General features: G+C 43.1%; 1 protein-coding gene across 1 annotated transcript; it reads left to right on the top strand.

Moving 5' to 3' along the window:
* Positions 1-38,816: 38,816 nt before the first annotated feature.
* LOC115329811 (chymotrypsinogen B-like) lies at positions 38,817-65,260 on the top strand. The gene is made up of 6 exons (XM_040223523.1): positions 38,817-38,865; positions 55,896-56,115; positions 56,602-56,830; positions 56,905-57,040; positions 57,300-57,565; positions 64,949-65,260. The coding sequence occupies exons 1-6, from the start codon at positions 38,817-38,819 to the stop codon at positions 65,258-65,260; spliced, it is 1,212 nt and encodes a 403-aa protein (XP_040079457.1).
* Positions 65,261-72,089: the final 6,829 nt, after the last annotated feature.

The following is a 72,089-nucleotide window of genomic DNA, read 5'->3' as shown; positions in this document are numbered from 1 at the left end:
GCTGAGTTGCGAAGAACATTCACGATCCAACAACGAAGAGAACGCGTGGAAGAGCTTCTTCAAGCGAGGACCCAAGGCCCTAAAGAGAGCGTCGTCAGCTTCGTGGAGGATGTCCTGCGACTCAGCAACTGCGCCGATCCTCAAGCCTCCGAAGCGAAGAAGCTGAGAATCCTGATGCCAGGTGTCAAAGAAAACATCTTCGGCGGCCTTAAGCGAGCCCCGCCTACCACAGTCGAAGAATTCATCAAGGAGGCAACAAACATTGAGCGTGCCCTTCAAGCACGGGCCTCCCATTACCAGCGACTTCCCGGCGTAGCGGCCCTCTCGACTTCCAGCCGCAAGAGCCCTGACCTCCGCGAGATTATCCGGGACGTCGTGCGGGAGGAAATCAGGAAGCTGCTACCTGCTGCCACAAGCCCGGCTACGCCCTCAGTCGCCGAGATTGTTCGGGAAGAACTTCAGCAGGCGCTGCAGCCTGCTCACCCGTATAAGGCGCCACCTCGACGTGAATCTCTCGTGCCGTAGTATTCCCGATGCCAGGAAGATCGGGCGTACGTCCGCCCAGAACAAGCTGCGCCTCAAAAGACCGACGTGTGGAGGACGGCCGATCGACGCCCCTTGTGTGATCATTGCGGTGAAGCCGGCCACGTTTTCCGTCGATGCCCCTGCCGACAACTGGGGATGCGCGGGTTCCACGCGAACAGCCTGCGCCCAAGGTACGACGAACGCCCTCTTGACATTGAAGAGTACCTCCGACGTTCGCCATCCTCAACGCCGCTGCGCCGTGAGTCCCGGTCACCGTCGCCCAGGCGGTCAGCGTCTCCAACGCCACGACCCCGCCGAGAGAGCCTGTCTTCTTTGCGCCGCCGGGAAAACTAAGTGCGCCAACGCCTGGAGGTGGCGTTGCCGAAGACGACCCAAGTAAAGTGCCTCCAACAACGCCGGAGCGCTCCCACCCTCTCGACGCTACGCATCACAACGACGTCCCTGCATCGGTGTCCAACAACCTAAACATTACTATCGACGGCCACGACGCATCGGCACTCGTGGACACCGGAGCAGACTACTCAGTCTTGAGTGGGAGGCTTTCTCGTCGCCTGGGAAAAGTGACAACCTCGTGCGAAGGCCCTCAAATACGAACCGCCGGTGGGCACCTCATCACACCAGTCGGGCAATGCACTGCTCGCGTCGATATCCACGGTGAGACGTGCCCTGTGAAGTTCGTCGTTCTGCAAGGCTGTTCGAGGGTCGTTATCCTCGGAATGGACTTCCTCTGCGAGTATGGCGCCGTCATCGACCTCGGAGCAAAATGGTTGACGCAACAAAAACCTGTTTCAACACCGGAGGAACTTAAAGCGACGTCATATGTGGTCCGAGTCCTTGCCAGCCACGTGAACTGACCGCCGCAGTCGAGTGTTTTCGTACCCGTCGGGATCACCGAAGCTTTCCCCGGCGAAGTTCTGCTCGAAGGAAGCCTCCAGTGTTTTCTTCGAAGAGAAATAGTCGTCGCAAGAGGAGTTGCTGAACTTCAGGATGGCCGCACTGTGGTCCTCGTTACGAACTTCCGATATGAAGCGCAACACCTCACAAAAGGTGCAGCCGTGGGCCAGGTCGAGGAACTTCGAAACTCCGCCGCTATCGCCGCCGTTACTGCCGAATCCTCACCACCTCAGCAAAACAGTACGTCGCCAGCGCAGCTCGACATTGACCATAAGCTTCCGGGCCCGAAACGACGGCAGCTGCTTAACCTTTTCGCCGAATACCGCGATTGCTTTGCGACGTCATCGAAGGTGCGCCAAACCACCGTTGCGAAGCACCGCATTGTTACCGAGGAGGACGCGCGCCTTGTGCATCGATTGCCTTACAGTCTCTGTTAAAGAAACGGAGGTGATCCAGGAGCAAGTTCAAGAGATGCTGAACGACGACATAATCCAACCTTCAAGCAGTCCGTGGGCCTCTCCAGTCGTACTGGTTAAGAAGAAGGACGGAACGCTTAGGTTCTGCGTGGACTAGCGGCAGCTGAACGCGGTGACGAAGAAAGACGTCTATCCACTCCCCCGCATCGACGGCACGTTAGACCAGCTGCGCCACTCTCGATACTTCTCATCGATGGACCTGAAGAGCGGCTAGTGGCAGATCGAAGTCGACGAACGGGGCCGAGAGAAGACAGCTTTCGTCACGCCGGATGCGCTGTACGAGTTCAAGGTGATGCCCTTCGGACTGTGCACGGCGCCAGCAACTCTCCAGCGTGTCACGGACACCGTTCTGGCAGGACTGAAGTTGCAGAACTGTCTTGTCTACCTCGACGACGTCGTGGTGTTTTCCAGCGACTTCGATGAGCACTTGCGACGACCCCGAGCAGTTTTCCAAGCCATACGAACCGCCGGATTCACCCTGAAGCCGGCAAAGTGTCGGTTCGCCTATGACGAACTGAAGTTCCAATGTCACGTTGTTAGTAACGAAGGCGTTCGCCCCGACCCAGAGAAGACTCGCGCCGTCGCTGCATTTCTAACGCCGACAGACAAGAAGGCCGTGCGAAGGTTCCTTGGACGATGTGCGTACCATTGGCGCTTCATCCGGGATTTCGCAAGGATTTCCGCACCGCTCACAAACCTCACAAAGGCCGCCGAGAAGTTCGAATGGGCCGAGAAGCAGCAGCAGGCATTCGACAAGCTCAAACGACCACTGCAGACTCTTCCTGTAGTACGACATTTCGATCAAGATGCGGAAACCGAAATTCACACGGATGCAAGTAACGCTGAACTTGGCGCGGTACTGGTTCAAGTTCAAGAAGGCACCAAGCGCGTTATCGCCTACGCAAGTCAGACACTGTCCAAGGCGGAAAAAAATTACTCCACGACTGAGAAAGAATGCCTTGCGGTCGTCTGGGCAATCACGAAGTTTTGTCCGTACTCGTACGGGAGCCCGTTCCGTGTAGTCACGGAGCACCACTCGCCCTTCTGGCTTGCGAACCTCAAGGACCCATCAGGACGCCTCGCTCGATGGAGTCTACGACTCAGGAGTTACACATAAGTGTGGTCTACATGTCAGGCCGCAAGCACAGCGACGCCGACTGCCTGTCCAGAGCCCCCGTCGGAACAGATTCCGGCAGCAGCGACCACGATGACGACGAGTGCTTCCTAGGTGCAGTGAACTCCGACGACATGGCACGACGTCAAAGATACGATCCTGAGTTGCGTGCGCTAATCGAGCAGCTCGAAGGACGAGGGGGTACCGTCCCCCGTGTCTTCTCGAGAGCCCTGACGATTTCCTTCCTCCGACAAGGTGTACTTTACAAGGAGAACTTCGGAGACAATAGCTCACCATGGCTGCTGGCAATCCCTGCCGATTTTAGAGCGGAGATCTTTCAAGCCTGCCACGACGATCCTACGTCCGAAAACCTTGATACAGCCATACGCTGGCCCAAATTCGTGAAAGGTATTACTGGCCCAAGCTGCCGAATACCGTTCACCTCTACACACGGTCATGCCACGAGTGCTAGCGACGCAAGAGACTGCCGACGAAGCCGGCAGGTCTCCTGCAGCCAATTGCTCCCCCGACGGCACCGTTCCAGCAGGTCGGAATGAATCTCATTGGTTCTTTCCCACCATCGACGCAAGGAAACAGGTGGATAATCATTGCCACAGATTATCTCACGCGCTACGCCGAAACGAAAGCCCTTCCTTCAGTGACTGCTGTCGAAGTCTCCAAGTTTTTTATTGAGTCCATCGTCGTCCGGCACGGCGCTCCCGAAGTTCTGATCTCAGCCCGTGAATCATCTTTCATGGCCCAGCTGACGCAAGAAATCCTTCGTCTCAGCCACACCAGCCCCACGCACCACGGCGCACCACCGCGTACCACCCGCAGACCTACGGGCTGACGGAGAGACTCAACAAGCCCATCGCCGACATGATCTCTATGTATGTCGACGTGGAGCACAAGACATGGGACGAGGTGTTGGCGTACGTTAGATTTGCCTACAACGCGGCCATGCAAGAGACCACCGGGGTTACACCCTTCCCGATTTTCCGGTCCCACCGATACCGGATTTTCAGCGACAGGGTATTTTTAATCCTATCGCTCTAAAGCCGACTCGGGTCGCAAAATCGCCACCGCTCATCGGCTAGCAGGTATTTTGAACAGGTAAAATAACAAAATCAATAACTTTTACTAGAAGCCGCGACACCTTGGGTTTCCGGACATGTACGGCAGCCGTCAAAGTGGTAGAATCGTAACTCACTCAGGTGCGGCAGTAACTCTGTTATACTTTTATGATTAAAAAGAGTGATCGCCGATCGACTTACATCTGCGTCAATAGTGTAGCTTTTTTTTTTTTGTGACCTTGGCCCAGGATGATAAATTTAAATTGTGGTGGGTGTCTACAAATAAGTTCTATTTTTCCGTGGTTCTTTTTGTTTCGGTTTATGCACGGTTACTTGGTATATCTACCGCGTGTAAACTAATTAAAGGCCCTTTACACTGCCCGGAAAAAATAGGCTTCTCAACATCTCAAGCTGCAATTTAATACAGAGGTACAAGCAGGAGTAGGATGCTAACAGTAAAAAAAAATAAAAAATAAAGAGGTTTACAATCCTCTGTAGCCCCGAATAAGAGCGCAGCTCTCGAGGCGGAGGAGGAGGAGGTACGGAGAGGAGGTTATGCCCCTCCTCATCATCCGTACCCTCCTCTCCTCCTCGCCTGCTCCCCTCGCGCTGAATGCCCCGCTAATTTACTGGGGAAACTTTAACCGCTATATTTAGCGGGCAACTTTTGTGCACTAAATTTAGCGGAAAATGTTTTCCGCGTTTTTAGAAGGGAACGTTTTCATGTAAATTTAGCGGAAAAAAATTTCCGCTAAATTTAGCATAGAATTTCTTCCCACTAAACTTAGCTGGAAATTTTTATCCTTACATTTAGCGGGGATTTTTGCCGGTAAATTTATTCGGGATATTTTTTCAGCTAAATTTGGCGAGAAATTTTTTCCGCCAAAATTAGCAGGGATATTTTTCAGCTACATTTAGCGGGGAATTCGTTCAGCTAAATTTAGACGGAATTTTTTTTTTTTTTTGCCGTGAAAGTTTTCTGCTACATTTAGCGAGGAAGTTTTATTTATTTTATTTACACATACTGCAGGCCTTGAACAGGCCCCTGCAGGTGTGGGGTACATACAAACAACAAAACTATACATATGAGAAACAAGAAACACATGGCAACCTTATCTATTGCTTATACAGCGAGATAAATACACATGAACGCCATCAGCATAATAAACATTCCATAATCAACGCCTAATATACAATAAAAAAAAAATGCATGTACAAACACAAGGAAAGGAGACAATCAAAAGGTGGGACTCTCAAGAGCACCATTGAAGTCAGGGACAAAAAAGATGTCAGGAGGGAGGGCGTTCCTATCCGTAATAGAGCGTGGGAAAAAGGAATACTTCAAAATGTTAGTTCGAGCGAATATTGCTACCAGAGAATACTGATGATGGTGCCTAGTTTCCCTAGATAATAATGGGGATAAATATAGACTTGATTCAATTCGGAGTCTGTTATGATAAAGCAAACACAAAAATTTTAGTCTCGCAATTTTTCGACGATGCTGGAGTGATGATATATTGTTTGCTATCATCAATGAAGATGGGGAATCTAGCAGATTGTACTTTTCATAGATGAAGCGAATAGCTCTCCTCTGAACCATCTCAAGCTGTGACGCATCCTTTTTGGTATTCGGGTCCCACACTATGCCAGCATATTCTAACTTCGGTTGGACCAAGGAGTTATATGCTTGTAATTTAACGGAAGGGGCAGCGCTTCTAAGTTTCCGACGTAACACCCCCAATTTTCGAGAAGCGGAGGAACAGGTATTTTGAATGTGTTGTGAGCAACGGAGGTCGTGGGATATGGTTACGCCGAGATATTTGTATTCAGTCACATCAGATACTACATCATTGTTTAACTGATAAGAGAACTTCAGTGGCTTTACTTTTCTTGTTATACGTAAATGAACTGTTTTCGTAAAATTTAGCTGCATTTGCCATGCGCTGCACCAATGGCAGATAGAGGCAAGGGAAGAATTCAGTGATTTTTGGTCGGCAACTGTGGATATGCTTTTGAACAAAATACAATCATCGGCGAATAAACGAATAATTACATCTGGGGGAACAACTGAGACGATATCATTTATATAAGTTAAAAACAACAACGGGCCAAGAACACTGCCCTGAGGAGCACCCGAGGAAATACCCAGAATACCGGAAGCCTGACCAGCAATGTCGACAAACTGGCTGCGATCAGACAAGTACGAACCTATCCAATTGACAACCTCGGACGGTATTCCAAGGCACTCTAATTTATACAGGAGTTCGCCGAGTGGAACTTTATCAAAGGCCTTGCTAAAGTCCAAAAAAATAATATCGACCTGACCAGATTTGTCTAAAGTAGCGGCAAAATCATGAACTGTGGTGACAAGTTGCGTAATGGTAGATAAACCCCTTCGGAACCCGTGCTGAAATGGTGTAAGCAAGTTTCTTTCTCCTAAAAAATCTCGAACATAATTACTCACAATATGCTCCATAAGTTTGCACGAAGTGCTCGTAATAGAAATAGGACGATAATTACTGACTTCTGAACGATCACCCCTTTTTATGAATGGGAGCGACACGTGCGGTTCGCCATTCACTAGGCAGCACAGAAGAACTAAAAGAAGCGCGAAAAATGACAGTAAGAAAACGTGCAAGCGATTCTGCATATCTACACAGGAAGGCGTTTGGGATTTTATCAGGCCCACAACTAGATTTAGTTTTCAAGTTTAGTAACATAACAAACACACCGCGAAACGAGATAAAGTCGGGGTTCAGTGGGGTATTAGTAGCAACGGGGGTGTACGTATCTAAATCAGAAAACACAGATTGGAAATATAAATTGAACTCTTCAGCAATTTGTTTCTTATTAGTGATAGCCACGTCGTTAACCTTTATCTGGTCAAGAGGCTTTGTACTCTCTGAAAGATAATTCCAAACTTTTGCAGGATCATGTTTCAAGAAAATAAGAAGAGTGCACGAAAAATATTTGCTTCTAGCTGCCTTGACCTGCCTTGTAATTTCATCCTGTAAACCTTGTACGCTTCCAGTTTTGCGAGCTCTTTTAAACCTTTTGATGCTACGGGAAAGGTGAATTATTTCGCGGTTTATCCAAGGCTTCCTACGTCCCGTGCATTTACGCCGATCCGGTATGAAGCTATCTAAACAATAGTTACACATATAAACGAACTTCTCCCACAGCAAAATAACATTGTCTTCAATAAAGTCGCTGAAACAAAAATCAAGATAATCCAATACACTTTCATCATTGGACCTTGAAAAATCCTTCACAGTTAAAGTAACCCTTTCTTTTATGAGTGGCGGTTCAGATGACAGTAATAAGGCAGTAATTTGTGATCCGACTCATTCTCCTCGAGATTTACGGTATAATCAACAAAAGCGCGACTGACAAGTATAAGGTCCGAAATTGAGTGACTGGAACCACTTTTCCGTGTAAAATCTTGAACGACTTGGGTTAGATCACATGCGAGCATCATGTCGAACACAATGTCATCACCGGGAGAGCTAGATAATCGCAGCCAGTCAATATGGGGGAGAATAAAATCACCAACCAGAACAATTTGCTCGCCTCTGTATTTTAAGAGGGCATCGTATAGCCGATTTAAGTAGTCTGGACTAGCGGAAGGGGATCTATATACGGCGCAAAGTATAATTTTATGGCCCCAAACATTAAGACGAAGCATTAGACTCTCGTGATCATTAATTTGATCTAATACGATAGCAGAAATAGATGGCTTTATTACAACCGCTACACCACCGCCCCGAGAGGGACGGTCCCTGCGAAACACTTGATGGGATTCCGGAAAAATTTCTGCATCAGACACAGAGTCATTAAGCCACGTTTCAGTGATCACAGTGACATGGGGGTCATAATTGAGAAGAACGAGTTCAAACCACTCTGCTTTATTAACTCTACTTCGCACATTCATGTTCAGGAGACAAAATTGTTTAGAAACTGGTAGTGGTTCTCGTCATTCATCAACAGGAGCTTCATTGCCAATGGCAACCTTTACTCGTACATTTGAAGATTCATCCCAAGCAAAAAGGTCATTGCCAATTCGTAGTTTGTCGTTTACGAGAAATACTTTTAGTTTATTCGTTCTCTCGACGCTCGCGCTATTCCACAGCAGACTTCTTTTGTTAAGCGTTTCCTGAGAATAATCGTTTTGGATGTAAACGTTGGTACCTTTAAGTTTTTTTTGCATTACGCAGGATTTCTGCCTTTTCTTTGTAGTCTTGGAGACTCAGAATAATTGGTCGTTTTCCCACGCGTTTTCCTAGGCGATGAATTCTTTGAACAGAGGTGCAGGAGACTCCTAGTCGCCTTGCAAAAATATTTTCGACAACCTTGCCTCTCAAGTCCTGCTCGGACTCATCTGGTGCGTCTGATACTCCAAAGATAACAAGATTTTGAACGTCGACTCTGGTCCTCTAAATTCGCAAGCTTCGCATTTTGTAGTGTTATTGTCTCCTCTAGCTTGTTAACGGTCTTTTTAAGTGCATCCACCTCCAGTGACTTCACTTTTAACTCAAGCAATACCTTGTCTACTTCTGCAACTCTTGACAGCACTTCAGAATCTGATTTATCAGTGCCGGACTGTTGAATTTTCAGGTCAGCTATTTCCTTGCGAATTATTGCTTGCCCGTTCGTCAACGACTCAAACATTTCTTCAACCGTTGGCCCTGGATTTGTCTCGACGTCACCACATAGCAGCAGTTTACATACATCAAAACAGTCAACAGCAATTTCACAAAGCATTTGTGGGCGCGGCACAACTGTCAGACACATATCATCACTCCTAAAGCATGAAGGGTAACTGACCTGTACGAAAAACCAAGTCATGGTCAGCCACATGTTCTTGTTGGCCTCGCCGCGCCCACTGAAGTTGTAGTTCTGAAGACAGTCCTTTATGGATGCGGTTGATGGTGACGTCACGAACCCGGATGAATCAAGGGGCGTTGTCAGCAACGTATAGCTTGTAAACAGGCGATGACTGGCAGAACTTGATGCCGGGCGCACGGTTCCGCCGACGTTGGCCGAGGATACTGCGCCGAACAGACAGGGAAGTGCCTGTACGAAAAACCAAGACATGGTCAGCCACACGTTCTTGTTGGCCTCGCCGCGGCCACTTTTCCCGCTGAATTCAGCAGGGAAATTTTTTAGCTAACCTTAGCAGGGAAAGTTTTTCGCAAACTTTAGGGGGGAGTTTTTTTTGCTAAATTTAGTGGGGAATTCTTTCCGCTAAATTTAGCGGGGAAAGTTTTCCGCTAAATTTAGCGGGGGAATTTACTCATAATGCAACGCGCGCTGACGCCACGGCTGATGTCACTCTTGACTCTCGGGAAGTCACACGTGCGTTCACATGTGACGTCATTATGGGAAACGTTCCATAAGGCAAAGCTCGATCCTTACGCCGACGGAGAAGCCCACGGCGACGGTGACGGCGCTCAAGCCGGAAGCGGTCGCCTAAAAACTGCGCTCTGAAACTAAAGGAATGCACTCACCTCGTTCAAAAGAAGAAAAAAAAGAGAGATACCTGTTCTGGGCAATCTACGCCGAAACTTCGAAGACGATGCAGGTGTAGGGATAAGTGCTCCCATGGGATGGCTTACGCCACGTCGATTGAGCCGCGCCCGATTCCGGTTCGTTTGCGGGCTGGTCTACTATCATCAATCCAATCGTCCGGCCATCCCTGAAGCAGCGTGCGCCATCTGTCGGCAGCACCTATTCCTACGCCTGCATCGCCTTCAAAGTAGCGGCGTAGATTGCACAAAAAAAGGTATCTGTTTTGTTTTCTTCTTTTCAGCCTTATAAGTTTTTTTGTTTTTTTCCAAGTGTAAACTTCTATCTGTTTTTTGCCCCTCTGCAATCCATTGGAGCGCGATATTTCGTAGAACCGATTTTTTAGGGCCGTCTAAAGTGTCTCAAAATCGTCAAAACCGTCAATGTCAAATTCTTTCCAAAAATATTCAATCAAATTAATGCACAATACGGACTATGATTATCTGACTCATTCTACCTCTTGCGTCTTTTGTCGCTTACACGCTTTCTCGTATAAGCATCGGGCAACAAAATTAAATTCGCAAGTAAGCTAAGGGAGCTTTGTTCTCAAGGTTAAAGTTGTTTAAAAATGATAATTGCACGTTCACAATTATTTTGTCGACAGCCACGGTGAAGAATCGTAGAGGCACTACTGAAGCAGGCGACAAGATAGGGAAATAATAATCAACCCTGCCGTCCGCACAGCTCGCGATTCATGCTCCTGGCGATCTTTCTTGAATCGCTTCCCGCGAAACAAATAACAGTTTTCGGCGGACACATATTTCTGTTTAATACGATGCTGTGGCATAAGACTGCACGCAACAATACCCAGTACAGCCCTGCCCTTTTACCTTCGGTATACATTACGAACCGAGAGGCCAGCACGAGAAGAACACAAGACTCCCGCATCGTCTGCTCCGCGTCCCTTTAATTAACTTGTTTCGGCGCGCCTCGACAGGGGGAGGAGTCGCGCTGCGTATGCGCGGCAAAACTGCAGGGTGTCACAAAAAAAAAATGTACACATTCTTTTTTACGCCAAAAATAAACTAGGCATCGCCGAACGCTCCTTATCCGCCCAAAGGTAGCGCTACACTCTCAGAAAAAAAGGAGCCAAATGAGCAAAAAAGGGTTCTTTTCGCTAAAAAAGAACCGATTTTGGGGAAGATCCCTTTGAAGCGTGCTTTCTCAACCAAAAGCACCCCATACAAAATAAAAAAAGAAATGCAGAGCTAGTTTCCGGCCTGGAAAGAGCGAAAAAGGTGCTTGTTGCAGCCAGGAAAGAGATAAAGCGATCTTTGGAAAACGAAGGTCACTTAAGACTTCTACCGGATAGAGGGACACAATGACCAGGCTCGAAGGGCTTTGCACGCGAGAAATTGGGTGTGCCATTCTGTGGAAACAAAGCTGCCCGTGTGAGCTGTCAAGTCCTTGAAAGCTTACGGAGGTGGAATGTCGTAGTTATTTACCAAGTCGCGTGCAGTTTGAGGCCGAGATAATCTTCGCCTCCGACCACAGATGAAACAGGCTTCGATGCTTTTGACTCCCGGGCCACCTGCTTCAGCGGTCTGAACACTGGCGTTCGTTTGCAAACGTAACTGCTCGCCGCGTTTTATTTAATAAGAAAGTATAAAGCTACTCTTTGGTACTCATTTGTATAAATCAAACGGGTCATTGAATTAAAGTTTATTTGAAGAAATCTGTACCTGCGGAAATCGAATGTGTACTTTATTTCCCCCTCAAAAAACTGCATACAAATTTGCGAAGGCGCAAAACTTCGATGAATGAGCAACACACACACAAAAAAAGTGCGTGTCGTGTTGAATGTGTGTTATGGAGATTAAGCGGCGTCGTGTTTTTTTAGTAACAAGAGCCATTTTTAACTTGCTTTCGTGTTTAAACAATATACGTTACGTATAACTGCGCGTATGAAAGAAAAATGAATAGCACAGAGGAACTTTCTTTTTTTTTTTTTTTTTTTGTTTAGTATAGAATGCAGTTGCCCTAGCTTGTGGTCATGACACCACCCGTCTCCCAATACGGCGCCTCTGATTGTTTCGCCGCACGCGTCAAGCCGCAAAAATAGAGTTGGGACCCATCCGCGAGTGACATAAAAAATCCTGCTGCGCGGAAGGTTAGTGTCCGTCTGTTGCAGTCATCTTTATTTTTGAGTGAAGCAAAACTAAACTTCGATATGTTGTGCGTTCAAATTTATGAATAATAACGCAGTGTAAAAAATGAGCCGGTGAACCCCGCTCGCTACTTCGAGGTCGCCCACCAAAAGTTAGAAGAATAGGATGGCATAAGGGAAAAAAAAAACAGAAACGTGGTCGCTGTTATTCTCGTAGTTTTCGCGAGCAATATGGTATGGTAGGATGCAGAACAAAATGGCCTCGGACGAAATGGCCCCGGACAAAATAGTCCCAAGTGCAATCCCAGAGACCATGTACCCAAGTGATTTTTAGACACTCATATTTTAATTAGGTGCTACTCTGAAGTTCTATTAAGCGTACATTCAATGCTCTTATAATGCAACTTTTGTAGAGACCATAAAAAAAAAAAAACAGTTACATTTTGTGAACTTAATGTTTTACTTCAAAGGAGTTCCCTCGTTAGTTCAACAGAGCTACAGGAAGACGTTTCGAGTGAAGCCATACGTAGCGCACATTTAAAACTAGTTCCTTTGTGTAATGAAATGTCTATTTCACAAAAAAAAAATTATTGCATTATGCGATTATTTATCTTTTTATATGTTGCGATTGTACCAATTAAAGCTAATAAAAATAAGGAGCAAGAAAAGATACGAAAAAAATTATTTGAACCATTTTGTCCGAGTTTACTATTCGAACAATTTTGTCCGGGGCCATTTTTCCGGTTTTCGGGCTGGTTTTGTGTTTTTGATTCCCATTTCTAGTGTAAAAAGGGTAAGCGCCGACTGCACGCCCAAGGATTTGCGTGACGTGGCGCTTAACTGAGCTAATATTTGTTCAGAAATGGTAATTGACGGTTCCGAGGTCGCTCCGATCGAAATAAAAATTATTTGTCAGCGACATCTATTCGCTCTGTCTGATTGATTTATCATCACTTCTCCTTCAAGTTCCAAAATAGGCTCGATTATCATTCAATCTTGTTTTCCAGGCCTCTATTTTGGTAAATTCCTATAAGAAACACGTCACTGACCGGACACTGATTCATCGAATCTAGGTGCGTTGTCGTATTGCCGGTACAAAAGTCGCTCAGCCACCAAATAGGCCAACACGCGTTGCTCAACACAGTGTGTTGCTTGTTTCCGTTGCCGGAAGGTGGGACACCGAATCGAGAATTTCGCTCTTGTTTATTTTGTGTTTCTTTTGGGCAAGAGAGTGAACTGCCAACAATTTTACCGGCGGCTGCGGACATGCTTGGCGATGTGATCGCCATGTTTCCTGGCAGACAGGGAGGGAAAAGCGATGACATGTGCATATTATCTTCGCCAGAGAACCATGGTTCAGACAGCTCAACGGCACCCCAGAGGATAAGCCATAATGCGTTCAAAAGCGACGTTTCGGGGGCTAATCTGATCACCACTAGGCTGACAGTTCGTTGGAATCGTCATGCTCGTTTGACCAGTGAATCTTCTGTCTTGCACCACGTGCTCACAACCGCAGAGAAAGGTGTCAGGTGATAAAAACCAGGTGACTAATTGGTTCGGCAAGCACGTACCTCCCACCACGCTGTCAGCTTAGCGGTGAACAGGGATGGGTCGCTGAAGGTCACTAGATCCAACAGGATCTACCTTCGCTGCTCGAGGGAGTGCCAGCACTCGCTCGTCCGAGTGGTGGATCGGAACAATGTTTGACCTCCTCTCCCTTTGGGTTTGAAGCTCTAGAAGGAAGTACCTTCCTCCTTTTCCTCTTAGCATCACTTGCAACATGTCAGTGGACGTGAGCACATGGACGATTGGAGACGTCTGCAGGTGGCTTTTTGAAAACGAACTGCAGTCGGCCTGTTCATCATTTCAAGGTAAAACTTTTTAAGCAGGCAGTTTATTGTAATTTCTCTTAAAAATTGCTATAAGTACAGTAGCGCTCAATATTGCCAGAAATTGTTTGATGCGTAGGCAGAATAAGTAGGACAGGGGGCGGCTTCTTATTAATTAAGCTACTTGTCGTTTGAAATTTGTTTTTATGCTATTTTGGCTTGAAGTTGTCCAAACAAGCACGTTGCAAAAAAAAACAAAAAACAAAAAAAACATTACTTTGACAGTCTTGTATGCTGAACTACACAAGAAAAAAAAAAACGTTTTTGAAGCGAACACTGATCTCATTACTACAATACTGACTTTGTATAATATGACAAAATACTGAGTTCAAGCTTTCCGCCAGAAAGATCTCAAGAACAGAACTTCGAATTTACCGCGCGAATGAAATGAGCAATGATATCTCTTCGTAAATGTAAAAACTTATGTTACCGGGCTTTAATTAGCTAATGCATCCGTATTTATGGCCCGAATAAACGTGAGCGAATAGGTGCTGTAAACGTTTTTTTGTTTTTTGACTGGCCAGGGACATGGCACTCCGAGAGCCAATCACTGCAGTTTACGGCGCCGCTCAACTAATGACGATGCCGAACATTTGGTTAGAGCCAAAGATGCAGTCTGCGCTGCGACATTAAGGAATGCAAAACGTCCCGCTTGCATTGCTTAACGTAACAGCGCAGACTGCATTTCTTTGTCTAAACGTATGTTCCGCGTCGTCATTCGCTGAGCGGACTTCGCAGATCGCAACGATTGGCTCTCGGAGTGTTGTGCGGAAATCGACAGGCGCGAACTTTTTGTGCATTTTATGTTTGCACAAATGTGGATGTATGTTTGATAAAAATAACTGTTTTACTTGGTCCTGTATTCAGTGCTGCAACTATTATGTAAATAGCTTACATGCGTAAACGGCGCATCAACGTAACAAATTGTTTTTGTTTTAGGGATTCGTTGATACTCACAAATGTGAAGACGCCGTGAGCGCTCTCCGTCATGTTGTGCTCATGAACGAAGAGAGAACTGAAGTGCCCCTGAACGTCGACCTGATACAAGACCGCATGATGCGGATGTTTCAGTCTTGCCAAGAGTTTATCCTCAGCGAGGCTGGAGTCCTCACAGTCCTTGAGGAATTTCCGGCAATTACGATTCCCGGAATGGTAATTCAATGTTCTCTTCTTTATATTTAGTCTTAAAGTTTCGAGATTTTTACAGATCATCAGGACTTCAAAAGTTTCTTACTACCCGTTTTATCGCTTGTGAATAAGATAAGGGCTTTTGATACGTGCTAAATGATATAGTTCTACCTCGTAATAAGGCTAGGCAATGAATTCATTAACATTCCGGTTAATTAACTATTGTTTTACTCTGAATCAAGAGAGTTTAATCGGCATATTGGTTGAATTTAGAGTTACGAAAAGTCTTATAAACAAAAAAAGTAAGAAGAATATTCATTTAATTCTTTTGTGTGTTTATAACACAATTGTCTCTCATGGCTACTTAAGTGTTTTATATGATTATTATCTAGAATGGTTTTGAAGTTTGAATAATAACGTACAAATATTTTATTTTAAATGTTTGCCATGCTTTTCTTGTGTATGAGGTACAATGGCAAGTTGCTATTTGAACTTGTTATTGTACAAATATCTACAGATATTTTATGTTAAATGTTAGCCATGCCTTACTTCTGTATGAGGCACAATGACAAGTTGCTATGTACTACCCCTTATAAGACCTAGTAAAAACTTGTCAAGGAAAAAAATCGGTTGTTCTAGGCCTTTTCTGAGATACAATATCTTGCCTGGAGATCAGCGCGAGCTATAAATCGATTAACTAATCAATATAAAAGAAAACATAAATGGAAATTATTTTAATTGACGTCCAGCCCTACTCCACTATAGTGACAGTAAGTGGTCATTTAGTTTATATATATATATATGTGCGTGTGTGTGGTGTATGTGTGTGTGTAAGCAATCCGTGTGTACAAATCTATAGCGCATAAATGTACTTTTGTAAACTAGCAACACTCTCGATTCGTTGTTTATTTTTCAGTTACTACAAGACGTTAAACTGCCGTTCGGCAAAGACATCCGGAGGACGTGAGAGCCAAGATGGAGGCATTCACAGCTTCTACACAGGTGTTCCTCAAAGGAAAAGAACGTCACTCCGAACCTCGAAGGGCTGCTTGAAGGTACATTTTAGCCGGCGTTTTTGTAATCACTCACAAGTTTCAGACTGCGACGACGCAGAGGTTTACCTTCGTCCACCATAAATATGCTGGGTTAACTTACTACCTCATTACGAACTGATGACCGCTTATCGACGCCATTCGTTTAAGACAGGGTTAAATTATACTTGGAAACAACTTTCTGTGGCGTTTCTGAAGTGAAGAGTGCGTGTGCATAGCCTTGATTAACGCTCAAGATGCGCGGGCGTTTTTAACTTCGACTACATTGGCAAAACAAAAGTTGCCCAAGTCACCTCCGAGTATAGTGCATTGTCACAGATGGTAATGCAAGCTTGTCAGGGTTATATTTTCAATATACGAGCTAGTAATATAAATCAATCCTTGCTTTATTTTCTGAAATTAATTTAAAGAAAATATAAGCGACTAAAGTCAATGACAGGTTAAGAAAAATCTAAAAGAAGAAAGCCGATGGACGCTTGGAATGGAGAGAAGGTTTCTCTTCTCCCCTACAAGCTTCTGTCCGCTTCCTCCTCTCCAGCTCGTAGATTTTTTCTTAACCTCTTACTGACTATAGGGCAAGAAGGATTAAATACGGGTAAAACCAACGTTTCTTGAAACACGCTTGAAACATTCCTGTGCATCTACTTTCCCGCAGAACACTCGAGAAGCCAATCACACCAATCCACGAAGAGAGCTCGGCGAAGAAAAAGGCCAAAGCATGTTTAGACATATGAATGAAGCGAGAGATGTCACTGGCATGACGTTTCACGTACTGACTTCATGCTCAGTGTCACGTTACACTCTTCATTTTTAAGTCAAAACATATTTTCTGCTTCTCCATTGGCCGAGTTTTCTTCGTAGATTGCATTGATCGGCCCCTCGAGTATTCTCAGGGGAAGTGGACGCACGGGCATTTTTAAGAGCAGAGAAAATGCGGTGGCACGTTGGGCATTGTTTTACGAGTGTGCTGTACATATATTGTAACCCATTGACTTCCGATTTTCTTCCTTTACTACTTCTTGGTTGGAAAGAAAACACTTGATGCTGCGTGCCATATTTCGCTTTTACACAGTGTTGTAGCGAAAGGGGCTTCGAAGGGGGCGCTTCGTCATCCGCTGGTCGCGCTCTCTAGATCGCACTGATTGACCCACTAAATGTTTTAAAGGAAATCACATCTGCGGGTATGTTTTAGAGCGTAAGGCTAAACGAGAAATAAAATGCTTAGTGAAACCTATACACTTATAATTGATCTGAAAGCGCGGCGAATGAGTAATTCGCAGCATAATTATACAGAGGAAAATACATGTGTTTATATTCTTGCTTTCTTGTTGTAGGAAGTCCGGACACTGATGCCACTACTCCATCTCCACGAAAATAAATTTGACATCTTTTTGGACGGTGTCCTGACAGTGAGCGGCATCAGAACGACAGTAGAAGCTGTGTGCACATTGCTGGCAGTAATATCCGTTTCGTCTTGAAACTGTTTCGCTGCGAACAGAAGAATCAATTTTTGCGACTTCAATAAAGTATATGATTGGACATGATCTTTACTTTTTGCCTGTCACCTAGTTAATTACTACAGGAATGAAGTGTGTGGACTCTGGCCATACTGATGTTTGTCAAACTGTCGAAAAGGCCCTGTGCTAGCGATTAATGAACAATCTAAAGACACTTTGGTTGGTAGAAAAAAATTCATTTTGTGGAGCAAGAAATACAAAATCCGATTTACTGAAATCTTACAAGGAATGTAAAAAAAAACTGATATGTCGTAAAAGAGGGTTAGAATTACAAAATATGGTTTACTAAAATAACGCTAACATAATCTAAAGAACTCGGGATTTATTGAAAGAACCAAGAAGGGTTCCAAATAAAACATGGAATAGAGTTCATAAAGAAAAACCAAAGAAGGATCCGTAAAGAACCTCGAAATAAGGTTCATTAAGAGCACGAAGAAGGGTTCTGGAAAGAACCCGAATGGGGTTCATTAAGAAGAACCAATAAAGGATACAAAAAGAGCCCTGAAATAGGGTTCATTAAGAGCACCAAAAAGGGTTCTGGAACGAACCCGAAATAGGGTTCATTAAGAGCACCAGAAAGGGTTCTGCAAAGAACCCGAAATGGGGTTCATCAAGAGCACCAAAAAGGGTTCGGGAAAGAACCCGAAATAGGGTTGGTTAGGAAGAACCGAAAAAGGATCTTAGAAGAACCCCTAAATAGGGTTCGTTAAATAGAACCCAGAAGCGTTCTGAAAAGAACCAAAAATAGGGTTCATTAAGAAAAACCAATAAACGATCCAAAAAGAACCTCGAAATAGGGTTCATTAGAAAGAACCCTTTTTGTGGGTTCTTTTCTGCACCTTTAAGGGTGCCGCCCATTGGACAAGCAAAAGAACCCTAAAAGGTGCTAGTTGGCACGTTTTTTTTTAGAGTGTAGAGGTCACAACCAGATGCCAAAGTATCATCCCGATCCGATACCTTATTCAAAAGTTAACTTATTTTCAGGAAATTTCAATGGGAAAATGGAGCCCATGTTCTCCCGTTTTCGGCTTCTGGCGCCATAGAGCCCCATGTATTCAAAAACTCCGTCGGCCGTCATTTTCCCATTGAAATGTTCAGAAAATCACAACTTTTGATTAAGATATCGGATCGCGCTGAAACTTTGGCATCTGGTTCTGGCCTCTAGCGCTACCTTTGAGCGGAGAACGAGCTTTCGGCGATGCCTAGTTTACTTTTGTCGTAAAAAAGAAAGTGTAAATGTATTTTTGCGACACCCGGTAGAGGCGGACAGCCCTATCGTAACTGACGTGATGAAAACAGTAGTGCGTTTCCTTTCAAACACCCGACCTCCGCCGTGCTTTGGCTAGGCACGCGTGGTCGAGGTGCACCTGACGCCTAAATGCATCGAGGCTAGGAAGCTGCAGGTGAAACAACTGAAGCTCCTCCCTGCCGTTCTTAGCTTGTCCATGACCATCGAGTCAGATGTAGAAAGGAGACCACGATATCATGTAGCAATGCTGCCGTCTGCCTTTCTTATGTACCATTTCACACCCTCTAGGTTAGTTTGTGTTATTGCGGTTTTCAGGTAACTTTCGTGCATCCTTGGAAACGGGTACTGTCTTGCCCAAGAGTCTCAAGTTATGTTTTAGGCCATTTTGGTTATATCTTTTTACGTTGAATTAGCAAAATCGCAGAGCCAACCCTGAAGGGAATGGGGCTTCTCTAGACGCCGTTTACCTTATCCTCCTATACTTTTATCGCAATTAAATAGTTATTTTCATTTCAATATTTGATTAATTTGAAAACGGACAAAAGGAAAGCTCTCGACCAATAGTGTTGTATTTTGTTTTCAGAAAGATTTTAGTAAACATTTTTTTTTTGTTTCAGGAGACCATCTTGAGTCGTGCTCCTTATGACTAAATGCCTTTGAGAGACTAGGCGCAATGGGGTTGCATTGGGGCAATGTTATAAATATATATATATATATATATATATATATATATATATATATATATATATATATATATATATATATATATATATATATATATATATATATATATATATATATATATATATATATATATATAAAACTGAGAAGAAAAAAACCCTTAGTGAAAACAGCAACAACGGACGATTTAATCTTCGACGTTTCGGCCGGAGTCCGGCCTTCTTCAGTCTTCCTGACGAAGGCCGGACTCCTGCCGAAACGTCGAAACGTCGAAGATTAAATCGTCCGTTGTTGCTGTTTTTCACTAAGGGTTTTTTTCTTCTCAGTTCTATACCCACGCCTTCGGGCTCCCGCCACCATGCCCGTTATATATATATATATATATATATATATATATATATATATATATATATATATATATATATATATATATATATATATATATATATTTATATATATTCGCTTTTAAGAGATAATATTTCATTCAAACTTTGCTCGTTTGTTCACCGAGTTTCAAGCTACATTAGGCTCAAGTTAACTTTTAGACGAACCATTTTTTTTTTCGTTGTGAAAAATAACGATTTTCAATATTTTCCATTCCGGCAATATTAAAAACAATCAAGTTCTTAATTTTTTTGTTTTGTATTTGTTCGTTTGTTGCATGAATTCTTGGCTATTTATAGACGCCTTGCAGGAGCTGTTCATGGGCGCCGCCATAACCTACCTTGAATTCAAAAACGCAGCTCATAGGCGCCCGTTTCCGCGTGTAGTGGCGTCACTGTCGGCGATCGCCGTCGCCGTCAGGCTAACTGTCCCACTAAAGTTAGCGGAAAATTTAATTGGTGTTGAGATCACGTGGTGTCAACTTTCCCGCCAAATCTAGCGGAGAAACTAAATTTGTTCATCGGTGACGTGACGCGAAGTCATGTGACGTCATCCCCCCACCCCCCTCTAAATTTAGAGGGGAAGCTGAATAGCTGGTGATGTCACGTGGCGTCTATTTTCCGAGTGAATTTAACGGGGAACTGTGGGAGGAGGGGCGGGTTCAGATGAGCAAAAGGGAGGGTACGCGGCGGGGGAGGGGAGGGTAAGGAGGTGAAGGAGGGAAGAGGAGAGAAGGAGGAGAAGGGGAGAGGAGGATGATGAAAAAAGGAGGAGGAGAAATGAAGAGGACGAGCAGCACAGGAGGACGGAAGGGGGAGTTATGAAGGAGGAGGAGGGTAGGAGAAGGAGAGGGCGTGGACGAAAAGGGGACGCGCACCCTCCCCTCCTCCTCCTCAAGAGCTGCGCTTTAATTGCGCATTACAGAAATTTGTAAACGTCTTTCACTTTTTCTTTCCCCTTTCTCCGTTTACTTCACTTCATCACTGCCATAGCAGTTGAGGTAATTGTCATTTTATATGCTACTGTGTCCTTCTCCCCAGCGTTCGCCCTTGTGGAGGCTTGTCAAGGACGGTTTCAGTGACGCGGTATCTGGTTACGAGAAGGAAAGGTCAGCAATGGCGGCTTTTATCTAGCGCATGTATAAAGCGTCTGTTACCCTCGAGGATAAACCTTTAGACCCACCTTATGATTTCAATTTTTTATACAATACAATACAACACAATATTTATTTTGAGTGCTTACCAACAGCCCGTTTGGCTTTGCGGTAAAGCACAATGTAAGACATACATTTCCGTTAGAAAAAGATAAATCCTTCATCAAACCGATTTTACAATCATGCACATGTGTAAAACATATGATTTTCTGCTTTATGATCACTATTTTGCATTTATTTAGAAACGACACTAAGGAGTAATGTATGACGACACTTTTTTTTAATATATGCTTGCTTCCCTTACTACAAACACACATCAGTTTTGTTTTGATTATTGGCGTGTTGTTTAATATAGCAGGTGAATATAAACATTTTGGGCCATTTTTAACAAATCTGCTTCCTGAAATACAATGGGATATGCGTGACAGACACGCTGGATAACTTAGTACAATGTATAGACCTACTAAATCGGTATTTATTTTACACTCCCGTTTTAATACTTTTTGTAAACAAATAGGAATTTCACACCGTTTGGGCCTGTTTTTCATAAAATTAAAGGTGTCATAAAACTAAGGGTGTCATCAAATGAAATGTGGCAAAATATCTTGGAAAAGGTATGTCTACATCGCCAATATTATTTAGGGTTCTGAGTTTAGGATAAATCCGAAAAATTGCGAAAAACTCCCGCCGGTAAATTTTAGGTCATTTAAGATTTTTTCCGGTAAACACCAAATCTCAATATGCCGATGCCTTCACCCAAAATAAAAAAAAAAGTATTTTACAATTAAGTTTGATCGGCACACAAGGTGAATGGTTCTGGGTAAGGCCACCACAGTAAACTTTCTAATCTCGGGTCATTCATGATAACATGTCATTGTACTTTGAGGTCGCGTCAAAGGCAACTGTTTTGGTTTTTAGTTCGGGGCATCATATCTTTGTTTTAGAGGAAGGAGAGGTGGGTGCTTTTGTAACATTGAAAGATGTGCACCATAGAGATGGCCCAAAAAGCGCAAAAAGGGCACTTGGAACTTCTCTTTTACATACTTTACCACTTCACCTCGGTCGGCCACGGGGTAGGTTGATGGAATAAGGTGGGATGAATAGGAGCTTCTCAACAACGACTTCCAGGAGTTTATTACCTTTAAGGTATCAACAGTTATCAAAGCAAATCCTGTGTGCAACTCTTGTCGTTCGACGAATTAGTAAGGGCGATGGCACGAGCAAATGTCTTCCGGTACGTAGATGATTTTCTGGGTTCGTAAGATGCCGACGCCTTGTCCTTTCTTTCGGCAATGAATCAAGTTTGATGCATTTTTAGTGATTGCCTTTTGCCACTCGTTTTGACTCATGAGGTGCCTGAGGCAGGATGTATCCGATTCTGTGATTTGATTCTAACTATTTGTCCAGGTCATGTTTGTGGGGGCTATGAACCGCGTGCTGGAAAGCCGCTGTTGCCCTTCGAGTCCGCTCACTCAAACATTGTTAAGCGGGCGATTACGAGGACTTGCTATACACATGCGCTGCGGAGGTCTTGTTATCCCAAAATCCAACATAGCTGTGACAAGAAAAGTGAACACCTCGCAGATGCTGGATACCTCTCCCACGTGTTAACAGCGGTCGCCGAGTCTCTGCTCAAAGATATAAACAAGTGAAGAAGAGGTCAACAAATGAAAGGGAAAGTAGAAAGTTGGTTCTCATTCCTTATATGCACGGCTTGGCCCACAACCTGAAACGCATTGCGGTCAGGTGTGACGTCGACGTTTTATTCTAGGCTGCGGAGAAGTTGTCCAGGTTGTGCGGACCTGTTAACCCCTCTTCGAAAGAGGCCACGGCTTGCAGCATGAGGCATCGGAATCGCTTCGTCACGTGTTCTGAGAGGGTGGTTCACTCTCTTCCTCTGACGTGTGGCAAGCGTTACGTTGGCCAGACGAGCCGCTGTCTCAATGACCGCTTAAGAGAGCACGCTTGCAGTGTCTCCACAACCGTGTCTGGTCATGTGGGCGTTCATAGCGTGACTGTGGTTCCCTACCCGACTTCGAACGGTATCAGGAAGCGTCACAGGGACCAGCTTACTCGTGAAAATCTCGAGGCTGTTGAGATAGTGAGGTTGGACGCTGCATGTGTAAGCAGGCCATCTGTGGCCCTATCTGCCAAAGAGATGAATTTTTTAGTTCTCTGGATTGCTTGTTTTTTAACACGTGCTCTGTACGGCTGCGAAATGGTGCCTTTTCATTTTTTATTTCTTGTGGGTGATGCATTCGGTGGGCAGAATTCTTTCTTTAGTTTCTTCTTTTTTTTTTTCTCGTGAGAATATAAATATATATTGCGATTTTGCGTTCAATAAACTTATTAGTAACTCAGCGCTGCGTCCGTGTTCATTCTTCATCTAGTCCTCGTCTATTCGCGCTGTTTTTAAATCTTGGATATTATTTCATACTATAGTGTTTTATTTAGTTTTTATTCTTTATCTTGCATACGTTTACACCCAAATATTGCTTAAGTATTTGTTTATTTTTAGTGGGAATCAGAGCGAAAATAAATTCCGAGTTTATGAGAAACGGAAATAAAACAAAAATAAATTTCGATAAACTCCTAATTTTCGCCTAAACACAAACGGCGAAAAACACCCTCCGATTTATGATAAGGAAAGAGTAAAATTTAAGACAAACAGACAAGGCAGGCTCTTGTCTGTTTGTCTTAAATGTTCCTCTTTCCTTATCGTAAATTAATAACCAACACGCTCAACTTTCTACACCCTCAGAAGTTCAGGAAAAATAAACTCCGAAAATACGGAATCCTACCAATAGCACATACAGTTGTATTTCCTTATTTTAAGCCGATCCGTGAGGTTCAAATTTAGGCCTGGATCGTCTGGCGTGGCGTTACCCTATAGGCCTACGAGCTCCTTGCAAACATGCCCCCAGCAAGTGTGGGCACAGGCGCAGTTCCAGCAGGAGGTGTTGGCACCACGCCACCGCAGAAACCAGATTTGCGTAAAGTAGAGCTCTGCGCATGCGCCCTGCCAATACCTAAGGCGTGACCCCGGGGCCGCGTGTTAGGGTACACAAATTAAAGTGCGACTTACATATGTACCAATTTTTTTAGGAAAATACTGTGTCTGTGGGGGGAGGGGGGTGGAGGGGATGCGATTTGTTTCATCTCTTCTCTGAAAACGGCCGCTTAAAGGGGGTGCTTTTTTTATAAAGTTGCGACTTATACACGGAAACATTTATTACGGCAAACATCACAAAAACGAAAACGAGACATTAATACTTTGCATAATTTTTACCAATTCAATTTTAAAAAGAAAAGAGCGACCACTTATTTAATTATATATTGGCTTAAGAGTGCAGTTACGAACACTGGTTATTTTTTAGTTTTTACAGAGATTAAAATTGAGAAGTGTTCCGTAAAGGATTACGTAATCGCAGCCCCAAAACTTGTCTGTCTCGTCTGTGTACGGTCGTAATCGCAGTTACCGAGAAAAGGGGAACGCTTCGCAACAGACGCTATCAAAGCATTCGGCATGGCAAGGCTGCAGTCTAGTGATTCGGACGGTCTGGAGTTGTAGCTGGGCTGGTAGGTTGTTCTGGTAGTACCCGAGAACACGCGCACTTATGTTTCCGGTAATGGTTATTGAGATAGTATTCTTCGTGAACAGTTCGATTTTTATAAACACACGTAAACCAATGTGAAATCCCGGAACTCAATGGGGGCTCTCGAAACTTACTCCTTGTTTTGGAGAAAAAGAAAAGGGAGTCAATGTATACATACCTGTAGCAATGAGCAGCAGTTAAAACAAACTGGCGGCTTATTAAAACGCCACCGCAAAAGAACCGGTCTTGTGCAGTATACAGCCCCACCATCCACGGCCAGGAGCCCGGAGCCGCCTCGGTACCATTACTAATCCGCTCAGAAACGGTATCCTGGACTCCTCGTCGTCCACATATCTTCTTTAAATCATCTTTCTCTTTGTCCGTGTATCCTGAGCATACCCCTGCTGTAAATGGCAAGTAGGAGATAACCGTGTTTATATGATCTAGGAGGTATTAATTATTATTAATAACAACCTAAAATAGTTTGGGAAAGTTTGTTAGAATGGCGTGGATCAGTTCACTTACACTGCTTCATTGAAATTCAGCGGTGGAAAAATAATCAAATGATTCCACGTCAACTGAAAAAAAATAATTGTGAACAATATTACGAGACTCGCCGTGAAGGTTGACATGCTTTCTTGAGAACTCTAGTCTCATTTTTATTGAATCCTTCCTGTCACAATTATTTCTATTACAAAATTTGCGTATCTTGGTGCGGTTTGCAGAGATAAAACAGATACACAAAGATAAAAGCAAAAAACCATGAATAAGAGTATATTCTTGAGCAAAATCTTAAGCAAGTTATAGCTTTCTGAAATAAACAAAGAACACATCACAGTAGAGAAAGATTTCTTTCGCGGTGTCATCATTAATGAACATCTCAAAGTAGATTATTTTAAAGATCCCCTGAAAAGAAAAAAAAATAACAATTTGGATTGGACACGCGTATCAAAAAATTATTTTGCGCGAAAAAAAAAAGAAGAAAACATTTTAGAGCAATATTGACGGCGCTAGGCGGGGTTGTGTCGGCAGTCATATTCTTTCCACTCGTTTTTTTTTTTCTCTCGGCATTTTGGGCGCGTGGAGGAGAGGTGGATCGGCGACGCCTTTAGGACCGAGATGGTCATTCCGGAATTACCCGTCACGTCATGGACTTCGCACACAGAATGGCAAATAAATCTCTTGCCGCCAATATGGCTCTAAAATATATATTTTTTGCATAGAATTTATTTGTCGACACGCGTGTCCAAATCAGACTATTAAAATTGTATTTTCTTTTTAAAGGCCCTTTAACGAAGTGTAGATGTGAGCAAAAGGAGGTTGTTCACACTGTGTTATCGAATGCATATTCTAATCCTGAGTCCTTTCTAAGTACGCTATTATCTTCGTGGAAACATTTGTGTGTAATACGTGCCCATCTAGGCACTCTCAACATTTCTTTTTCATTTCAGCTTTCTGCTTTTAGGAGCCCTTAACAAAGGCCCCAATAAATAAATGTGGTACAAATAAGAACACTTTGAGAGCTGTGATTCTGTTCAAATGAACGAAAGAGCGTTATTTGAGTCACTTATGTCCGAGTGCAACTAGAGTGACAAACAGAAACAAAAGAAAGCGAGAAGCCTCAAACACAGGTAGCATGCTCAGAATGGTACCTTTTTGCAGGCGCTCAGCTGTTCGGTGCTCGATAAGTAAGCACGAGTGATTGCAAGCCTCCCAAATACACCCTCGAGAGCATAGTGCTCGAGTCTGAGCATAGCCACATTTATTCTACAAAGCCTTTCAAATCGCGAAAGACTCTGGGTTGAGGCCTGTCGCTGTTTGTTTCTGTTTGTTGCTCTAGTGGAACTCGGGCGTCACAAAACCCAGTTGGACAGGATACAAACTCGCGACGCATTTTGACCAGCACTCAAATTACTTTCATTATGCATGGTTTTGAATAGAACACAAATTCCGAGATGTAAACTAACTATTTTCGCAAATACTTGACAAGCTAAGAAGCAAATGGTAAAGCTTTTTTTTTTTTTTTTAATAACAACGAAAGTATAGTCCGCTCGCTTAGATCTTTCTCAGTAAAAATCTAATTCTGCGGTGATCCCTCTGGGGTCACCGCAGAATTAGATTTTTGCTGAGGAAGATCTAAGCGAGCGGACTATACTTTCGTTGTTATTAAAAAAAAAAAATGTCGTTTGTGATCCCTCTGGGGTCACAAACGACTTCCCCTAGGAAACCTGGTTGCCATAAGTTTAATTTAGTTCACACGGATCTCGATTATCAAACATAATTGAAGAATTTGGGCGAAGAGGTCGTAGAATAATTATGGCGTAGAGGGGATTCAAATTGATATAGGCATGGCACCTGCTGTTCCATTGTCTTTCGGCAGGCCCGCTTCATAAACCGTTCGGATATGAGTGCAAAGGAGTGGCTTACATAACCCGAGAGACGCGGAAATTATTCTCAAGGTCGCCCCTCACTTTAATTGGCTACGTGATCAGTCGAGTTGCGTGTTATTGCTAGAAAACAAATGCTTAATTTATCTTGATACTACAAATAAAGTCATAAAAGCAGAATGTGTTTACGCACAATTCTTCGGTGTTTGTGATGGATATTGCAGTTTCTCCTTTCTTTGGTTATTTCATGTTATTTTATTCTAGCTGTCGTTGTTCAAAGAAACTGTCGTTTATTTGAAATTTCAGTGAACTGTTCGAATGTGGACGAAATACCGTGGAAACTGGTGCTGGCGTTGAAACAGTTAGTACACACCACCGTAGTAGAGACAAAGTCACCCAGCTTTGCATGTATAGGCCACTTGCAAAATTCTTGACAACTATCATCATCATGCTATTCGCATCCGGCATATTGTTTCCTTTCACATTTAGCAGTTGTGGACAAGGTTTTCATGATATTAGGAGAATTCACTTGTGCACCCAACGACTTCCTATTTAGTTTTGGTTTAAGAAGAAAAGAAAAACAGTAGCGATATGTTGTAAAAGCAATAGACTACTTCCGAAATTTCCTGCATGCAACACTCGATGTGTTGCATTATGGGGCATCTTTGGACATGGTAGGGTGTACCACACTCTAGCCATGTAAAGGAATGACGTGGTTTCGGTTTCGATCGCCGCGTCTTCTCAGCATTGCATGAAAAGTAATTCAACGCTCGCTTATTGCACCCATTCACCTTCGTGACAGCCTTCGTTGAAACAGAAACCTACAGCGGCAGTATCGACGTGCATAGAGTTAGCGACGAGTAGGAGTACGGCGGGCCGCGTCCCATCCCTGTTGAGAATTCAGCGAGAGCTTCCAGTAACATCCGGTAAAAACTGTTCAAGTTTCACCCGTTTTCTTCTGAAGCCGGATAATTTTACCAGCATTTAATGAAAGAATTGCCGGTAGCTACTATCAGTTGCCAGATTTCGCTGGAATTTTACGGGCAGCCACTTTTGCTAATCAGACGACCCGGCTTTGCTGGAAGTTTCACCGGCTGTCATTCGTTTCTCCATGCACCCTCTCCCTTCCATTGGGTACGTGGAAAAAATGTGAGGGTGACTTTTTGCTGTCTCTTTTGAAGAAGCCCGGTTTTTTTGTCTTTCAACGAGCAACGGCAACGAACGGACGCTCAGTGTCGGCTTCCCGTACCATGCGCACGACCTGTATCGTCCAGAGCAACTGGGCGTGCGGATAAACAAAATCTTCCAGTGACCTTTATTTGCGCCTCTTCGTCCCTCCGACATCAGAAGCATCCAGCGAGGGAAAAAGACGCCCGAGATGCCATTGTGTCAGCATCAGGAACGACACCGTGTCTGTGCCCATGATTTCTCAACGTCGGCGGATGTTGGTTGCGAGTTAGTGGTTTTCGCTAAACGTGATACTGAGAGTGTGTGTGTGTGTGTGTGTGTGCCCGTGTGGTTCAACTGCTCGGTTTTATTAGTTGAACTACCGTATATCTTGGAATTTACCCAGCTGCATTGTGAGTACATTGAAATATACTTTTGCGACAAGTAACTCGGTTGTTCCTATTTGTTCTGAATTCTTTTATCTAGAGCTTTTCAAATTATTTCACTGGTATCGACTGTGAAATGAAGACAGGAAACTTTCACGTCTATATGAACTAACTTTCTTAATTATTACCGAATGGTCCAGCATCTGGTAAACTTGTACCACCCACAATTCACAGGCTTCTTCGTAAATACTTGCGTTGACGTCCGAAAAAAAAAATTGTTCCAGTGAATTTCGGAAAATCTGATGATTTGCGATAAATTCTGGTGAATTAAGAAAAATTCGGTGAATTCCAATAAGTTCCTGCTTTACCGGAAGTAAAAAGAGACCCTTAATTCAGTTAAATAGATTTTTTCCTGGAAATAAAATGCCGGGAAAACATACGGTGACTTCCGGTTCTTCCGGTAAATTCCGGCATCACCGGTAGTGAAAAGAGTCCCATAATTCAGTAAAATAATTTGCTACTGGCAGTGAAATTCCGGTAAAAATCTTTTTCAATAGGGATACTTTCCTGGCAGCCTGGCTACAACTCCAGAGTGCAGTATGACCCTCCCGAGGGACGGATTTTTTTAGGAAGTCTAGGGCAGTGGTGAGTACACACAAACTCGCCTGCCCTCTCGCAGCATTTGGGTAGAAATTAGTTTTATACATTTTAGATATATCCATGGACGTCAATGCAACAGCGTAATCATATAATTAGCGATAACATGCTAACATTTAATAGGGTTAGATTTTTAACCAATACGTGGTCCCCATTAAAACAAAAAAACAGGTTTGCCCAAAGTGTTTGAATTTAATATCACTTAATGATTGAAATAACAACAATGCATACCATTCCAGGATTTTAGCGCCTAGCTGTATTGATGAGGGAAACATTATAAAATATATTTTTTGTATCCGAAATTCCTCACTAATTTTCCATGTATGAAGAATTCAGTCGTTTTGTTCAAAGCAGTATCTCTATTCGAAAAGGAACTGCATTAAAATTAACGCTAACGGTTATCCAAGAACTTGATGTCAGATTTTCAACACTCAAATATTTGTGCTTGGCAACTAATACTCAAACTGCAGATTCACTTAATGAGGTACGTGCAGAATATACCAATTAAAGCGAAGAAGGGGAAACTCATAACAACGATACGTTTAGAATTATGTCTTTCTGCGTTTATATATGAATGCCGAAAGCATTTTTTTTTAGATTTCTGAGGATTTTCCTTCACTCTGAACTGCAGATGGAGCGTTGTGTGTCCTGTAATTTTGCAGCTAAGCATTTGCTAGGTAGCCAACTTCTGGTTTAGCTGTACACAGTGTATTGAACAACACGGAAGTGTGTTGAGAACTCAAATGTCGAAGGGCATGCACAAAGATGAAAGGATCAACCCTTAGACCTTTTCGCTTTAATCTTAGCTTTGTGCTAAAACTACGCGCAATGTATTTTTTTTTTCTTTTTTTTAATACGGCACATTTTGCGCAGATCTTGTCTTCCAGAACATTCGTTCTGTTCGAAGTCGAATTTTCATTCAGTAACGCAGTCGCTTCCATCTTCACCGTCTAAATAAATCACGCACGGTAAATGGGGTGCGTCCTGCGCTTACTTTTTTTCTTGATTTGGTTTAGCCGGTGATTTCAAACACACAAAAACGACGAGAGCTATGACCATGCACATTTGGCGGTGCACGCCTGGCTCCATCGGGTCGTAGCGTTGGCGGGGCTGGGGCTATATGTAGAATCTAGCAAAAGGTAATATTACCAGTCTTGCGACTTGGGAATTAGCGGATAGCGATTGTACTTTGCATTTAGTAGATATTAGCTACTGGCTCATCGAAAGAGGCCTTCGAATTATTGGCGGAACATTTTGAATCTTTCAGACTTTGGGGGAGGTTTAACTACTCCAAAAAGTATTCTACGCACGATTTGCTCAAATTTTACGCGCTAAGGTTCCCGGGTAAGTTTTCTTTTTTTTTTCCCCAGTCCAAGATTAAGTTTATATTTTTGAGGATTTAGAGTGTTTTGGTCATTGATCGTGAGAGGGACTGTTCACTTACGAAAAACGTGCTGACGATAAGCATGAAACAGAGTTGGCGTGAGCTCATATTTCCTACGTAAAAGACACGCCGCTTTTGTTTGTGAGCGTTTAAACCAGGTAATTTATTATATCTAAGCAATCGATGAATCACAGAAACCTGTGGCTACAATTACGTACAGTTACGCAGATACTAAAAAGCCTCTCGCGATTGGGCGTCTGTTTTATGATAAAAAGCTCTTGACGTCTTGCTTACGTCCGAGCGAGCGCTGACGTCAGGACTCGCCCATCCCGAGCAGATGGAAGGGAGCCAATCAACGCAAACTACCACTATCTTCTGTGCCTGAGTCACCGCGACCCAGAGCCGTATATGGAGAGAGTTTGGCCATTCGTTGGGAAATATACGAGACACATGAGGAGGCGCCATTGCTCGAAAGCGGGCTGGGCGTGTTCCAGGCTGGTCTTCAGAAATTCGAATGTTACCAACCAGAATCCAGAAATAAGAACCTGGTGGTGGTCGCGAAAAACAAACCTGATGAGGTCATCGGAGTAACTCTCGGTGACTGAAAATATGGTGCACGTGATGTTTCAATGACGCTCATCCAAAATGATGGTGGAATAGTGCGACTAGCGGAACGATCGACATAATCCTTACGCTAAGGGCCTAGGGCCCGGAATTTGCCGTCCGAGCGGTCACACTCAGTCCGAGCAAAACAAAGTTGACCGACGCATTCGTTTGTTACATCTTTCTGCATGATCATGATCGAAACATCACGTGCACCCTATTTTCAACCACGAAGAGCTACTACACTTCACTCTTACGCGCTTATTAACACCATTTACGAACATATACCCTTGGATCAGAACTGGTTTTCGCTACCACCGCTGGGGGATTCTTTTCGGCTTCGGATTGGTCAAGAGAGCATGCCAAGCCCTCTTCCGAGACTGGTGCATGCCCTGGCTCTGCCCACGCCCCCTATTGACCAAACTCTCTCTATACACGGCTCTGCCGCGACCCACTGACGGCTCTGAGATGGCGTTTAACCAGCTCCGCCTATGGACGAGAAAGCCACCGCGCTCAGTCATATTCTTGGTAGAGTTATATTCTGTCTATACAATAGCGTAATTTGGCGGACAGCGTTGTGGCGGCAGGGTGCCATACAAATAGGCGTGGGTCTAGTACACTATACCGTGGTTGATATTTCGTGATTCATTGACGTTGTTCGACGAAGCAGATTATTGAAACCCAGCTTCAACGGTAGCCTTATCTTTGAGGACCCGGTGAAAGATTTACGAAAGCGCAGCACGGAGGGAAAGCAGCGGAGCTAGCATCTAAAGCAGGCGCCTTGCGGGGAATTGGCCCCTCCGCGGTTCGACATTGTTGACAGGTAGTGTTGTGGTTTCGTTGGTGGTAAAGTGTTATGCTCCCGAACGCTTGGATACGAATCAAGAGACGCCGTGGATGTGCTCGCGATCATTCGGGGAGTTCTCGCGCGTGTATATAATCGGTCTCTACACAAACGTGTGTGCGGATGTGCCTATGAGTGATTTGAATATATTCATACCATATATTCGCCTGCGACTTTCTGAACAAAATTAATTTCAACGAAGTGAGTTCTTCACGGCCTATCGATTGCCAACCTAGACGCGGGCATGTGCATCAGTGTTCCGTCACTTGCCCTGGTTAGTGATGAGATAAATTTTATCAGAAAGGCGGGTAAATACGTGTAGCCACGTATCGGCTTGAGTGGAGGATGACGTTATCGGGCCGATTGCTTTTATGTTTGTCTTCTTTTAAGTTTACTTGCTGAATGGCGCAGCAGTAAACATTTCAGTTGTAAGTCAGCGCTGTGTCTGTGTGTTTCCTATTGCTGGTCCTTCGTCTTTTTTGCGCTGTTTTAACCCATTCAGTATGATCAGGTTACGTCCAACACATTATCTTCTTTGAACTATATTCAGCTGCGTAATAAAATGGCGGTAAGCTGCTCTGTAGCTTTGGTTTTAATGCAACATAAATTTTTCCACGAGTATGTACAGAGAGGCCGTGACATGCGCTGTAAAGCACAGAGGAGCAGGATGTTATATCCGCCGTCGCGAATAATTACAGCGGGAATGTTATATTTACTAAGATATTCAACCCTTGGACTATTCAAAGTCCATGTCGAGAAACTAAATTTGTTAAGGAAATCTAAATATTAGCAAAAACAATTAACGTTTTGCTGAGATAATGATTAAGGTAAATCGTGCTTTCAGAAAGGCGGGTATGAAAGTAAGAAGAGCAATGGATGTAGCCGGTGATTGTGTAGCGTGCATTCATGTACGTGTTTGCGTGTGCTACTTTTGTGCACGTTATCTCTGTATGTAAATATGTATGTATTTCATTACAAGTAACAAAATTGCTCTTAATTTATTACTTTTATTAATAATTGTGTAAGCGATTATTTACATATTTGATAAAAAAATGTAAAGTAATCGCTTCAGTTATTTAGGTAAAGGAATGATTGTAATTCTTCACATTGTCGTGTTTGTTTCACGTAAGAAAAAAGCGGGAACATAAACACGAACAAAGTGTGTTCACCTTTGTTTCGTAATACGAGCATTACCAAAATCACGTTATCATTAGCACTTATAAAGCGCAGAGCCTGGCAGTCTTCAGAGGCTCGAAGCCTTTCTTCAGGTCGCCTAAAACCTAGATTTTTTTTTGTTTTTTTTTGTGGGGGGGGGGGGGGGGTATTTTGTTTGCAAACTGCGACTTGATCGCCCGTAAGAAAGGGGGAAAGTGCGGTAGTATAAAAACTGGGCTCTCGATTCCAACAGTACTAGATAATCTCCCAATATCAAAACGTTCACTTTTAGAAACGAAAACTGTCTAATCTCACGCGAGTTTGTAGAGAAGGTCTGTGCGCCTCTGTTATTTTTGTCACTTCACTATTTCTTTGCTTTCGAACACACAGAGAGGATGACATTCAGCGATTCCACGGCTTTCAAAAGCTCGATGCAATTAACAATGACCTCTTCGGGTATAGTAACTAAAATAATTAATAGAATGTCACAACAAGAACGATAGTGCCGTATTTCGCTGAAATACAGTTCAGCACCGGAATTTACTGAAAACAAGAGTAACTGGCAGGCTGCTCAAAATATGTTTCAACAACTCATATTTTGGAAATACGAATGCTTAATTAATTTCACAATGTTTTTTTTTTACCTATTCTTTTAGAACCTCAAGGTTGCCCACATTCCTGTCACCCTTGCCGTGGGTACGCTTTGTGTCTCCTGGAAAAAAATGCTAATATTATTTTTGTTATTAGGGCACGGATAACAATTTTTTTTTGTTTTGCATTAGAGCACATCGTCGGTAGAATACCTATTTTGACAAGTAATCTTTGGGATTCTTTTGGTCTCCTTAATCCAACTGATTAGAAAAAGAAATAAAAGCTAATGTCAGCTTCTTTTTTTTAATTTTAATAAGAATGTTGAATAGTAGATACCTGACTTGGCTGTTATTGGTTGACACAGTGAAGGGACGCTGCGGTGCCGTTTCCTAACCTGATATCTAGCTAAAGAACCCTGCAGTGTGGTTCGGCCGACCTGTGTTACATTAGTTTTGTACTTCGTATTGATATTCTATTTTTTGCTTTCTCTAGGATGTAAAGTTGAATTAACTCGGCGAGACAAACCAATTCCCTTTTGAAGTGACGGTCACTTGCTTCTATGGAAGAGTAAGTGTAGGAGCAAATAGTTAAATTTTTTCGTTGGGTAATTGTATATATAGTTTCTTCCATTTTTTAGTGATGGGTACAAGCCTGCATGCGTGTGATAAGTTAAGGTGATTGATGACGTGTGTACAATTTCTGCAATATAAAGTGAAGGAGATACGATGCTAACTGCGCGAGCAAGGCAAATATGTTTGCGTCCATTGAATTGGGTAATTAATACCTTGCACGACCTAGCGTCTTGAGCTAAGTGGCAACTATACATTCTACAGCAGTTAGTATTCAATTCTAAGCCAATGTAGTGGTTTACACTGGGTCTTGTGGTTGAGACTCCTTCCATTTACTAACTTCCTTGGTTAGTGACTGTTAAGAGCACAGCTATTACTAGCTGCACTATGTAAGAGGTTAGTAACATATCTGACAACCCGCTACGAATCTAGAGTCTTTAAGTACTACATCCTTATTTCTCAGAATATATTTTAATTACGCTGGCCAAAAGGATAATGCAAACAAAACCAGCGTTTTTCTCTGACGCAGCGCATTAAGCAGCAGGAATATTTAACCGTCAAATTGGTACCCCGAGTAAAACCTTTGACCAAGTAAATATTTCTGATGAGAGCATTACAGTTGTACGATCAACGAAAAGAAAGTACTTAGTGCCGTGACGCGTTTTATACGCTTTACACATGCAAGGAATGAGGTCTTAATATACTGACATTGGTATAAAGGGTTTTTATAAGGTTCGATGGCAGAAAGTTAAAAACTACTCTAACGCCGGAGTAACACTGCCCATATACCATACATAAGTAAGCCTGCGAATGCCGCTTGACAAGTTTTTCCTTCAACGCATTTTCATGCGGCATTCGAAGCACACATTTCTCGGCGACTCGCGTTAAAATATGAATGCAGACTGCGTTTTTTATCATGTATAAAAAGTGCGACTCCGGCTTAACGGTACAAACTACGCTGACAGTCGAATTTAATGGTTATCACGTCTCCTTCAATGTGCGTTCACCACGCTCGCTGCAGATGTTTACGGACAGAGATGAGGCAACGGAAACCCATGCACTTCACTGATTAGTAAACTATATTCTTAGCGGGAGCGCGGAAAGTGGTACTCCTAACATTACAGAACGTCCTCTTAGACCTGGACGTGAACGAAAGAAGGAACCAACAACCTTAAGGATTAATGAAATGTCCGTCACTAGTTATCACATGTAATAAGCTTATAAAGCCAGAATTTTGAAGCATAAACTAAGAGTCTGCTAAAATGAGTATTACTGCGCATTCGAGCTGTTGAAAGTTCAGTGAAAAAGAAACCTCGAGACGAGAAACAAAAAAAATGGTCAACCACTAGACAGTCCCTAAATAGAGACGGTGCTGTGTTTGTCTCTTTTTTTTTCGCCCTTTGTCTCAAGGTTTATTCACCATGATGAGTCTGGTACTTCGAGCAAAACCTGACTTCAGGCTTAACACAAAAAATTACGCTTGTAAATTGAAATTAAAAATTCTTGGGGTCTACGTACCATAAAAAGAGCGAAAGAAGTGTGTCACACCGAAGTAAATGTATATCCTAATTATACTTATTTTAACAAAGATATTGACAACCGTTTCGACGTTCTGTTCAAACAAATTAATTTTTCAAGTCTAACTAATTTTGGAGGGTGGCAGAACGCAACTGGATATTTATAGGAACGTTAATTTGTATTGGATCCTCCGGGGGATTGTTTTAGAAGTAAACAGACAGGGAAGTTTATAATCATTTTTAATCACTGACTGTCCCTGAGTAGATAGGGTAGAGGTTTTTTTTTTGCGGCTATATAACGTGTGAATTTTCAATAAACATCAGTTGAGAGTGCGCCTTGTTCTGCTTCCCTTCGTCTGTGTCCCTGTATTTTTCGGCGCTTTTTAATTGCAATGAAACAACTGGCCCAAATCTCCACTTCACTGACTGCCATTTTCAAAATGCAGTTGTCTTGCGGAAGTTGTCTCTCACACGCTTATTACCTTGCAATGCTTTATTTGTAAAGGATCATCTGCTCATCATACAATGTTGTCAAGCTCAATATAACTCTCTAATGAGCAAGGCACGTTTTAAAGGACAGTCGATAAAAGCATAAATATATATTTGATTGGAATTGAGTCGCGACTCGCCTTTTGCACCAATTAAACTCGATACACATGTCTCGACAAGCAACGAATGCACCATCGTGAGAAACACTACTGTTAGTTGTGACTGAGTAACTGCGTATTAGATTATACAATCAAATAACAACAGACATATTCGCAATTTCTACACACGTGTTGTGTAAGACGTAGCGCAAAGGTAAGCATAGAGTAGAAAATTCATGTGTTCGTTAATGGTTCTGGCTAAATTTGTAAATTCTTATCCCCTTGCTCATTAATTACGGTTTCCTCACTTAACAAGTGGTATATATAATGTCGTATACAAGATGATAAAGGCTTCGACCATTGAGAACAACAAACGACCAGAATAAATAGTTAAAACCAAACTCCTTGTCAAGGCCCTAGACTGTTTCGTGCGTATCCTTGGCCTTGTAAAATAAAGGCGCTTTTCGCAGTCGGAAAAGACGAGAATCTTGCAAAACAATTACCGCTCGCGGTATGCCTCGCTGCACTTCTTTTAGAAGCTTCTTCGGGAATAAGCCTATAAGCAGATATCGCCACTCGTTCGAAGGAAAAGTTAAAGTTTTTAGCAAAATCGTGGCAACTATATTTTTAAGTAGCGACGCTTCCGCACAGCAAAAATTCAGCCCCTCTGTTTGACAACGCTTATTAACTTAGGCTCTTCGGGTGTTAGGGAACAATACTGCTTGAGAGGTGTGACCAGAATACGTCAACGTGTGCTTTTGTGAGAATAGGATCAGATTACGTAAAGTAAACGTTTCAGATGACGACTCCTTGTAAAATCGGATTCCCATCGGCCGTCTTAACATACTGATTTGGGTTTTAAGTCATTCTAAATCAGGAAGCGGGAAAAAGAGCACACGTTAACTAAGGACATTCCCCGTTGAACGGCAAAACGGCGGGCTGTATCTTACTGAAGTATGCGGCACTTGAAGGCATACGCTACAGTGCGACACAACGGAGCGAGCGCGGGCGGCCAAATCACAGCGCACTCGGCTCTCGCGTCGGGATTGCTGATTCAGAGCCCTGCGTATACCCCATGACATGTGCGCGCGTGTTCTTTTCAACACTGTCTCCCTGAGACTGCTGTAGAGATGACACATCAAGACGTAGACGATACAGAAAATATGAAACGCTGTCCTGTCCATTTTCGGTTTCTTCTACGTTTTTCATCTTTCTTCTCAACCCTGTCTCCCTGAGACTGCAGTAGAGAAGACACAACAAAACGTAGACGATACAGAAAGTATGAAACGTAGTCCTGTCTATTTTCGGTCTCTTCTACATTTTTCATCTTTCTTCTCAACCATGTCTCCCTGAGACTGGCGTAGAGAAAACGCATCGAAACGTAGACGATGCAGAATATTTGAGACGTCGTCCTGTCTATTTTCTGTCTCGTCTCCGTTTTGATCTTTCTCCTCAACCCTGTCTCCCTGCGAGTGGGGTAGACAAGACACATCAAGAAGTAGAAGAGACAAAAAAGTTGTGACGTTGTCCTCTTTATTTTCTGTCTCGTCTACATTTCCATCCTTCTTCTAAACCATGTCTCCCTGAGACTGGGGAGAGAAGACACATCAAATATTAGACGACACACAAAATTTGAGACGTCGTCCTGTCTGTTTTCGGTCTTTTCTACGTTTTTTATCTTTCATCAAGACCATGTCTCACTAATACTAGGGCAGAGAAGACACAACAAAACGTAGACGATAGAGAGAATCTCAGACGTTGTCTTGTCTATTTTCTGTCTCGTCTCCTTTTTTCTGTTCGTCCTCAACCCTGCACATGCACCGCCGGCACCGTTACCATATTTTCCCTTTTAACGCAGTTACGCAGATATAAAAGAGTGAACTAAGAAGTGTGATGCCGGTGGTGACAATGTGCAATAAATATTGGTCACAACTTTAAGCGGGAATTGACACGGATTCAAAGCGTTCGGTAAGCGTCACGACGCCATTACTTTGCATGCTCTTATATTTGCGCCAGCCGTCCGGGCCTGCTGGAAATGGGCCGCGGTCCCGGGGTTTCTGAAAGGACCGCGGCCAGCCGTGGGCAGGTGAGAAAACCTTCCCCAGCCGGATGTGGCCAGCGGCCCGTGTTTTTAAAACCGCTGAATTAAACCGTTATACCAAAGGACTCGTGAGTATACGTAAACTTTTCGTTCAAAACAATAGTAATGTAATTTCTAAACCCCTCTAACATCTCAATGCCGAAACGTTTGATACGGAGATAAAAATAACACAATACATTTTCAAAGGTGTCTTTCAGTTGTTTACAAGTTGGCGGTAATATCAGAATTGAAAACGAGTTTGCGCTGCATCAAAACAACTTCATAGTTCAAATGTCATCAATTGAGCGCTTTGTATCTGAGGATTGAACAGAGGAAAATCTTGCGTCAGCATAAGGTCATTTAAGCCACATTTAAGGGCAGTTAACACGGACACGCAGCACTTGTGTTTTTTCCCAGTTTGGAATCAAATAACAGCCTGGAAGGTCCCTGCTGGTATTGAGAGCAATGAATCCACTCTTTCTCGTCTTCGTATATACAATTGCCTTGCTATACGGTAAGTGAGAAAAACGCTATTAATGAGCAAAGTGATAAAATTTACTAATCAAGCAGAAAGCAATTGTGAAGGGACATGTATTTCTGACTCTAGCCTTACCTTTGCGCTAAGTCTCTCTCAGCATGTGCGTAGAGATCGCGCAAATGTCTTTTAATTCTTGATTACTTATGCTAATGCCCAGTCACTCAGTTAGAACTAAGCTTAGCATTTCTCAAGCTGGTGCCATCGTTGCTTGTCCCGGTGCGTCTATTGACTTTAACTTGTTCGAAAAGTGAGACGCGATTAAAGCTTGATCAAAAATATCTTTGTTTCTATTCATTGTCCCGTCAAAAGGTGTCTTGTAACTTAACTGAGTGATATTTATCTCTAAAACAATATATGTTAAAAAATGCTTGTATAAGAATAAAGGAATACAAGTTTATGAGCGTTTGTGAAAAAACTTCTGCAAGACAACTGCATCTCGAAAAGGACTGTCAGTGATTGAAAAGGATCACGAACTTCCCTCTCTTTTTACCCAAAAAACAATCCCCCTCAGAGGCTCCGATAAAGATGGTCGTGCCCAGGAATATCTAGTTGCCTTTTGCCACCCTCTGGAATTACTTACACTTGGAATGAATATATTTTTGGATAGAGCGTTGAACGCACCGTAAATATCCCTGTGTTTTAAATTAGGCCTCATCAGCATATACCCTCGCTGAAGAGCGCCGGGATTTTGTATACCAATTTCAAAACATCAATTTTACGTTTAGCCTGGAATAGTGTTTTCCACGAAACAGCAGACTATTAGTCTATGAATAAAAATTTAGGCTCTATATTTTTGGTACATGTGATAACTAGTAACGGACATTTCACTAATACAAAAGATTTTTGGTTGTTTCGTTCGTTCATGTCCAGGTCTAAAAGTCACTTTCGTGATGTTAGGACCAAAACTTTCCTTATTCCCGTCGAGAATATGGTTTGCTAGTCAGTAGGGCTCACGGCTTTCCGTTGCCTTATCTCTGTCCATACACATCTGCAGTGAGCATGGTCAATGTATATTGAAGGTGACGCGATAATCATTCGATTCGGCTTTAGGCGACATTCGAACCGTTAGATTTAATCTTAACTATCTGCCGTTAACCCTTAATAATAGTCCTTAAACAGATCAGTATATTAAAACCTCACCCCTTGCATATGTCGAACCAATAAAACGCGACATGGCAGAAATTACTTTATCTTTATTAATCGTACAGCCGTATTGTTCTCATCAGAAATTCATAAATATGTGTTTGGGGAATCTGTTCCTTCCGGGCACCGCCTTGACGAGTGTTGCGTACTACCCAACGTCTGCAAATTTCTCTGATTCTTTTTAATATAATTATGGTCAGATTAATTAAAGGATACTATTTGAAAGGAGGTCGAACTATTTACTAACTTTTGGTTTGTTACTCTTGTCGCATATGTTACTAACTTCTTAGCAACTACAGCCTGCACCATGTGTGTTCCTAACAGTTAATACTTAAACATTTAATAAAGGGAACTAGTCTCATCAGCAAGACCAAGCAGAAACCACTACATTGGCTTAGAGGTGAATGCTAACTGCTGTAAAAAATCTAGTTCCCACTTAGCAGAAGAAGCTAGGGGGTGCTAGCTATAACCCAATTGAAAGGCCACAAAATTATTCGCATTGCTCGCGCCGATATAATTGCACCGTCTACACTTTATGTTGCACACACATTACACACGTCATAAATTGACTGAACGCACCACATGCAGGAATTACGTAAACAAACGCATCACGCGAAAACACCGCACATGAACCCACGCTACACCAATCACTGGCTGCGTCGTTTGCTATTCTTACTTTTTTACCCGCCTTTTTCAAAGCACGGCTTTTCTCGGTGACATCTTTACCAATAAATAATTTACAAAGAACCTGCCTTTCTGCCGCTAATATCGTTTCTGGATATTGGCTATTAATGGTGTAAGAATATAATCTCTTAGTAAACATACCATTCACGCTGTAAATATTTGCTCCAGTCAATATTACTACCTGCTCCTCTGAGACTCACATCCCGTGCTTCCGCCTCTATGTACATTTGTGACTACAGCGAGCTATAGGAGATTCAAGTATCGGACAAATATGGCGGTTTAAAACAGATCATGCAGTGCCATGTGCCAGCTCAACGCGGAACGCTGCGGCATCATGAAGCAACCATTTGACTCAAAATGGCTAGCCCCGATTGTTATCTTCAACGTTACGAATCTGCGGCGATTTGCTGGTGTAACCTAGTTTTCAGAGGCTCGACTTTTTTCGAAAAAGCAAAGAAGCGATAAGAGCTGGCCAAAATATTTTAGAAAGAAATTAAATTACATTAGTATATACTTTTCTGAAACTGCGAAAAGTAAATAAATTACATCAAGAATTACCGCAGACTAAAAGTGATTACAGCACAATTACCTCAAAAAAGTATGGAAATTACTTTGACACTTATTTGCAATGCGTCGAGTCAGTCATTTGTGCTCGTTTTATTTATAGTATATGTACCAAAACTAAAGTCTTCCTGTTCACACCGCAAAAGCCCGATGCACCACGAACCGAACGACACTGCACGGTCGTTCTGCTCGCGGACATCTCATGGGTGCTAAACAACATGAATGGATTTTTCTTTAGATGTGACTGAAAAAGAGTCGACTGACCGGTTTCCCGGTTAATTCAACAGGGAACTAAAGTAGAAGTTTGGGCTAGTTGGTATTTCATGATTAAAAATTAAAACAGCGCAAGGACACGGACAAGAACAAGAAGCAGCGCCTTGTTTGTCTACCTTCTTGTTCTTGTCTGTGTCCTTGCGCTGTTTTAATCTTTAATCAAGAGGGAACGTTATTCGTTAAAATGTGATGTTTTCCTCTTCCTCATTAAAAATGACCAAAAGCCCGTGTCAGTATGTTAAGTCGGGCCATTGGAGCTCTACCTTACAGTAAATCGTTACACGAAATATTTACCTTACGTAATCTAACCCTATTCTCACAAAAGCACTGGTTGACGTATTCCTGGTCATACCTCTCAATGAGTATTGTTCCCAAAAACCCGAAAAGCCTTAGTTGTTGCGCATTATCACAGAAAGGGCGTGAATATTTGCTGGGTGAAAGCGTCGCTACATCAAGAATGGGATGCCGCGAGCTTGCTAAAAATGTGTACTTTCCCATCAAACGGGTAGCAATATCTGTTTGTAGGCTTATTTCCGAGTAAAGTTCTTAAGGAAGGCACTGAGGCATACCGCGAGCAGTAGCTGTTTTGCTCGATTCCTGCTTTTTTCGACTGCGAAAATCACCTTATTTAACAAGGCCAAGGATACGCATGAAACGTCTGGGGCCTAGACAAGGCGTTTGTTCTTAATTATTTATTCCAGTCGTTACTTCTTCACAATGATCGAAGCTTACGGTTTGACCTTACTTGACACTCCAGCAAGAAGGCTGGAGATGTATTTGTCCTGTCCTCTCAGGTTTTAAAATGTGCTGACTTCGCTTGTAATGTGCCCTTCGCCTTTGGGCCCTTAAGCCGTTTATCCCTAAGCGGACAGTGGGGTGGAAGCTACGGAACAGTCAAGCGTCTATCTTTCGCCACATTACCAGGCTCTCGTTCATACCTGCGTGCAGAGAAAGGAACGGGTCAGGGGATCAAAGGAAAATGGTACATTGGTTCTTGTGAGCCGGTATAGCTCCCAGCGCAACGTCAGATTATGTATGAAGGAAGTATAGTCTCGTCGGGATGGCGTAACCGCAGCGAATCTGCTTGCATGGGGTTCTGGAGCCGTGGTCCTCCAGTGATGTCTTTACACGTAAGCTTTTTTCCTTCGCCTCTCCAGCCGCTTTTGTGCGTCTGTCGAGTTTTTCGTACGAGGTTTGGCGTTGCGATGGGCGTCGTTTATTTGCTCCGTTTTCTGTTTCACGAAATGTCTGCATAAAAATATATATATATATATTTTTTTAATTTGACAACTGAGCTTTCTCATTTAGAATAAAAGTCATTTCAAAATTAAGGAGTAGTTGTTTTGAATTTACTGACTGAAAGTAATTCATTGCAAGGACAGAATGAGCGGGTTGGTATGTGAAATTAAACTTCAGGAAGAAAACGTCCGTCCCTCCTCGTTTTCTTCCTCAAGTTTAATTCATTCATTGCATTACTGAATCTTTAGCCTATGAAACTAATCCATTACATTACTTATTAGCAAAAACGTTTACGTAATTTTATTACTTCCATTTCATTAAATTAATGTCATTATTTCCATCTCTCGGAAGGACTGTCTACTGTCCTTCCACGGTTTTGATGAACGACGAAAAACGCGGAATGGCTAATTCACGTGGTGGCTTAGGTTATGTTATAAGCAACCATGGTAACAACCTGATACTGCAGTTCCTACAAAGTCGCCGGCACTACTGTTTTATCGTGTAAAGCACCGACAACAGTGAATCACGGAAGCCACAAGAGACGAGCAGAAATCGCGAAAAAAACCTGTTTCTTCTAGTTGAGCCTTTTCCCACTAGGTGACGTCCGTCTCGCGGGAGTCGCGAATATTCCAGCACAACCTTATCTAGCAATGGAACCAAAGCTACAGAGCCGCAGCACGTCGTTTCAATGCGCAGCTGAATATAGTCCAACCAAAATATCGTGTTAAGCGTTGACTTAAAAAAACAAAATATGTATATATATATATATACATATATTTTAGTCTCAATTTAAATTCTAATCAATATATTAGTCAGAGCGAGCCAATATTATTGCACTTTTTTTTAGATCTCTCGCGTTTTCTTCTTTTAAATTATCTGCAGGTTTTCTAGTGCCCTGCAAAACAAACATGGCATCGTTTTCGTGCGCGTCGGTGGACACCATCAGTATAGTTTATCGTCTGTACCTTTTGTGATCTGGCCGTGCATTCGTCCCGTAGGATTTTCCCGAAGTTTGGCGACAAATAAATTGCCAAAACAAACCCAGTAGATGACATGCAACGTGCACGAACAAGTGAGCGAGAGAAAATCGGGACTCTCCTTTATTTCTGTACACCGGTTCGTTAGCGAGTTGGCCGGCGTAAGTTAGCAGGGGTGGGTATTGTGCCCCTGATCCTTGGGATCTGCAGCGCGAGCTTTCGCTATACGTGTTCTGAACTGAGGTGTGCCACCGTCTCCCTTGTACGGCCAGCAGTAACGGGGCGCGATAAAAATATAACTTAACTTCGGACAGCAGCTCCGACGTGCTTCTATTCTGGTGTATCGCCCCCGCGCTATGGTATTTCATCAACAGAATAGTTTACGCATGTATAAGCTCAAAGCACTGCAGCCCTTATAAAATTAACATCATCACTTAAATCGTTGTGGCATATCTGCGTCTGTCGCAAGAAAAAGAAAATTTGAGGTGATCTAACACGGAGTAATCTACCTTTGGATACTGTCCGAGTGCTTCACCGTAAGAATCGGCTGGAGTATAAAACAAATAAAGCATTAGAAAAGAGACGCCAATACGCTTGCGTGCTCGGCGAGCACAACTCTGAAACCTGAACCGCGATCCTCATATCAAAAGATGAACTGTAGCCATAGGCGTGTGTGTCACGACTATACCAAAACTGACACCGAAACAATAAAAGTCCAAACCTATTTCGAGCGATAAAACAAAAGGCAATTCACTGGCAAACCGCATCCGCCGCCGCTTCGCAAGCGCAGCTCAACTTGAAGAGCGACTGCGCCTTTAGGGCTGAGAACGTCACCGTTCATACTTAGAGTATGAAAAAACGAGTTTTTATTTTTTTCTACACCTCCGGGTGAAGTAGAGCAGGCAAGAAGACGTCCAGGCAATGTCGACGTAGATGGTCGTCATCAAGCTGTTAGATAAATACTAGCTTGAAAAAAGTTGTGGTTCATAATCACGAGAGACGAGTTACACTGAACTGCCCTTTGAATTATCAAGAAAAAATGTATATACACATATTTAAAAAAACGATGCCTTTTAAATCATGACGCTCAATCTCTGTAATGTAGAATTAACGCAGACATGCGGATGTCCAAACCCCATTAAAGTTTCCCAAGGACTCGGGACTTGGGAGACCCCTGGTATGCCTTTCAAGGTATACCAGAGGTCTCCCAACTTCATAGCGAAGGGACCGGGTTAGGTGTTGTTCGCGGCCTTGAGGGCCAGAAAATAAGCAAGTAAATAACACGAAGAGTTTGGTGAGCGTCGCAACGCGATATCTTTACACGCGCTTATTATTGCGCCAGTAGGGGCGGGCCTGCTGGTGACGGGCCGCGGCCCGGGGGTCACTGCGAGGACCGCGGCCAGTCGCGGGCAGGTGGGACGCCCTCCGCGTTCCGGATCCGACCCGCGTACTGTGTTTCGGAGACTCCCGACTTAAATGGTTATCCAATAGAAGTCATGAGTATATATCAGCTTCAAAAGAATATCAGTAGAATTACTGAATCCTTCTGACATCTCAGTGCCGAACCTTTAATGAAGGGTCAAATTATCCCGAGACATTTTCAAATATATCTCCCAGTCTCTCGGAAGTGGGCGGTAATACCAGACGCTAAAAACCAGAATTGGGAAGTCATCCGTTACTTTCTGGAGTAATTTTGTAATTGCCACTTTACTTTTTGCACCAGCGATTTGTAATGTAATTTCGTTACAAAATATTTGCAACGGATATCTTTAATTACTCGTTACTTCTTAAAGATATGAACACAACACAGAACTGGAGCAAATATAAGCAGGAAATTCAGCAGCACAAAGATAGAGCGATTCCGACAAAATGAAAAACATCGAGAGGAGAAGAATGACCAAAATAATAACTCGATTTTTATGACCGGTCACTAGAAGCACAAGAAAAACTTTGAAAGCATCTAGAAATATGCGAGGAAAAAAACTTCATGGCGACAACGCCGAGTAGGCTCTGCCCCTGCCCCTTCCCACCGCCTTTAAATGGTGCTTTACATCTACTGAGAAACAGAAACTTCGGATTTATTTGTTTCTGAGAGCGTTTCACCCTTGCCAACTTCTTCGACGGCTCTCGCCACCTGCACAAAGCTACAGGCACGAGACTGCCACTTTGAGACGTGACACTCACGCTCGAAAGGCCAATTTCAAGGGAGCTTTCGTTGGTCGGTTCCTGACCTCCGAATCTCCTAGCATAGGAGGTAGACGCTGGTACTGAGCATGCGCTCCGCTAGCTTTGTCTGCAGAACTCCTGAGATCATTTTCGGTCGCCGTAAGGTAGCGGGAGAGTAAGTGCAGTTGCAGCGTTTGTTGTCTCGTCAGCTTGCAGGTGAACGGAGTGCACCTACATTCTTTCTCTTAAATAAAGTATTTTATTTGTTACAAGGATTACCATAATGTGGCGTTTGAGAAATAAATAGGAGTGTTACAGAATATTCTTGAAAACATCAAAATTGTTTCTAATGTTTTCTTGATAGGTTTACATGAAAAGTGACGGGAAAGTAATTTGTAAAGTAACGAGTAAAGTAATTCGTTACTTTTAGCAAAAGTAATTTGTAACGCTAATAAATTATATTTGAGGCTCGGTAATTTGTAATTGTAATTCATTACATTTTTGAGTAACTGGCGCAAGACTGCTAAAAACGCATCTGCGGTGCGGCAAAACCACTTAATAGTTCAAATGTCAATATACGTGCGCTTTGTATCCGCGGATGAAAGAAGGCAGATCCTACGCCGCTCACATCAACATCAGCTCATTTAACGGAGACACGTAGCACCTGAAGATAATGTAACAAGCCAGGCGAGCTCATTAAATTTAAACATTTCTGAAACCCAAGACGGAAGCTACAAAGAGGAAACAAACACGAGACGTCTCGATTGAGACGTCTTCTCTCAAGAAGGCTCAACTTCAGACGTCTTGTGTTTGTCTCCTCTTTGTAGCTCCCGTTTTGAGTTTTAGAAATGTTTACATAGGAATTTCCATTTTTCTCCAGCCTGAAATAGAGCAGCGTGGAAGGTACCTGCCGATATATGACCTTATATATGACTTCATATATACTACTCTTTCAGTGAGAAGACAATAATTGTTAGCAAAGTGATAATAATTAACAAATTTAGCCACAAACATTAAAAACAAGTCTCACGCAACATCCATGTAGAGATCACTCATATGTCTCATATACATTTGATTACATAATCTAATACGCAGTTACTCAGTCACAACTCACATTATTTTTTCTCACGATAATGCATCCGTTGCTTGTCGAGAGATCTGTAGTGACTTTAACTCGTTCCAAATCCGAATCGAGACTCAAGTCCAATCAAATATATATTTCTACTTTTATGGGCTGCTCCGCCAATACCTGTCTTGCACATTCAATACTTATATTGATCTCGGCAACATTGCATGTTGAGGAAACAACCGCATAAAAACAAAGCACTAGAAGGTAATAAGCATGTGAGAGACAACTTCCGGAAGGGAACTGCATTTTGAAGATTGGCAGATTGAAAGATTGGCAGACAGATTGGCGTTCTTATAGATATCCAGTTGCATTTTTCCACCCTCCGAAGTGACTCAGCATTAAAAAAAAATTTCTTTTTTTTATGTAGAACATCGAAAACGTTGTATCTGTTTTAATTTAAGTTAATTTAAAGTATACCTTTACTTCGGCGTGATAAAGTTTTTTTGCTCTTTTCATGCTATGTGAACCATAAGACTTTTTAATACAAATTTGAAAGCAATTTTTGTGTTGAGCCTGGAATCAGGTTTCATTCGAAATAGCAGACTCATCATTGTGAATAAACCTGGAGACAAATAACGAAACCTGGGGACAACCACAAGACTGTCTCTAATTTAGGGACGGTGTTGTTGTTGTTCCCTTCTTTCGTTTCTCGTCGCGAGGTTTTTTTACTATGATCGTCCAACAGCTCGCCTGCGCAGTAAATCTCATTTGAGCAGACTCTTATTTTACGCGTCAACATGCTGGCTTTATAAGCTTGGTACATGTGACAACTAATGACAAACATTTCAAGAATCCCTAAGATTATTTTTTTGTTGTTCACGTGCAGGTCTAAAAAACCTTTCTGTAGTTTTTTGGGAGTACCACTTTCCGCGCTCCCGTTGAGAATATGGTTTGCTAATCAGTGAAGTGCAAGGCTTTACGTTGCCTCATCTCTGTCTGTACACACCTGCACCGATCGTGGTTTACGTTCGTTGAAGGAGACTTTACAATCATTCGCTTCAAGTGTCGGCGTAGTTTGTGCCGTGAAGCCGCACTCACACTGCTTACATATGACACAAAACGCAGTCTGTATTCATATTCTAGCGCGAGTCACCGCGAGATTCGTGCTTCAAATGCCACATGGCAATGCGTTCAAGAAAACATTTGGCACGCGGCATTCGAAGCAAGAGTATTGCGGTAACTCTTGTTTGCAAACTATTTTTTTCTTTATAATGCATGAGCAGTGTCACTCTGGTTTTAGAGTTGTTCTTAAGTTTCCGCCGTTGTCCCACGTTAAAGCCCTTCATACTGATTTTAGTATAATAAAACCTCATCCTTTGCATGCATCAAGCTTATAAAACGAGACACTGCGCGAATTATTTACTCTTTGTTTTGTCGTAAAGCTGCGATGTTCTTAAAATAAACATTTACTTGGTCAAAGGTTTCATCCGGGGTTCGAACTAGACGGTTAAACATTCGTACTGCTTAATGCCCTGCGTCAGCAAAAAACGCTGATTGTGTTTTTTTATATATATATTAATACTATTATTCCAATACATAGAATATAATAGCAGTGGCACAATAATGAAGCACTATGTATGCAAGATGCTTGCAATGCAAGTGTAGGCCCCCGCCACCAGAATGCCACGAAAGAAACACTGGGCTACAATTGACAGCAGTGTCTCGGCAAGTATACACATAGCAGTACATGAGCAATTGCATGAAAGATTATCTTGCAAACAGTAGAAAGTATGACACAAGAGTTTTAACAGTGGAACGCCTTTGACAGTTAGGCGCAGATTTAAAAAAAAAATCATATTTATACAGTTGATAACAGTTGCTTAAGAAACGAGGAAACACCGTCACAGTTGACGATATCGCGAGGTAGTTTGTTCCAATCGGACACAGTAAGCGGAAAAAAGGAGCGCTTAAACGCATCTACCCGAGAGTGACATTCAATAATTATTTTCGGGTGTGTTGAATCGAGTGTTGGTCCTTTGGGAAAAAGCGATATATTTATTTTGAGGTATTCTTATGGCTCCATTCACGATTAGATAAAGCATGTTTAGCCGGGCTATCTTTCTTCTGGATGACAGCGATGTTAAATCCGTTTGAAGCATTAATTTTGATGGTGAGTTCTTTTTTCCGAATTTGTTGAATATAAACCTTAGAGCTTTTCTCTGAATCATCTCTAGTTTGTTTACGTTCTTTTGTGTGAAAGGGTCCTAAACGACGCTGGTATATTCAAGAATTGGCCGGATTAAAGTTTTATAAGCAAGCAATTTTGTAGAAAGCGGTGCACCCGCCAAGGTTCGTTTCAGAAACCATAACTTACTGTTGGCTCTTTTTATGATGTAATCAATGTGAAGGTTCCATTTAATTTCAGAAGAAAAAATAACGCCTGGATGTTACGTTGTTTAGTTTGTGGCGAGATAACTCATAATTGAAGTCAAGGGGGAGTTTCTTACGTGAAATAGTCATACACACACATTTCCCTACTGAAAAAAACCGTTTGAAATTCAAACTGGTCGACCCGTTTGAATCAAACCTGTCGAACCGTTTGAATCAAACGTGATTATGGGATACGGGTAGCCGTTTGAAACGGTACCCGTTCGAAACGGCACCCATTTGATACGGATGCCCGTTTGATACAGGTGCCGGTTTGATACGGGTGCCGTTCGACCTGGCACGTGACCACACGTTTGAACGTGCCATTCGGATTCGCTAGCCCCAAATGGGTATCGTCTGGGAGGTTGGTTATTTTAAACTTATTTAAGACGTCCCGAAACTCAAAAACGTATTTATAACATGGAGAAAACACGTAGAAAAAATGCGCTCGCGTAGGTGCATGCAAATGGACAGTAAAACAGACACAAAACATTGTTTTCAATTCTCCTAGAAGTTTATTACCTCTTCTGACGACAAGTACAAACGTGCAAGCGATCTGTGAAATGTGCGAGGCACTTCAAGCTTTTATACAACTGAGAAGATTGCAAAGCAAACAAGAATCGAGGAAATTCTAGACTATACAGCTGGACTTTCGGGGAAATTATTCTCCCGGCTTGCGCGTGAATAGGCGCTGCATAATTCTACGGATAACCTGGAAGAGTACGCGTAGAAGAGCGGTCAATCGTTGCCAACACGTAGGTTGCAGTGCACTTACCATAATAATAGCGGACTTGAAAGATGTAATCCGTAATATTTGTCGACAGGGTCAAAACAGGACAACCACACAAACACTAGAACGTGAAGGAAGGCTCCTTGAAGTTTCAACACGATGCGGCGCACAAGCTGTCATTTGCCGAACCCAGCCACACCGCAAGAATTCCTGACTTCTTTGAAGAATCGCTTGTTGCCGATGTACGCGTAGGACTTTTCGAACATTTGGTGCACATCTCATACGTTTTCGAGAGAAATTCTTATAAGACCGCAGGGAAGAGCGGCAGATCGAAGCAGGCAGGACAAACGAAGTTGCAACGGAAAACAAGCAGACAAAAAACAAGCGACTGCCAACGCGCGCGCAGCCGGATCTGGCAATGCTTATCAGCGTGGACCGTGCCCTACCCTCTCTCTGGTCAGGTGACAGAGCCGACCAGAGAGGAGGAAGGGGGCGACGGCGAGGTCAAGGAGCAAGACACCAGGACACCCCACCCCCCTCCCTCGCAACCCTCTCCTCATGCATTCCATAAAAAAAAAAAGAAAACCTGCGGTTGGCTTTTTGTGCCAATGCAGTCAATGCTACGGGGGAGGGTGCACGGACGCTGTACCAACCCCGCTGTACACGGGCTTTCTCCTCTCTTGGAGTTGCCACTGCACGTCGCGTTTGCAGCCTTGGAAAGCAGGCGAAACGCGCGCACTTCAGCACGCACGCTGGAAATGGCGTCGGCCATGAGCTTAGCTTGCGCCCGAGCCAAAGAAGCACCCAGCACGAGCTCGTAATTTGACTGCTGCAACGGTGGGCGTGCTCTCGCAATGCTCGATGTTCTTGCAGCCAGGTGTTCGCGCGCTACCTTCGCCGCGTCTTGAAATGAAGTGAAGCGGACTCTAGAAGTACATTCTTTCATGCGGTTGCGTCTTCTGCGAGAGAGATTCGAGCTGAATAAGAAAATTGAGGCAAAAAAGATGGACAAAGTTTTAAAGTTCTGTGAAAAATATCGGCTTACCAACGTCGCGCGTTTACGTGAAAAAAGAAAAGAAAAATGTGTTAGTTTTAGTAGTATAAGCGCACATCAGCGCACTTAAAATATAAATACAATTACTTGCATTACGCGGACGATCTGAAATCAATGAACCGGCGCTCCCAGCCTTCCGGAAACATTGGCTGCCACGGCTGAAACAGCTAGGCGTGCCCAGGCCGCCGATCTGTACGTTCAATATCAAACGGGCTCCCGAGAGCCGTTTGATTAAACCGGTACAGTTTGACGGTCAACGGTCACCCGCTTGAGCAACAGGTTCACCGGTTTGAGCAAACGTGCGACAACTTTGCCCAAACGAGTCGCCCATTTGCCCCGACGAGTTACCCGTTTGCCAAAGTAGTGACCTGTTTGACCAAATAGGTGACCGTTAGGGCTTATACGGGGGACCCTTTTGAGCCATACGGACGACCCTTTTGGCAAACTGGTGACCGGTATGGCTAAACTGTTACCGGTATGGACCCGTTTATTTTCATACAGGCGCCAAATGGTTTTTTTTCAGTAGGGTTGTTTTCATTTAATGTCATTTGCCAATCGTTGCACCACTTGTAAATTTTGCTTTGGTTATTGTTTAATGCTATCTGGTCGTTGCGCGATTTTAGTTCAGAATATAAGGCACAGTCACCTGCGAACAATTTTATGGAAACATTTATGTCGTTAATTATATCATTGATAAATATTAAAAAAGCATGGGTGCCAGAACTGTCCCTTGATGTACTACTGCGGTTACGGGAGATGTAACTGAAGCTTTATTGTTGTATGTTACGAACTGTTCCCTTCCCTTTAGGTAGTGTTGAAACCATTTTAATAATGGTTTTAACACTACCTAATTAGAGTTTTAATAATAGTGAGAAAAACACTAGACGCGCACAGACCTTCTATACAAACTCGCCTGGATTTAGACACTTTTTTATTTTAGAAGTGACCGTTTTTGATATTGTGAGGTTTTTTATTATTGTTCGAACCGAGAGCCAAGCTTTTCTATAACTGCGCTTTCCTCTTTTCTTTTGGGCGAGCAAGCTGCAGTTTGAAAACAAGATAGCCAAACAAAAAATGAATCGAGGTGTTAGGCGACCTGAAGAAAGGCTTTGAGCCTCTGAAGACTGCCAGGCCCTGCGCTTTATAAGTGGAAGTGATAATGTGATTCAGGCAATGCTCATCTTACAAAATAAAAATAACAAATATGTTTCGTGTTTATATTCCCGTTTTCTTCTTACGTGAATTAAAACGAAAATGTGACTGATTAAAATCATTTCCTTACCTTAATATCTAATGTGATAAGTTTACAATTGCTTTGTAAAATATGTAAAATATTGCCTTACAAAATTACGTATAAATGTAATGGAATAGATGTAATTTTGTTACTGTAACGAATTACGTACAAGTCCACATACAGGGATGACATGAACAAACCGAGTTTACGAAAACAAGTACATGAATGTCCGTTACTCAAATCACTGGCGCTCTCGATTGTTTCTTTTTTTTTTTTTTACTTTAAGCCCTCTTTTCTGAAAGCACGATTCACCTGAGTGGTAATCTCAGCAGTCCAAAATTTACAAAAAAAAAAACATTTTTTAAATTAATGTTTTTTTTCGACATTGATTTTGAATGGTACAAGGGATACATATCTTAGTATATATAACATTCCCGCTGTAATAACTTGCGACGGCCAATGTAACTATCTGATCCTCTGAACTTCACAGCCCTGTTCCCGCCTTTCTGTATGAATTTTATGTAGCAATGAATGAACAGCTACAGAGCAGCAGCACGCCGTTTCACTACACGACTGAATGTAGTCATAAGTACTTAATTTGTTGGGCGTAACCTAACAAAATAAAAATATATATATATATAATGGTTATTTTTCACTAATTGAAAAATATAGCAACACCGTTATTCGGGAGGAGCCGAACGTATAGCATTTATTTTTGAGCTTTTTCGGGTTTTCTTAGTTTATGTTCACCGGAGGTCTTCTAGTTGCATGCAAAGTTCCATGCATGTGTTTTTCGATCGTTACGTGCCATCGGTATTGTGTATCGTCGGTGCGTTCTGTGAACTTGCCTTTTGTTCGCCGGTAGAATTTTCACAATGTTTGGCCACCAAATGTTGCCACAGCAAACCAAGAAATTGATGTGCAATGTGTACGCATAAGCGAGTAAGAGGGAACCGCGACTCTTCATCATATCTGTATATCGGCAGCGAGGTCACCGGCCTAAATGAGCAGGAGTGGGTATTGCGCCCGCGATCCCAGCGGTCTGCTGGTAGAGCTTTCGCTATGCGTATTCTGAGCTGAGATGCGCGAACGCCCCCCCCCCCCCCCCCCCCCCCCCCCCTCCCTCGTGCGCCTAGCGGAAACTGAACGCTATCCAAATAGAATTTGACTTCGCGCCGTGGCCTGCGCGTGCTCCTATTTTTGTACTTCGCCCCTCGATGTGATTTTTCAGCAACAGAAGAGTTTGCCCATTCATGACCTCAAAGCAGCGCAGCGCTGATAAAATTCAAGGCATTACTTAAATTGTTGTCGCATATCTGTGTCGGTCGCATGACAAATAAAATTCGACGTGATCTAACACGGTGTAAATTACCTTGTCATACTGTCCGAGCACCTCAGTCAAAGCGTTGGCTTTAATTTAAAAACGAATGAATCATTGGGAAAGAGACGCCAGTATGCTTGCATACTCGATCGGTGATTGAAACTCAGCTACCTCAACCGCCATTCTCATACGAAATGAGTAAGGGTAGCAGATGCGTGTCAGTCACGCCAAAACCCAAACTGAAACCAAAACCATGCAAGACTGGTCCTACTTGGCGCGGTTATACAAACGTCAGTTCTGCCCCCACCCCCTTGATAGCTTTCTCTCATTGCCACTGAGAGACGTCCCCGAGTATAGCCCATCATTTTCGTGGCGGTTTTGAAGTGAAGACTTCTTGTTCGCGGCTTCGATCGGCGTTCAAGTAGCTCGCGGAACCACGCACTTCCAAAGAAGAGTTTTGCGGCCGCCCCATTTTGAGACCCGGACGACCCCTGTCAGCCAGAAATTTCCGTGAACCTGCTAAGCTATGGAAACCCGGCCAGCGCGACTCCCCACTGGTTTTGTTCTTTGGGAGTTTGCCGGACGTTCTTGAAACCTTGGATTTATTTGTCTGTTCAGGATGGTTACCCTTTTTGTATTATCTTCCTCTGTGAAAACCAGAGAATACCAGTCTCGTCGACGGCTCGACCTTCGCAGCATGACGACGAAGAAAGCGAGCATCAAGCAGTTCGCGACGCGGCCCATTCGATGTTCTTCGATGATTGATTCAGTAGAGATAATCTTCGAATTGTTTTCCTACCAATGTTTGCTTTCTTTGTAAAAAATAGCTGTTGGGTCCAGGGTAAATGACGAAAAAAATAAAACAGTTGTTTTTTTATGTCTTAAAAAAAACGGCACTTTTCATAACATTCCCTGAAATAAACCGAATTCCGTTCAAATTTCGAGAAGGGATGTTCGTCAGCAATATATATTTGATATGTTGTGTTATCTGCGATCTTTCTTGAATAAACCTCTTTTTTGGATCACGCAGACTGTACAGTACGTGCAACATATTGTTCGATTGATGAGACTCGTTGGATTTCATGTTGTGAGCGAGGAATACCCGTGCCTTTCGGTTTTCTTGGGTGGGCAAATATTTTCGACAGTTCATACCCTTGTAGCTTGACACGGCTGAGTGTAGGGCATCGTAAAAATCTGCATAAAATACAACAAACATTCCACCTATTTTTGATTTTGTTCTGTCGTGTACGGGGCCACCAAAATTGCTTTAATTTGTTTTTTTTTATTTTTAAATTGTACTTTTTTTTTTTAACAAGGAGAAATTGTATTCGCCACAAGACACAAATGACGAAATAAAACGGATAAATTTAGCCACAACCAGTTGCCGGAATTGCGCTTACGCAGGCTGCTACTGCTTTTTGAAGAACTCACGGCCCAGCGCAGTCTGCCAGCACAGACGTACTCTGTCAAACCCCGGAACAAGCGGTGTAAACAACTTTATTCGAAAATGTCGCTGGAAATGTCCATAGAACTGAATGCGTAGGCACATAAAGTCGTAATAGAGAACTTTAGAGGATCGATCCCATACCTCCAATACCCCTGATAACGATAAGATGCTTGACTAAAAACGGCGACGGTGTATCGGGCATTGCTATCGGAGTCATGGGAACGATCTACTAAAACTCTCTAATGATAACTTTCTCGATTCGCTTAACTTGTATGGCAACCGCATTTACTGCCCCTAAAATATTTAAGGTGAAACAGCTAGTGGGAAAGCAGTACTGGCCATAGATGCAGCCAAAACTAGCTTTTTGTTAGACCGTAGAATTAGAATTCTCTCGGTCCGCAAAGAAGAACAGTCCCTGTTTCGCGATGAGTTTGAGTCCTTTACAGGAAATGACTCCCTGCTTGTTTATACTGACACTTTTCGACCGTAAGCCCAAAACAATCCCATTTATATCTCAGGTAGAATACACACAGCAACAATGTTGCTTATTCGTAGAAAACAAATATATGCATTCCAAAATCGGATGTTAAAGTCGAGCATTCATTCACTTTTTTGCAATCGCGATTTCTAACCCAAATTGTGTGTTTGAATATGCACTCGCTAACTGGATGATTACAGAATCTGCAGGTCTAGCACGCAAAGGGGAAAAGGATACGCAGTATAAGTGCGGAAAGCGCCAAAAAGAAAAACATGTTTCTGCAAGAATCATCAATGGTACCGAGGCTCTCCCGGATCACTGGCCCTGGATGGTCGCAATCTATAATTCAAACGACACCTTTGTATGCGGAGGGGTCTTAATTGGCGAAGAACATATAGTAACGGCAACACATTGTTTTCGGTAAGTGATTTTTCTTTTCAAATATAATTTAAATATGTATTTTTATTTGTTTTCATATAATTCTTAATTGCTGTCTCGCATATTTCCAGTCCGTTCTTCGTTAGTTTGAAGGGTTATTCAGCCACTCCCTGTGCATTGCGGTTTGAGCCTTGAAACAACACCTGCGTTTCTGCTTCTTGCAGCGTGAAATTCGCATTTGATTGCGGCCCATAATTAGACCAGACACCCGATAGTCAAACTTTTTTTTTTAAAGTTTAAACAATTATCGTGTGACACGGATTAAGATTGCATGGGGTGAGAAAAGTGGCCTTTAAACTCCAATATGAATTTCTAACATGAGGCCAATAAATGATATTGTGCTTGTCAAAGCTGTCGGATGCAGGTTGTATCACAAGTGTATTAAATAAATGTATGTATTATTTCCAAATATAAAACATATTGAATTCAGTAACAGTAAATGTCGCTGCTTTTTCTTTATAATTAAAGAAATCAAGACGCTCACGAGTTTTCAGTTCGTCTCGGAACCACACTCCAAACCAATGTTTCTCAATGTAACACTCCACAAGACTCTAATATACGGGAAAAGAAAACCAGCAATGCGGAAGTATCTCCAGAATTATATGAAGAATACAATGAGGATCCCCAAATCCAGGTGGTCTGTGTTGAAGTTGAAAGCATCTGCGCCCCTATTCAAGACAACTGTAGCCTTTTCATGGTGCGTAAATAGCAACGGTCCTAACATCATTAAATGTTGTGCATCATGGTTTTTTTTCTGAATTACTTTCACAGAAAGACATTGCTGTAGTAAAATTAAAAACGAAAGTCAAATATACGGACTATATTCAGCCAATCTGCCTTCCAAAAACCTGTGTCGATTCCCCTGCAAGGAATGCATCCTACGCTGCTGGCTGGGGAAGGATATATGGTAAATGGCATGATTTTAATATTTACTACAGACGCAAATCCCTATAAAATACAACTCCACATGTTTTAATGATTCCATAATATATATATTAAACTGGTAATTAAAAAAAATTCCTAATGCGTTTTGTGAACTAAAGCTTTTACTTTGTTCAGATGGTGGTTGGTGTTTCACACATGCTGGCATCACCAACAAGGCCTGGGAATGTACAAACATTCGTATGGCCATTACTATTTCAAATAAATATTTCTTTTACTCCCAGAGTATTACAATTCATTTGAATATGAAGATGATCCTGAAGTCGAAGAGAATATAGACGACCATGAGATTCATAAACTCATAAACAAAACATCAAGCGAAGTAACTGGCGTCGAATCTCAAACGGAACAAACAAATCTGGTCATCTTTCGAAACCCAAAGACACTGATGGAACGAAAATTAGATCTCATGGATCAAACTCAATGCTCTGCCCAAATGAAAAGCGAAGTTCCTGGCTACATTATTTGCACAAACGGTGGAACATGTGGTGTGAGTAAAGAAAATCCTTGAATTGTGTTTCCTATTAAACTAAAATATGACATAATAAATCTTATTTCTTCTTGCATCGAAGTACATAAAGCATGCAGTTCATTTTTCTGTAACCCATTAGTCCTAAATGTTTGTCCAGCCGATCGTCCATCCGTCTGTGTTATCATTTCACCGCTGTTTAGAGAGGAAATCGACGTTGCCTGTCCTCTAACGTTAAAAAATCGGTTCCTGCGCCTACATTGAGCAGGACAATCAGAATCACGTTACCTGAGCACCAATTTAGTTCCTTCGTTAAATATGGCGACAAAATTGATGTCCAGTGATTTAAAAAACGATTTAAAGGTTTTGCAAAATTTACAGAAGAAAAGTTCACCACGTGACCTGTCAGGCGGTCTTTACGGTAATTAAGCTTTCCCGCTAAATTTAAGAGGATCAACATATTTACCTGCTAAATAAAGCAAGAAAATATGTGACACGATAGCTATACACCAATTCATTTTTTCTCTAACTTTAGGAAGGAAATGATTAAACATTCAATCTCCTTCTCTCCCGAAAGGCTTTAACGTTTCCTTATCAAATTGAGATAAGTGCATCTTAAATAGTGTATCCCGTGCACTGCAGGACTTTGGAGATAAATGCCGCTCTGTTCATCTGGTGAAAAACTAAGTTTGTCTCAAGCATCTTAATTTGTCTAGACGTTTTGAATGATATGTATATTAATGTGAAGAATCTCCAATATGCTTGTCTGACTAAACTTCGTTCTCCAGATGATATATATATAGCACCTTGATTGCACATTAATACTTTCTACTCAAAGAAACGACACCTTCAGGGCCATAATCGGCTACACCTTTCTTAACGAGATCTGGAGACCGAAAAACAAATCTCCTTCATGCGCACGTGAAACCCGACACAATCACCTATGTTCCTGTACGTATATTCAATCCGCCGGTGAGCGAGGGAAATCAAACTATTAGTGAAGGGATAAATACTTTTTACTATAGATAGTATTAATTACCGGCAGTGAGGAATATCGTCCAGTCGTGATATTCGGCCCGCAGAACAAACAAACGCCCTGTAGACGCACATTCTGGCGCAGATAAACGAAAAACATGCCGGAGTATTGTTCGGGACACGCTATTGAGCATGAGCCTTGAGAACTGCTGCGGGTCGTATGACATGAAAATACATGCAGAGCCACGCTGGACGCGGGTACGCCAGAGCGAAATCGAAAAAGATGACTGCGGGAGGGCTCAGACGGGTGCATAGAAAACCGCGGGAGCATTAGATGAGGTCTGGGTCGGTAGCGTTTCACTATACGATGCAACACGGACGCTCTCATTAGTGGCGCTGTCGATTAGCTTCGAATGCAAATCGGCGCGCCACATTTAGGTAATAATAATAGCTTATTCACAAATCCGCATCAAGATTTAAAAAAAACCGTCTTACAAAAGCAAAGCTTTGCTTGTGCGTCAGAACGGGTAATACATTCAAACTATCCTTTTACGCGGACACTCAGTTTTGATATTCCTACACACATTTTCTTTAAACATGTATTCAGTGTTGAGGCACAAAAGAAAAAAAAACAAAGAAAAAGATATTCGCTACAAATTAGGTATCACGTACACACTACTAGAGAAATTACAGTGTGAACAATGTGCCAAATAGTCACAAACAACGAACAAAAAGCAGTCATGATTCCAACAAACGACAAAAGCGAGGATGAGGTATCCCAAGGGAAAAGCACAATGGCCAGTAATAAACCAACGCGTTGTGTCAAGGTATCGGGTGGAAATCTACAAGTAATTGTAATACTGTACGCAGGGAATTGGAGAACGCATGCAGATTTCGCTTTATTGTTAATCTTGTACTCGGCCAAGGTACGCAGAAGAAAATAAAAAAAAGAGCTCGGGAGAACGACAAGTTAACCTTCAGTTTTCTGTATACACCATTTCCTCGTTTCCTTTTTTCACAGATTTTAAGCAGTGGAGGGTATGAAATTTTTAAGGAAGTTGGCTGACATATACAGGCACATAAAATTTGTGGAGCCTAGTTCCATAGTTAGTCTATATTGTTTGTGTCTGAAACTTTTCCGTGTTTCTCAGTTGCCATTCTTTTGATGGAGTTCATTTTGAACTCAAATATTAAGTAATGATTCGTTAGAATGGCAAATTTGCGCAGTTTATTTACTGTTAAAAGGTCAAGTTCTGACAGGTGATCTTCAAACACTATATTTTCAGGTTTCGCTTAATATGCAATGTTCCGCACAATCCTTTTTATTAACTTACTTAATGTGTGTGTTCCGAAGTCAGGAGGCATAGATATTAATTCCATATCTTAGTTTTGACTCTGCTAACATTTGTTCAATTAATCGTCTTAGCCAAATGTCCGCGGGCTTCCGCGATTTGTATAAGTAAGATGATATTGTTCGGAAGTGATTTATCAGATGATCTTCATGTGAATTCAAAAACAGATGCTCGTCAAAATACGTGCCTATATATTTGTGTTTGTGGTATATGAAAGTGGCGTAGAGCTGCAGTGAGTGCATTGAGTTGTAAGTAAAACGAGGTGCTTTGTATGGTTAATACGGCTTTGGTGCGTTCGAGAGCACATTAGTTGTGTTTTTGTCATTGTTGTCAAATACATAGTTTTCAGAAAACTAGTTCATTATATTAATCCAGTCACTTTGCATGCGTTTGACTGCATTGCCATAAATTTTTATTTGCCAGGACTCATGCTGTATCGCCAGCGTAATAATAGAGGTTAGATTTTAGAGGGAGTTATGCGAGACCGTTCAAGTAGATGATAAAAAGCATAGGGTCTAAAACAGATCCTTGAGCCAAACCAGAAGTTGTGTGCACAAAGTCACTGAAGCATTTTTCTTTCCTAACTCGTTGCGTCCGGTTGGAAAAGTCATTTTTAAACAAATCAAGGAAGTTCCCCTGGAAGCCAAGGTTTTCCATGTTATGCAGTAATATGGAATAGTCAATTGAGTCAAATGCCTTTGTCGGGTCAAGAAGTATTAGAAGTACTACATTATTAGAATCTATTTTTAGTTCATGTAATATGTCATGGCTTCCCTTAAAAGTGTAGTTCTAAATTGTCGCCGAAAGCGTAACGGGGTGGGGTGTAGCTAATTAGTGAATATTGCACACAAAAGTAGGTCATAATTTTTAAAATAACTCTTGCCTTTATCTGCGAGATGACGGACATCAGTGCAGTGGGACTGTAGTTGCCTTATTCATTTCCCCTCCTTTTTGATAAACAAGTCGGACTATCGCAACCTTAAGGTTATCGGGTATAATACCTGTCTTCTGTGTTCCATTTATTAGTGCCAGCAGCAAAACATATTTTAAGTTGTTATAGTTCACTTTTATGTCTCGGGGTCTTAGTAGATCATATCCCGCCGGTTTTATGATTGACATACTGTTAATTATATATTCTAGATCTGTATTTGTCGTTTGTGGTATAGGTATGCCGAGTAATGTACATTCGACAGTGGCTTTCCAGTATCTGTGCATTGTTTGCTGGCTCGCGCAAATCTTGTACAAGTTTAGCGAAGTTGTTTTGACACTGTTACTGAGAGTACAGTGATCGCTGACTCCAAAGTTTTTTTTTTATACATTCCTCAATCCTGTTTTCAGGTGGTTTTCCCATTATTTGATTGACAATATTACGCGTTTTCCTTAGGTTTCTCCTACAATTATGGAGTTGTGTCACATTGAATTTCTTTTTTGCTAGTCTAATCTTCTCCGTCACTCTATTCCGTACCTGCCTGAACTCTTCGTTTAGTGTTGCGTCTTTGGAGTTTTGCTTACATCTATCCCAAGATCTATTTTTTTGTAACTTAGTTTTAGTATTTTTTCGTTAATCTAGACAGCTGCCGGCTTCCGGTGTTCCTGTCTAATTGTTTTGATAGAGCTGTAATATATTGATTTGCATATTACTATCACTCTTTTCAAAAGGTTTAGGTGGTCTAGGTGCAGCAAAGCGCTCCAGTTATATATTTTATTATTGCTTTCTATTTTTTGTTATCTAGAAGTTCATTAAATCGTTTGCTCGGCGAGCTTTTAGTTTTCTGCCTCACGAATAATTTTAGAGCGACAGAGTAGTGATCGGCTACTTTTTGTATCAATATTGCTGCTATAAACTTTTCGGTACAAGTACGCAGTATTATGCGCTCGATACAAGATTTTGTCCCTTTATCACCTAGGTATTCTTCACGTGTGTAACCTTGAATCCTATTTTCCAATTCGAAGTTTTAGAATATATCAAGACTTACCTTTACTCCGGGTTTGCTACGGTACACAACATCGATGTTGAAATCGCCTGCTAGTACTACATGGTCGTTGTTATTAAAAAAAGTTCAAGAGTTTTATGAGCTCATCGTTGGTTAAGTTTCGTTTACCACTGGGTGGTCTATAGAATGCAGCTATCGTAGATGGCACTTCAGGCCTATGAAGAGTGAAGTCAAGAACTTCTGCAGGATTTATAAACACCTCCGCACGTTCCGAAAACCAATCATTTCTATGTAAGCTACTATTCTTCCTTCTTTCTGCCATCTTGAAGTATTAAAATTGAATAGAATCTAACCATATGAAACGGTTGCGGTTCTTTTGCCCTAATGTTTACTTGACTTAGTATTATTACATCGATATCTTAGAACGAACTAGCAAGGTATACGTTATTTGTTAGGTTCATCCCAATGTTTTTAATGCTTCTCAAGCTAATTTGAACGACATGTAGGAGCAGTTCTTCCTCCTTTCGTCTTTTGCCACTATGTTTTTTTACATATCTATTCCAGTCTCTAAGTGTGATGATACACGTGGCCATTTTATCGTATTTTGTTCAAGTCAACTTCCCTATCGATACGTATCACTGCCGATCCTTCACTTTGCCTGAGCAGTATTCTTCCATTTTCCATCTAAACAAATCTGTATCCCCTTTTTCTTGCACATTCCTTCGTGTTCCAGAACAACCATTTCTGCAGCTTTGTCAACTTTTCATTGATGAAGATAGGATTTGCGTTTAGCCCTTTGCGCTTGCTGACTTACCGGTCTCTTTCCGATCTGTCGTTGAATCGAACAATGATCGAAGCATTCTTATCATCTCTCGCTCTTAGTCTGTGAACGGCCTCGACCCCCTCTGGCTCTGGGAAAGGTAGGTCTAGCCTCGTTGCTACATTTTTCAGAATTGTTGGTAGGTCTTCGTGTACGTTTGGGACAATCCCGTGATGCAGTATCCACTTTAGGTCTTTTATTCGCGCATCATTGTCAAATGTAAGCAGTTCCATCTCCTTTGCTATTTTTTTTAGGTCGTTCGCGACAGTCGTTAGTAAGTCGATTTTTTTTAGAAGATCAGCGAACTTTCTGGCTAAACAGTACGATCGTATTGTTTAGATAGAAAGTTCGCTGATTTTTAATAGATTCGGCGGTTTTCACCTGATCATTCAGTTTTTGGATCTTACTGTCGTGTCCCACAGACTGCAGATTTAGCTTCTTTTCGATGTTTTCAATCGTAGTCAAAACCGCGGTCATCTTTTTGTTTGTCAGGGCTTTTTTGCTCCAATATAGCCACTTCTCCGTGATCTGAACTCTCGGCAGTGTTCCTGGGCAATCCGGTCATCTTCCTGCTGTTTTTAACGTTTGGTGTTCAGTTAGAAGTTGCACAGAGCAAAGTCAGCGGATTTACTGCTTTTTCGGCTTTGTATGTGACGCCCGAGCACTTCCCAATATAGTACAGGCTTTTGCATTATGTGCATTTTAACACTTGGCTATCATCAGTCACTTCTTTCATACATGCTAAGCAAACACTTTCTTCGATGTCAGAAATGGCTCAGTACGGGAGAGCGCAGTCCAGCGAAGTGTGCGGTGCGAGAAGAAAGAAAAAAAAGAAACACCCACCTGAGGAGCAGAAAGAAAATGTTACGTTCCGCTCAGTCACTCCGCCGGACTGCGCTGGTTCTCAGTCCGCTGTTTGCTTATATTGGCTATATACCGCGATGTCTGGTAGGCGCTGCGGGTTATCAGCATCTTGTCTACCTGGTCGTGCGGTGTTTCGTATGGCTGTGCTGGCGTTGCAGCCATAGTCAATCGCGTGGCCCGCTTTTTTTCGTTTTCTGAGCAGCAGAAAGATAAACACAGCAGCCTACAATTATCATATACCCTCTCCGATACTGGTTTGATATTACAGATCCACAAGGCATATGCTCTCCTCAATTAACTTTTTTATCTAGTCGTGTCATAGCAGCGATTCGGCAGAAACCACAACCCAAATACCTGCTAAGGTTTGGATGGTAACCGGTCCCATGTGCAAGTGATCATGCTGTGCTCCTTTCTATTCGATGAGCTCTATTCAGCAAATGTCGCCCATGAGTGGTCTTCGCGCGTTCCTTTTGACAACGTCGACCAGTTCCGAGAAGGAAAGTTTTAAAGAAATACTTCCTAAGATTACACCGCGATAAATATACGTGTGCCTTGGTAGAATTATTTGTTTGTTCGGCTGCGCTTCATTTGTGAGTCAGGTTTGCGTGAAATGCTCGACATTTTAACTCAATATTGTTTTGTGACCGCAATAATGAGACCACACTCATTGTGTTACTAAAAGAAGCCTGTAGTTATTCACTGAAATCACGCGTTGAGGAAAGGGTTAACATCCAGGATTAGTTGCAGCTTTTTTCCGCTCGCACATATAAAACAAAGTTTCATATCGTCTTGTTATGTTCAGAAATGCGCCTTGCTTTCGATCTAAATAGTAACGTTCTTGTACGTTCAGTTAGAGGCCGCACTGTTCTGCACGAATAAAACTACGAGCTTCTTTTCTAAAACTCTGTAGAACAGCTGCCATTTGGAAATACTAGAAACATGCTTACCTGAAAAAAAACTCTTACTTCCTTTTGTTTATGTTTTATTGCTATCAATGGAAACATCTGGAGAGCCAATATTTGTGCAGCTTAGTATGCATCATTGTCGTAAAGGTTGAGTTCTACAAATATCATGGCTGGTCAATACATTGCAAGTTTACGTGAATAACGGCGGATATGCACTGCTCTTAGAATAAAAGAAGTGAGCGATATAACCTTGTCCGACCTTTGTGCTAAACAAAAAAATATCTCAAATAAATATTTTCAATCTACTAGCAACACCTTCATGACTGTTCTTTTGTTCGTTCTGGGTATTTTTGTCTCTTACAGCAGAACGCTGAAATCATTAACGCTCATGCGCTACAACCTGAAAACCTGCAAAACGCTGTAACATTAGCAGTAGTACTGCTAGTAAATTACGCTGATGAAGGTGTTATGTTTCATAAACACATATTGCGACTCTTTCTGTTTAGTAAGAAAAATCAAATTGAGTTTAATAATTTTTTATGCTTTATTTTCAGGGAGACAGCGGAGGACCGTTAATGTACGAAGACAACGGTCGGTGGACTCTTATTGGTGTGATTTCTGACGGGCCAGATGACTGCTTTAACCCGGAGAGACCTTCGCTCTTTGTGAAGGTCTCGCACTTCATGGACTCGCTTATTTCGAAATTTATGAAACTTGGAAGTGACAGTGACAAAAATGCCACGTGTGCTACGGAGGATGCCCGTAAAGAGTGTGTAACGAGGTTCTTTCAGTTCTACAACATGTCTGTAGAACCAATATACACATCTACCGTCTATAAGCTCAACAACGTGCCTGTAGAACCATGAGACATCCTGAAGACCTTCGAGTGAATAAAAAATTTAAAAAAATCTTTACGCCTGTCTATAGTTTTATTTGCCTACATTTATGAACTCACTTGCTTCGTGCAAATATGCGGGATTGCTCTCGATGAAAACTGATAATGAAAATACGGTGAGCAAGCAGGGGAGCTGGTGGAAGTGGCCTTTACTTTTACTTTTTCTACCACTGTCAACGGGATTTCTTTCGTCTGGCGCAGGCGCCGGTGAAATTCATAATGAAAACTGCCTTTCCTCCTGCTATACCCGTGCTCAAAATGAAATGAAATAACCTTTTTTTTTTTTAGCAAGAATCTTTTATTCGTAGCTTCGAGATGACAACTCTGGTCATCGAAGTGATATTTCCTTTCCCAGCAAGGTTATTCCGAACGCTCCTTGGAAATACCATTCACACATTGATCAAAGTAAAGCGTTCAGAAACGCTTATCTTGAAAATCATAATTCGCGGGATGCAGCACTTAACGGAGCGATGGATTAAATTTGTTTAGAAGGCAGTAAACGTGACGTAACATTATGTTGTAAGGTCGGTCTGTCATGTGATACCATAAAGTCAAATGTCTTCGCGTCACGCGTCGTGGTCACGAGACGCCGTGACGTCACGTGACCTTACGTCACGCGACGTGGGCATGTCATCTGACATCATTCAACGCCGTCACGTTTCGCTAAGTTCCGACATCAAGTCGTGGTCTTACGTAATACTGTAACATCACGTGGCCTGATAAACGTAACAAAGAACGTGCAGGCCAGCAGGTGAACTTTTAACATCTTCAAATCCTCACGCAGAAGGAACGAAAAAGAGGATGACGCACAAAGTGGGCTAATCACAGCTGTGATGCTTATTCCCGCTTCTTCGTTCTTATGCACATACCCCAACCGACCCTCCGTCGCAGGAATTCAGATACCACCCGACGAATGCCTTTACTGCTCATAACCTTGAACCGCATTGAAGTTGGCGAACGAAAAGCTTAATCTTGTTTCGTGTTACGTTCTTTGGCGAAGGGCAGTCACAGACAACCTTTCGTGCCAGAGTGAGGCTGAAGACTGACGTCTCGTTTATTAAATATAAAACGAAATAAAAGAAAGGCGCCTCTGGTACGGGGCGCTCAGGTTACGCGCGAAGCGGGGGAACGGATGTTTGTATCTCGGGCGGCGCGCGAACGCTTGTTCTCGGTCGCTTTGGACTTTGGTTGGAGCTCGCTAGCGTGGGCGCGCCGGCGACTCCATAACATCCCTCTTTCTAAGGGAGCTTCGAAGAAGTGCCGAAACGGTCTGGCTTTTTTACACATTGGCCGTGCCGAGAATGTTTGTGAAAGGTGTCGGCACACGTTTTTTCGGGCCTCGTGGTTGTTTCGGGGAACTCTTCGATGTCTTGTTTATCTTGTTGACCGGGAAAGGGACTTAAATGCGTGCGATTTCTTCGGATCTCTTGACCCTCGGACGTTATCCACTAAGATCGTAGTGCATGGGCCTTGTTCTGAACAACTCAGGTTCGCTTTAGGTCAATGACCCAAACTCGCTCTCCAGAGCCGACTGGATCGAGTTGACGTACCCCGTGTCGACGGTCGAATTATTGCTTTTGTCGGTTCCTGTTTTCTTGCTCATAGTAACGCAGTTCTTTTTGGGCGGGTATCTTTGGTTCCAGGAGCAGAGTGGCGATCGGTACGGTTGTACGCATACTTCTACCCATGAGAAGTTCTGTCGGACTGTATCCGTTGGGCAGAGGCGTTGAACGGTAGATCATGAGTGTCTCGCACGGGTCTTTCGTTTTGCTAAGTGATCTCTTAATGATCTTCACTGCAGCCTCCGCCATCCCATTGCTCTGCGCGTAGCGAGGGCTTGATATGATGTGCTTAAATCCGTAGGTTTGTGAGAACTTTGTGGATGGTGAACCTGTGGTTCCCGCCAACTGAGGACCATTATCAGACACCACTACTTCTGGGATGCCATGCCTCGCAAATATCGATTTGCAGTGCATTATTACGCACGCTGCGGTGAGGCTTTCCAGTCGGGCGATTTCGGGGTAGCGAGAGTAGTAATCGTTGACGACCAGCCACCATTTTCCGTGAATGAAGAGGTCCATCGCCACTCTCTCTCACGGTCGACTAGGAAGCTCTGACGGGATGAGGGGAAGCTTTCGGTTCTGGCTAGTTTTAATGCACGTTTCGCAGTTCTTGACCAGGCGCTCGATATGATCGTTTATCCTCGGCCACCACACCGATACATTTGCCCGTGCTTTGCATTTTCCTATGCCAATGTGTCCTTCATGAGGTTGTTGCAGGGTATGTGGACGGCAGGGTTCTGGTACCACTATTCTAGAACCATTCATGAGAAGGCTGTTTTGCACGGCAATGTGATGACGGTACTCGTAGTACTCTTTGAGGTCTGTTCCGAGATCTCGACGATTTGGCCAACCTTTATGGCCGTAGCTGGCGAGTCTTTGGCAAACATGGTCTTTGTTTTGTTCTGCCGTTATCCATTGGAGACTCGCTTGCGTTGCTAGTAGGGACGCCTCTATGTGTCGAATTAAGCAATCGATTTCTTTTTGCATCTCTCTGTCTTGGCGCTGCGGCAGAGGGCTTCTTGCCAACGAGTCAGCTGCTTGGAGGTCCTTGCCCGGAACGTGAACAACTTCGAATGAGTGGCGCATTGAACGCGTGCGCAATCTCTGAAGCCGTGGGGTTAGGTCGTCCAATGACTTTGATCCGAACAGAGAAATGAGTGGTTTGTGGTCGGTTTCCAGAACAAAGTGCGTTCCCACGATGTAATCTCGGAAATTTTCGCATGCCCACGTGAGTGCCAAACCTTCTTTTTCGATTTGGGCGTACCTCTTCTCTCTTTCGGTGAGTGTTCAGCACGTATAGGCGATGACGAGATATGATCTCCTCCTGCTCTTGAAGCAACACTGCTCCCAGGACATAGGATGACGCATCTGCCGATACAATTGATCGTTTGCTGGCGTCGTAAATTCCGAGAACGGGGCAGGTTGAGAGGATTTCCTTGCATTTAGTGAAGGCTTTCTGCTGGGGATGATCCCACACGAAATCCACTTTGGAACTGAGCAGTGACGATAATGGATGCAGTAGGTCAGACAGGTGTGGCACGAATCGTCCTAAATATGTCGCCATACCCATGATGCGCTTGACTTTTTGCTTTGAAGTCGGTATGGGCATCTGTTTCACTGCGTTGACGATTGTCTCGTCCGAAAGGCGCCTCTGGTACGGGCGCTCAAGTTACGTGCGAAGCCGCGGAACGGATGTTTATATCTCGGGTTGCGCGCGAACGCTTGTTCTCGGTCGCTTTGGACTTTGGTTGGAGCTCGCTAGCGTCGGCGCGTCGGAAACTCCATAACAAATCTGACCTCAACTCCACGGTCGTTCCTTCGATTGCGGCGCAAACGAACCAGTAAAGCGACATCGGGCACTTCTTCGCCCGTTACTAGTTATTTTCCAGGTACTAACGTCAAAATTTGACCTCGACCTCTCGCGCAACATAAAAAAAACATTGTTTTGACATGTCTTGCCATGATGTATGCACGAACGATCAAACAGACGACGGATAAGCAATTTTCTGCGGGTGCGAGATTTTGTTACAAAGTGTTAACGTGCCTTTAAAACCTATACCTCCCTATCTCAAACTGCGATATGTGTAGTTCGAAACAGCCGCTAAACTGGAGTTTTTAATATGCCTTCGGAGCTAGGGATCGCTGACAGGTAAAGAGAAAAGGCAGAACTTCAGCTCCTTGCACTCCAGTATAAAGCCTACGATCTACGCGACGTCCAGATAGGCTACCTTTTGTTCGCTCAGGCAATGAGTGTTTTCTGGACTCCCAAGGGAAACTACGCAGCTAGCACAAGAGGTGGGGCCCATGTGGGGTCCACGTGGGCAATGGGGGCTCAGGCAGTCACTGCGAAACCCACGTTGGTCCCACGTGGGCGCAGCTTGGGCATGCCCAGCTTGGGCTGCACATAGGCCCCCTGGGTTGCCTAGGAGCCACTGCAAGAAGTGATTTATGAGAACTGTTTTGACAATCTTGAGTGTGTCAAACTGTCACAGATGTAGGAGCGTGCCGGCTCAGGTGCGGGACGCGATAACGAGGAAACCCCAAAGGAACCAAAACGTCCTAACACCGCTGAAGCACAGGTCTAAGCTAAGGCAAAAAGAGCGTTAACCTAGAAACGACCGTATCGCGCTTCTAAAAAAAAGGGGGAAAAAACGTCGGGACAACAGGTGTTTTTACGTCTCCACCAAGATATCAGAGACGCGAACCTTGCCGGTAGTGGCATGAATTTGAAACTTTCGATTGCCTTGCGGCATTGAATCTAGCAGATGTCGGACGTCGAAGCGTGTTTCTACTTTGTTCAGCGCTACACAGAAATGAAAAAAAAAAACTCGGCGAAGATGCCAAAAGTAGTGCGAGGCCTAATCAGGTATCCAGTACTACCGAAAATGCTCCATACCAATGCGCACGAGGCCTATGCAATACTCTCAAGGGTAGCATCTCGGCTGCGCGAGAGCAGGCTCAATTGCGCCTGCCCTACAATACGACCGTTGATCCCACTTTGGCGATGCGGGGGCAGAGTTATCGCAGATCTAGTCTTGAGGGGGGCAAAGTGTGGGCTGCCCATGTAAAACCATTGTGGGATCCACCTCTGCTCTAAGGTGGCCAAAATTTGATGATGTGGAATCAGCGGCAGCTAATCTTGGGCGCGCCCGAGTGGGGATGCCTATATAAACCCCCCTGAGTCTTATCTCGGCTTTGCAGGAGCTGAGCGCGGGCATGTTTCTCCTAGGCTTTACGGAGGCCGAATCGCGGGCATGTCCAACTTGGACTGTACATGTAAGACCCCCATGGGGCCCACATCGATCCTACGCGTTGCCAAATGCGATATGAGGGCTTCACCGCGGCGAAGCGCGTGCGTGCTTGTGTTTGACTGCCCATGTAAGAGCACCGTGGCTGCCGCCTAGCCTAGACTGTGCATGTTCCATGTTAGCAATGGTGCGGGCTCCACGTTGGCAAAACATATTGGTATTACAAACTTAGGCCACCCAACTAAAACCACCGTCTGTACCATTTAGGCTGTTCGTGGGCCATGTTAGCAATGGTGCGGGCTACACAGTGGTGGCAAAGCGTGGGAATGCCCGACTGCGGCTCCCCACATAAAATCCTCGCGAGTCCCACCTCGCTTCTGCGGGGGCCAAGTTAGCAATGGTTTATCTACGGTGGCAAACCTTGGGCATGTCCTACTTGGGCTGTCCAACTGAAACATCCTTAGGTTACCGCCTCGGCTGCGAGTGCCGGGATGTATGGTGGCAAAATGTATCTATGCCCGACTTGGGGTGACCATTTAGAAACCCCTTGGGTCCCGCCTCGGCTCTGCGGGAGCCAAGATAGTAGTGACGTGGGCGCCACTTCGGCAAAGCGTGGGCATGCCCACCTTGAACCGCCCGTGCAATGCTGCCGTGGGTCACACCTCGGCTATACGGATGCAGAGTTAGCAGAAACGTTGACTTCATGGAGGCACAGCGTGGGCATACCCAACTTGGGTTGCACATAAAATGGCCCCCATAGGTTCCACAGCGGAAATACAGGGGCAGATTTAGCACAGAGGCGGGCTTCACGGGGGCACCACTTGGGCATGCTCACTTTGAACAGCAAATGGAATGCACCCATGGGTTCCACTTCGGCAAAGAGGGCAAATATATAGCAAAGGTGGGCTCCAGAGGGCATGCCCAACTTGGGCAGCACAAGCAGCGCACACTTGAGTTCATCCTCGGCTCCACGGGGACAAAGTTAGCACAAATTTATGTTCCACGTGGACACCGCGTGGGCATGTCTAACTTGGGCTGCCCATGCAATTCTCCCTCGGTTGTACCTCGGCTGTGTGGGGGCAAGGTACGCATAGATATGAGCTCCAAGAGGGCAAAGCGTGGGCATGCCCAACTTCTACTACTTGTGCAACTCCCAAAATGGCACTTTTTCTAATATTCAGAATATTTACTCTACGTTCCGGATATTCAACACAGGAGATCGGCTTAATGTGACACGAAATCACCGAAGATTGTAATTTTAAACGTAGGTGAGAAATTTTAGGCTAGCTAAAATTTATTACTAATTTGCCCTGTATAGACCAGTGTCCAAAATCCTAGCCCCAGCTACAAACATCTGGAAATATTAATCTGAAACGCAGGCTCCTGTGAAGAAAGGGGCTGCGTATTAAACAGGTTGTTTGCTCTTTACAGCACTATTGGCATCGGTCCTACTCTTGGAGCGTCGTGACTATGCTTGTTCTGACGTTCGTGAACTATGAAATGTACGAAGGTTTCTAAAGATGCGGAGTAAAAAAAAATAAAAAGCGCAGCACTAATGTGTCACGGCATGATCACAAACAAACGTGGCGGCACCCATGAAACAGAGCAGATATTGGTCTAGGTTGAGAAGGCCGTTTTACGTGGGTGGAATTTCTTACGCAGAGCATTTCATTTGAAAGTGAATTTGAAACACGTACGTCAGGATGTCGTACCTCTTCAAAATTTTACTGTCTCTAGAGGGATCAAGCTGGCTACGTATCACGATTAATTTTCCAACCGTAATTTATATGGCAATGCACACAGCATACTTTTTTGTTCCATTCCATACTCTTAAATTGCCCAATTCTATGGACTTGCTGAAGACTTTCTATATATATTTAAATAAAGGGAATCTTTTCTGTAGGCACACGGGGGAACGGAGGCACGCTCAATTTGGTATGCACTGAAATACCCCCACACCTTAGGGAAATTATAGAATGACTCAGCGCAA

The sequence above is a fragment of the Ixodes scapularis genome, unplaced genomic scaffold (assembly GCF_016920785.2).
Source record: "Ixodes scapularis isolate PalLabHiFi unplaced genomic scaffold, ASM1692078v2 PGA_scaffold1__304_contigs__length_218370807, whole genome shotgun sequence".
Classification (NCBI taxonomy): Eukaryota; Metazoa; Arthropoda; class Arachnida; order Ixodida; family Ixodidae; genus Ixodes; species Ixodes scapularis.
The sequence above is the reverse complement of the archived record's forward strand: the minus strand, read 5'-3'. Positions and strand labels throughout refer to the sequence as shown.

What these genes read in the sequence shown, in the direction of transcription:
- LOC115329811 (XM_040223523.1), top strand. Translation starts at nt 38,817, where the DNA reads ATGAATCCACTCTTTCTCGTCTTCGTATATACAATTGCCTTGCTATAC. An exon ending in ACAACTGTAGCCTTTTCATG is followed by an intron (nt 56,831 to 56,904) that starts GTGCGTAAATAG and finishes TTACTTTCACAG; the next exon opens with AAAGACATTGCTGTAGTAAA. An exon ending in TGGCTGGGGAAGGATATATG is followed by an intron (nt 57,041 to 57,299) that starts GTAAATGGCATG and finishes TTTTACTCCCAG; the next exon opens with AGTATTACAATTCATTTGAA.